We start from the raw sequence: 72089 nt of genomic DNA on the forward strand, positions 1-72089 counted from the left end.
CAAAAATTAATTTCCCCAAGCCTGAGAAATGGTTGAGCTGGTAAAAAGGAGGGTGGCTGTGAATTGTCCTTTACAATCATTTATATTACAACACTGGACGTTTGCCTATTACAAGTTCACCCCAAGCCCAGGCCAGTCCATTTGAGAATTTTTTCAATGGAAATTGTAGTATTCAATTATTCAGTCTCTGATTATGTGTGTCTGTTGACCCCTCACTGCTCACTGCATATGACTAGTTAAGCCTGGTTGTGGTCAGTTGGAAAGAAAGAGAGTGAATTGAGGCTCTCCTGTGTAAGCATGAGATCAGACATTTTAAAAGCATTATGTAAATATTGTTGCACACATTGAAGCTGGTGTGTCATCTCTGCACATATCCAAGGTATAAAACATAACTGAAATCCACTGATAATTTCTGGAAAATAAGCATAATTCAGGCACCCTAGAAATGAATAATGGTCTTTTGCGTAGGAATAGGCCTGGTAGCAAGAAATGTTAAGGTAAACACAGTTACCAATCATTTACCTATAGAGATAGTCAATGAGTGCAGTGATGTGACAGATGACTATAATTCTCTGTAAGGCCATGATGAAACTAAGCTAAAACCAGAAATACTACAGTACTCCATTCCCCCAGCATTTATGCAATAAAGAACTTATGAAGAGAATGCATGTAATCGAAAAAGCCAGAGCCAATAGCAAAATTAGTTCTATGGTTGTGGCTGATGAAAATTGGGGATTAGATCAGCATATGCATTGGTATCAATCACAAAATGATTGAAAACATCAGAGTTAAACTCGCTGCTTCATGGATTCTTCTCCTTCTTTGATGCAAGATCAGATGTTTGTCGTGATGAAGAAAGCAGTACAGTAAATATAATAATACCCTTTTAGATAGTGGAGATGCCATTTGTAATTTTATTACTGCAGGAAAGTTTCAGTGAAAAGTATATCAAGTTCTACACGAACCTGAGAGATTTAAGGTGATAGTTGTATTTTGGCTTCCTGAGATTCACCGTGGTAATAAGCCATTATAAACATAGAACCACAGGCATTTGTCTCCTTTAGAGAGAGACAATTGGCTATATATAGCTTGAGGGCACCAATCCACAAGTATGGGGCAATGCAAAGAAATGGGCCTGCATGAACTACCACAACCAGTGCGGGATTAAACCCGCATCATTGGCATAATTCTTCATCACACGTTAGCAATTTAGCCAGCTCAGCTAACCAACCGTCTCTAGAGATTTACAAGGTGCAAGGATACTGAGGCTCAATAAACACAAAATGCAAGGCACAGTTCCATAAGGATTTTATTTTGGATATAAAAGGACTGTCAACAGTCTTGAGCCAAATCCTTAAAAGGTTGAAGTTGTTGAAAAGATAAAGCCACCAAAGACAAAACAGAGCCGCAGATGGTCAGATATATATTGAATTGTGTTATTAAATTTGTTCTAAGACTAGTTCAAGTCGCAGAATTGATGTGTAATGTAATGAAACATGAAGTATTTTTCAAATGGAATGTCAACTAATGTCAACTTTACTAAAGCTATCAAAAATAAAAGAGCAGCTGATTGTGCGATCTCCGGGAACAGTGTTTTGATATCAGAAAGGAGATCACACACAAGTTGATTCTTGTTAGATGCTGTGACCCTCCAAGTTAGTAGCTCTATGACTTCTATCCCATGGTGTTGACTGCAGGATAACATACAAACAGTGATGCTAGATATTAGATTTGGCTGCAGAAAATTCCATCAAAATATATAAATGCAGGGTCAAAGTGGAAACTCAGCACAAACCTTTTGAGAGCATCATTGAATCTTCAGTACTGCTGCAGGCTGAAGAACCTTTATCTTAAAACTCAAAAAATACAATCTTGATGTCCAGTAAAAGTTAAAGAAAATGAGCCCAACTGTATAGTGGAATTTTCTGTGTCCACTGGCATCGGGCTTGTTCAGCAGCGTGAGCGGTCAATATGGTGAGAAGGCATAGCATTGCGAGACCAGTTTGCAATTGTCCGCTCAGCCAGTTGATGGCAGGCCATGTTCCACCATCAGACATTAGGAACCTCATTGTAATACATCTGCATATCACTATAAGGCCAGCCCACCAGAATCATCCCCCCACGCTGGACTGTCTGTCCATGTCGGCAGGAAAACACACCAGTGCAGGACACGTCTTGACCAGTGTGACGTCCAGAAGTCAGGACTTACCGCCAGGGTCTTGGTCACATCGCGGACATCTGAGGAGGAGAAGACGCTGGAGCCCAACAGCCAACAGGATTCTGGCATGCTGGGTGGATTCTCATTGACATGGCTCTGCCGCAAAGCAGCTCACGGAAGTTGAAAAGTCACTGTTGAGGGTCTGCTCACAATGGATGATGGTTGAGAGGGTAGAGAGGAAGGGCCAGCTGTGTTTCGGGAGAGGAATGTGCACTGGGGGGTGGGAGAGGAAGGTATGTTGGTGGGAGGTAGTGGTGAGGTTGGGAGGGGGGGAATGAAGGTGCCTGGGGAGTGGTTAGGAGTTGGGAGGGACTACAGGGGGAGGCGGGTGTAAGGGGCAAGGAGGCGGCAATTGGGGAGGTAGGTGTAAGGGGAGTGGAAGGTGTAAAGGAAGCGGTTCGGAGGGAGGAAGGGGTGTGAGGAGAGGAAGGAGTCCGGAAGTGGGGAAGAAGGAGGCTGGGGATAGGAAGGAGTGTGGAAAGGGGAGGGAATCTGGGGGAGGAAGATGTCCCGTGGGAGGAAGGAGTCTTGGGGGTGGAAGGAGTGCAGAGAGGAGAGGGAGTAATGGTGGAGGAAGGATTCAAGAATGGGGAAGAAGTGAGCTTGGAGGAGATAGTAAGGGTGGAGGAAGAAGTAGGGGTGTCTAAAGGAGTCAGGAAGGGGAAAGGAGTAAGGCTGGAGGAAGGAGTCAGGAAGGGGGAGTCCAGGGGGAGGGGAAGGATTTCCGGGGGCTGAAAGGAGTTCCAAGGGGTAAGGAGTCCAGAGGGGTGATGTCCAGCTGAATGTGAAAAGGATGTCTCTGATGAGTCCACGGCTGTCTCCTGGGAAACCAACTGAGGGTGGACAAAGTATGAGGGAATCGTGAGAATGACTGAGGGCAGAGTGAGGCGGTAGGGTGGGAGAGCAAGAGTTCAATGTTAGCGGTAGAAGGGATGGCAAGGGTGGCTGGTGGGGACTCAGAGGCAGACACGGATCTTGGAGGTGGGAAGGAAGAGGTCGGGGACGTTAATATGGATGGCGGTGGGATTTTCGAGAAGGAAGGGAACATTCAAGTGCACATCACTGAAGGCAAAGGGTTGTGGCTGGTAGGGGAAGTGGAAGATGATGCTGGGGAGGGGTCGACAGTGATGGGGGAAAGGAAATGGGTGACTGGAGGGGAGGGGGGAAGGGATGGGGGAAACGAAAGAAAAACTATATTACTATCAGGCTGGCTAAATCAGAAGTGAATCGAGAGCCGTGCTGGGCGAGATCAGGTGCTGCATGGGAGTGTGATCAGTGGGTGGGCAGATCTGTGATTGCTTTATAAAGAACATTATTGAGGGTTCTCATTCGGATAGTGTCCTCCTTCTGCACCTTGCGTTGAGTTTCAATACGTTCTCCAATCTGGAGGGCTTGTAAATGCAGGTCAGCTCAGATGGACAACTGAAAGCGAACCCCAGCAGGCAGCATTGAAATGTTCAGGGCATTGAGATGCGGGAAGGATCGTGTACGTGAGAGAGTGCTTGCATAAGGCTCCAAAAGGCCCTGCCACCGCCCCCCCCACTCCACCCCCCCCCCCCCCACCCCGCCCCCCCACACACACACACACACATACACACACACATTTCTCCCTCCAGAATCACTCATGGTTTGGCTGTGTACAGTTGAACTGGTAGTAGGGTTGATGCAGTGGGAGGACGCATGAAGCCTGCCAATGAAGCTGAAAGATATGATCACACATAATTCAGTGAAAGTGGATATATTTCCAGATTGTAAAGTGACAAAATGTGTTCACCCATGCAACTAACTGATCAGAATTTCTTAACCTTTGAACACCTTAGACATCTCGGTGCTGCCCTGACATCCGCAGCAGGGGTGGAATCAACCTGTGCAATGGTTGGCCCTGTTGCCCCTGATGACTTCGGTGTGGGTCCTCTGCAGAGCCGAGGCCTTGGGAGCCCTAGCCTGCTTGGGCTGCCCTCCTGTAGGCCAGCTGCTCCCTCTGCGGTGACAGAGGATGAGGTTGAGGGGGTTACAGGCAAAGGGGGCTTGGAGGGAGAAGACATCTTCTGAGATTCCAGAATTGGTTGTCCCAGCTCTTCAATGGAGGAGGAGTCCTTTTGGCTGGAGGTGAGGACATGGATGGAGCTGAGGGATTGGCTGGCTGAGGGTTGGTGCTTGGCAGAGCTCCCTGTGAACCAAAGCGGAGATAATTAGTGCATAGCAGCAGAGTCAAAAGCAGGAGAGAGAACACTCACATTTGTGTGGAGTGAGGAATGATTTGATGCAGGATCCTCATGAGGGTGTTCTCTGCCATCTTCACCGTCACCGCAGGCACAATCCACATCCTCACTAGTCAGTGCGATGGCACGCTCGTCAAAATGAATGAGGGGCCTAATGTGGGCCACTCCATCTCCGGCCTGATGTTGATGTGAGCAGGCTTCCCCTGCACGAAAACAGAAAGAGAGAGTGTGAGCAGGACACACGGCACTGCGTGGAACGTTTGTGTGGGGAGCGGAGACATGGACGGGATGAGGCATGTGCTCCTGGGGATATGATCCTGATGGAGATGTGAGGGTGTGTGTGAGGGTTAGTGGTGTTGTCCCTTGAGTTGTGAGATCCCTGTGGATGTGTGGTGGGTTTTTGAGTGTGTGAGTTGAGAGTGATAAGAAGAGTGACTTACCATGGCAGAATGGAGGAGATCATTCATCCTGTTGTGGCACTGGGTGGCTGTCCTCTTTTGCATGGCCTTGGCGCTGACTGCTGCTGCCACCGACCCAAGCTGGATTGGTGATGTATCTGCCCATCCTGCAGCCAGAATGGGGGTACAGGACATCATGGTGGGCCTGCTTCCAAAAGGTGCTCGAGAAATGAGTCAATAAATCTGGGGGCTGCAGTCTTTTTTGCCTTTTAGAGCTATGTCTTCTTTGTAACAGCTGTGGGCTGGAAGCACTGAGAGCTGCACGCACAACTGGACTTTAAATATGGCACCTGGCGATTTGAAATGGTGAGGTGATGGCATGGTGGGCAAATGAGAGCTCGCCCACCATCGACATGGTGTGTTTCTCTGGAATGCATAATTAATGGAGCATGTGTGGGACAATACAGCGTGAGAAGCTGCGATTGCGGCCAGTGGGTAAAACATCATTTTGCCCGCCTGCTCCAGCACTTAGTGCAAATCTGGGATGATTCCGCACGTAGACTACTCTCAAGAACTGTAGCAAACAAGCTGTGAAGCAAACAGAAGAACTCAGCGTGAGCATCAACACTGCATAATCAAAAACCTGGCCTTATGGCCAATAAAATAAAAACAAGACAACACTGCAAAATATTCCATTCTGCAAGAGCTTACCGTCATGACAGAATTGGTATCAATAAAGTCAGGAATGCTGAAAATCAAGTGTACCTAATATACTGGGTAAAGAAAATGATCAAATATGACAAGCACTGAGATCAGAAATCCCACATGAAATGCATGCATGACACCTTCACATATAGCTGTGTAAAAGACAATTTTGAGACTTAGTCTACTGGCCAGGCATAACTAGAAACATTCAGAAGACTGTCTAATTATGCAGTATATCTGGTAAACCACTAGTCACAAGTGAAAGCACTCATGGTAGTGCAGAAATACTACCATGACCAACCAGTGAAACTTCGAAGGAAGACGATATAGTACAGGCCCTGGAGCAGGGTTGTGGATGGCAACATGTTGTATGTTGGTTAGTCTAGCTGGGGAATGATTACTGAAACTGTGATATGTCCAAACAATAACTAGTTTGTTTTATACAACTAAGCTATGTACAGCTACACATGATTAGTTGTTACACTACACATGAACATCCACCTCCCTCAACTCCTCATCATGTGCTGTTTTACATCGTCATTATGAGAGGTGCTATTTAATGGTCCCACACATTGGGCAGGATTTTTGCATTAAGTGCGGCGGTAGGTGGGAAAAGCAGCGTTTTTGCCACTGGCTACATTGGCTGGTTTACACGCCATATTATCCGCTTCCCAACTCATTAAATATGCATCAGCAGGAAACACATCATAATGCCTCTGATTCACCCGCCCCAACGTGACATCGCTAATCCTGGCTCCAGGCATCATATTTAAACCATACCTGTGCACACCTTTCTCAATGTCTGTATCCCAGGACTGTTCCGGAAGAGAGATGGCCCCCAAAACTCAGATGTCTGAAATGCCCAAGTTTAGTGATGCCTTTAGTGGATGCTGTGGAGGCCCACCATGAGGTGCTTTTCCTTTATGATGGCTGGAGGAGGTCCACAACCCTCTCAAGTGTGACTTTGGAGGCACATGGTGGTGAGTGCCAATGATGTACAGAAGAGGTCAGCCATCCAGTGCAGAAAGAGGATAAATGATTGCAATTGTTCCATCAGGGTAAGTTTTCTTTTATTCATTCATGGGATGTGGGTGTTGCTGGCTAGGTCAGCATTTATTGCCCATCCCTAATTGCCCTTGAGAAGGTGGTGGTCAGCTGCCTTCTTGAACTGCTGCAGTCCATATGGTGTAGGTACACCCACAGTGGTGTTAGGAAGGGAGTTCCAGGATTTTGACCCAGCGACATTGAAGGTACGGCAATATATTTGCAAGTCAGGATGGTGAGTAGCTTGGAGAGGAACATCCAGGTGGTGGTTTTTCCACCCATCTGCTGCCCTTGCCCTTCTAGACAGTAGCCGTCGTGGGTTTGGAAGGTGCTGCCTGAGGAGGCTTGGTGAGTTCCTGCAGTGTATCTTGTAGATGGTACACACTGCTGCCACTGTGCGTCAATGGGGGAGGGAGTGAATGTTTTTGGCTGGGGTGCCAATCAAGTGGGCTGTTTTGTCCTGGATGGTGTCAAGCTTCTTGAATGTTGTCTCTCTCTCTCCCCATTGTGGACCAGAGAACTCTCCCCCTCTGCACCTGCCCAGTCATGTGCCTGAGTGCAACCTTCCCCATACACATGCCCCCACAGTCGAGGCCTTGCCCTATAGTCCGTTCTGTTGCTTCTATCTGGTCTTGACCTCCCAACACATTCAGTTCTCACTCTGCTGCACTTTACAACAGTTGTTGGGGGGGCCAAGATTCCTATTTGTAAGAGAATTGATCTGCAGACACTTTGTGAGTGGAAACATTAAGTTTATTTACAATATACTCAGCAGCAGCTACACTTGTGTTTTCAACTCCAACTTTGTCTCTACACTGACTGTGGAGGTAGCCCGTGCTAGACTCCTATTGGTTACTACAGATCATATGATCTTCCCTAACGTATTATTCTTAAAGGCTTGCCTGAATCAGGTGCTTCGGTGGGCACTTGCAATTCTGTATTCTCAACTCTTACAGGAACGTCAGACATGTCAGTCCTGGGTTGAGCATCCTCAGCAAGAAACACAGATCCAGTTATGGTCACTGGTGGAACCATATCTTCCTGATTTATCTCTCTCTTCCTTAAATGGTCCACATTTTTATGGATGATCAGGCCTTCCACCTCTACGTGGTAAGATAGAGGTCCAGTCACCGTGCTTATTTCACCCTCTAACCACTTTGGTCCTTCCCCGAAGTTTTTCACATATATTGGCTCTCCCACGGAAAATTTCCTTTTGCATCTATGCCAGTCATGTCTGGTTTTCTGGCTTCCCTGACTCCTCTCTCCCTTCCCCTCTAAATTCAGCATTATTAAGCTCAGTCTCACCCTGAGACGGCATTTCAACAATAACTCTGCAGGTGTGACACCTGTTGTTGTGTGAGGGGTAGTCCTGTAATGAAAAAGAAAGCATGCTGGCTTGGTTGCCACGGAATCGCCAGTTAGCTTTTCATGCCTGTCTTGAACATTTGAATCGCCTTTCGGCCAGTCCGTTTGAGGAAGTGTGGTACAGTGCAGTTTTTACGTGACTGATACCATTGACGCTGACAAACCATTGACACTCAGCACTCATAAATGCTGTGCCATTATCGGAAACGACTACTTCTGGCAGTCTGTGAATGGCAAAACTTTGATGTAGTTTCTCAATTGTAGTGGCTGACGCTGGTGACTTCACCTCATATACGTCCAACCATTTTGAATGGGCATCGACAATGAGCAGAAACATTGTTCCCAGGAAAGGTCCAAGATAGTCAATGTGTAACCACACTCACCATAATTCAAATACCTGAAGGTATGTTCCCCAATTACTGTGGTGGAACTTCTGGTGTCTACTTCCATTTTCACAGGTTTGTCATTTATTTTCACTGTGACAAATATTGGTTCTGTCTTTCCAACTTTCAGATTAAACAATGAGTAAATGTCAGAATTTGTTGTTTCAGGCTCTTCTACATTGTATATTCCATTGGGCTTCTTCTTTTGTTTACAAGCCTGCTTGAATCTTTCCTTGCATTGCCTCATTATATGTCCATTTCTGTGACAATTGTAGCATTTGATTTTTTAAAACTGCTAATCGCTAAAAGACTGATTGTTTCCACCTCTATTAAAATTATTCTTCGATTTCACTGCTAAGCTATTTTTCTTTATTCTTTGGCTAGCGGGGGCTATTCCCTGCTTCTCAGCAGAGTCTTGCTTTTTCAAGTCACTTTCAGCTAGGTTTCCTGCCCGATGTGGAGGACTGCACCATTTTGCATGCTCTGTATCGCTTGTGAATCTCTTATACACTTTCCATGGCTGCGCTATCTCTAGCGCCTTCTTGAAATCCAGAATCACTTTGGACAATAATTTTTTCTGAGTAGTGTCCTCTTTCACACCACACACTAAACGATCCCTGAGCATGTTGTTCAGAGTCAAACCCAACTCACAATACTCTGTTAGCTGCTTCAAATTTGCCACATAGCATGAAATTGTCTCACCCGGGGCTCTATTTCATGAATTAAACCTGAATCTATGTATCGTGATTGATGGCTTTTGTTGAAAGTCTCCCTTCATAAGGTCCGTTAATTTATCGGAATTCTCCAATTTTTTTCAATTCATTCAGGGGATGTGGGCGTCACTGGCTAGGCCAGCATTTATTGCCCATACCTATTTGCCCTTGTCCAGAGGCATTTAAGAGTCAACCACATTGCTGTGAGTCTGGAGTGACATGTTGACAGACCAGGTAAGGATGGCAGATTTCCTTCCCTAAAGGGAATTAGTGGACCAGATGGGTTTTTACAACAATCGACAATGGTTTCATGGTGGGATTTGAATGCTGGTCCCCAGAGCATTACCCTGGGTCTCTGAATTTCTAGTCCAGTGACAATACAACTACATCATTGCCTCCGCATGCCCCAACCTGGGGCACTGGGTGCTGTCAAACTTCGAAACAAACTGTAAGTTTTGCTCCCATAAGCACTCAAAAGGATTGCTCCCCTCTTTTCCCCCGTAATTTTGTTCGCTTGAAAAAAGAATGTGAGGCATTCTATGTATTGTGACCAATCACCTGTGGCTGGTTTAAAAGAATAAATTCTTCCAAATTTTGGCATTTGGAGAGTGGATAACTTCTTCAATTCTAATGGATCTTGCTACTTACAATCACAGGGTGACGTACAGTGCCAGTTTCTTTTTAACTTGATTTCTTCTGTTCAATCCTGTTTTATCCTCATTGCCACTTTGTTGTAGGGTGGCCGAGTTGCCTACTTGTAATAGAGTTGATCTGCAGGCACTCCTTTGGTGGAAACATTAACTTTATTTACAACATGACTTTGTTTTATTAGATGACAACCTTGACCACTAAGTCATATAGCACAGAAGTAGGTCATTCATCCCATGAGGAGCTGCCCAATATTAATCCCACTCCCCTGCTCTTTCCTGTAGCCCTTCATGTTTTTTCCTTTTCAAGTATATATCCAATTCCCGCCCTTTCAAGCACTGAAATTATTTAATCACTAATGTTAATGCTGCCAATTATTGGTGACCAAATGATTGGAATAGAATATCGCAATTGCAAATGGGTCAGTGGTGTTAACTACCTGTTTCTTGGCTGGTTGTAATTCCCCACTGGAGATAAACATCAGCTGCGGACCAGTCTTATTTCTGCAGTGGTGAGTTTAAAACAAACAACCAAGTCTGCCACACCTCCTACCTGGTGCCCTGCTCCACAAGTCACAACTGTCCAAATGGAATTTAGTGAGGGGTTTGCTAGAGTGACCATTCAGCTTCTTGCAACCTGGTTCCCTTTTGTTCACTCAGCATGACTGCTTACCTTCACCTCTTACCTTTAATTTGGCACAAGTGTGAGCAGAATACTGCATGGTGGTCACTTGGATATTTTTCTCTACTGGAGATTTAAATGCCCTGAGTGACTTTTAGTGACACTTTTAATATATTGGGGGAATGGAGGGTGCAAAATGCTCACCAATGTTACTATTTTGTTTCCTGCCCTAGAAAAGAATTAGCTGCCCTAGTATGGACAAAAGTTTGATGGAAGATTTCAATTAAATTGCACACTTTCAACCTATGATGAAAATGATTTTTCAGTTTCACGGTGCACATAAATGCAAAGCATTTTAACAGTATAGCAATGATCTTTACTTGCAAAAATACTACACTTAGAAAATTTATACAAAGGCATGCCAATTTGATAAATCATTGCTCAGATATAATTTAAAAATACAATGATAGGATGGTCACATTTTTGTTTTATTCGGATGAAGTTTACCCTCGGTTCCTTGACTTCCAGGCAATTTTTCTAAATAGACCAATAAAATACTTAATTAAAAACGGGACATTGGGAATCAGCATTTTGCAGAACAACAGCCTATTCGGGGAAAATTGCATGCTTCATCTGAGATAGAGTAAAGGATGAGGCAGTCAATAACTCTATGACCTTGTGGAGCCAGGTCCAGTTACTGGACTTAAGCACATAATCTCGGATGACATTTTCGTGCAGTGGTTAATGTTACATTGTTGGAAAATTTCTTACAGCTCTTATTTTCCTATGCGTAGACAACTGCTTTTAGCTGTTCGTACTGATAGGCTGGAAATTTTGCTGACCTTCCACTAAAGTTCAAGCAATAGATTGGAAGTATAACCCCCACTCCTGCGAAGATCCAGATGATTGCTATTTTATATTTGTTCATGGGATGTGGGCATCAATGACTGCACCAGCATTTATTGCTCATTACCCTTGTTTGAGGGCATTTTAAGAGTCAACCACATTGTTCTGGGTGTGGAGTCACATGTAGACAGATTTCCTTCCCTAAAGGACACTAGTGAACCAGATGGGGTTTCATGACAATTGACAATCATAAGACTTTTAATTCCAGATTTTTATTGAATTAGTGGGATTGGAGCCCAGGACCCCATAGGATTACCCTGGCTCACCAGCCCAGTGACAATACCACTATGCCACCACCTCCTCTTATGTGATGTAAAACCAGTGCCATGAGGCCTTTAATACTCCACCAGAACTTGCTTTCCTCAACCAGCATCATTAAAATGCATATAAGTGCTGATTCACCTCATTTGCTATTCTCAACTTATGGGGCAGAATTTTACGGCCCTGTTTCGATGGGGATGGGGCCATAAAATGTGGCGAGCCATTATAAATCTCATTGATGACAGCGGGAACGTAAAATCCTGCTTTCGTAAAATTCTGCCCATGATGTGTAAGCTCACTCATGATGACTCATAATGATGACTCAACTTTAAAATGAATTGATCAGATGTAAAATGCTTTGGGATATCCCAAGGACCTGCAAACGTGCTCTATAAATGCAAGGTATATATTCTTTCCCAGTATGAATTCCAATTAAATGCTATAAATAAATAAGAATGTTATTAATTGAGCAGGCACATGCAGATCATCCATTGAAATTGGTTCCTTCACCACCAAACATTAATGCAGTTACCTTATGAAAGCAAAAATCATAGCATTGGCAATGCCACTTCAGTGGAAATGAATGTCAGAGAATGGCCTTAAAAGTTTGAGAGCTGCACTTTCTTTCACAAGGGATATGATGGAGGAGGGGAAATGGGGTGAAAGGCCTACCAAAGATTCTCCAGCCCAGAAAATGGCACCACAAGATTTCTTCCTCTTTCCCCCCACCCTCCTCCCTCTAGTGATGCCAAACCCTTGACTGCCCTTCTGCATCTGAATGCAGGTTGAGGGGGGAGCTAGAAAACCAGCACAATTTCCTCCTGCTGTTTTACCAATGACCCTAGGTAGCAATTCATACAGAATGCAATGCTGGAAAGACCCTGAAGAATATTGATGAAGGGAGAGGGCCTGGAGGTGGCCAACCTCTCTATCTCTCTCTCTCCCTCTCTATCTCTCTTTCTCTCCTGTCCACATGCCTCCAGATAAAAAGAGTGCAGCTGATGAAGACTCCTTACAGATTTCATTTGTAGTTTTTGGAGCACTTCTACCTCAATTTACTGTTGGTTCTTCCACCTTCTGGAGTTCTGGAGCTATATAAGATGTCCCATTGGAGTGCCGCTGGCTTTTACTGCTTGACAGGGATGGGCAATGTCTATGTGAGACATAACCTACTACAAGCATCCCTGCATCACTAATTAGGTTTGATCCAGAAAAATGGGTCAGGTTTACATCAGAGTCAGGTTGGCTGGTGAAATGCCCATCTCGATTCACCCTCTTTTGAGGAAAGCACCCTGGAATATTGCTTAAGTCTTTAAAATATAGGGCCAAATCTTTTAGTCTCTGAGTCGTTGGATGTATGACTGAAAATGTGTGTTGGGAACTTGTGGAAGTTCTGACGCGTGGAACTACTCGGGAATTGCCCAAGAAGTTTAAACTTACGATGGGCAGGTCTGATAGCATCTATGGAGAGAGAAACAGAGTTAATGTGTAGAATCCATATGATTCTTCTTCAGAGCTAAAGAGTAGAAATGTGATGAAATTTATACTGTTTAAGTGGGGTGGAGCAGGTGAAGCTGGATAGAAGTTTAGCGATGGTGGTGGGGGGGTGGTGCTTAAGGAGAGATTGACAAAGATGTCATGGACACAAGACAAATGGAGTGTTAATGGTAGTGGTAAGGGCTAAAGAAGGTGCTGATAGTGGCGTAAAGGTAAGAAAGCAGAATGTATTAGTAGCAGAACAAGGGTCAGCACTCTGTGAAAGAACAACATGAAACAAGTAACAAAATGGGCCTTTTGGGGGTGGGGTGGGGGGAGAGGCGGTGGTTGGAGGAAAATGATAGAGAAAGGGATAAAAAAGGAGATAAAAAAGAGGATAAAACAATGAGCAAACAAATAAAAATAGAAATAAGTAAATAAAAGGTAAAATTTTAAAAAGGGGAATAAAAAAGGGGGTGAGGATGGAGGAGAGAGTTCATGGTCTGAAGATGTTGAACTCAATGTTAAGTCAGGAAGGTTGTCAAGTGCCTAGTCGAAAGATGAGGTACTGTTCCTTCAGTTTGCGTTGAGCTTCACTGGAACATTGCAACAGGCCAAGGATGGACATGTGGGCATGAGAGCAGGATGGTGTGTTGAAATGGCAAGTGACAGGGAAGTCTGGGTCATGCTTGCAGACAGACTGAAGGTGTTCCACAAAGCGGTCAGCCAGTCTGCGTTTGGTCTCCACAATGTAGAGGAGACCACATTGGGAGCAGCAAATACAGTAGAGTAAACTGAAGGAGGTGCAAGTGAAGCATAGGGTGTCCTGGAGGGAACGGTCTCTGCGGAATGCTGACAGGGGGGTGAAGGGAAGATGTGTTTGGTGGTGGCACCATTCTGGAGTTGGCGGAAATGGCGGAAGATGATCCTTTGAATGCGGAGGCCTGGGGGGTGAAAAGAGAGGGCAAGAGGGGTCCTATCATGGTTCTGGGAGGAAGGGGAAGGTGTGAGGGCAGAGCCGCAGGAGATGAGTCAGACACGGTTGAGGGCCCTGTCAACCACAGTGGATGGGAAACCTCGGTTAAGGAGAAAGGAGGACCTGTCAGAAGCATCGTTTTGGAAGATGGCATCATCGGAACAGATGCGATGGAGGAGAAGGAACTGAGAGAACGGGATGGAGTCCTTGTAGGAAGCAGGGTGTGACGAGCTGTAGTCGAGATAGCTGTGGGAGCCAGTGGGCTTGTAATGAATGTTGTGGGTGGTCTATCACCAGAAATTGAGATAGAGAGATCAGGGAAGAGAAGGGAAGTGTCAAAGATGGATCATGTGAAGGTGATAGAGGGGTGGAGTGGAAGCAAAATTGATAAATTTTTCCAGGTTCAGACGAGAGCATGAAACAGAATCAAAACAGTCATTGATGTACCAAAAAAAGAGTTGTGGGTGGGGGCCTGAATAGGACTGGAACAAGGAATGTTCCACATACCCCATAAAGAGATAGGCATAACTGGGGTCCATGCGGGTACCCACAGTTAAACCTTTTATTTGGAGGATGTGAGATGAGTTTAAGGAGAAATTGTTCAGTGAGAGAACAAGCTCAGCCAAACTGAGGAGAGTGGTGGTGGATAGGGATTGTTCGGGCCTCTGTTTATGAAAAAGTGAAGAGCCATCAGACCATCCTGGTGGGGATGAAGGTGTAGAGGGATTGGACGTCCATGGTGAAGAGGAGGCGGTTGGGGCCAGGGAACTGGAAATTGCTGATATGATGTAGGGCATCAGAGGAATCATGGATGTAGGTGGGAAGAGATTGGACAAGGGGAGAGAGTATGGAGTCAAGATAAGAAGAAGTGAGTTCTGTGGGGCAGGAACAGGCTGACATGATCAGTTTACTGGGACAGTCCTCTTTGTGGTTTTTGGGAAGGAGTAGAAGCGGCCTGTCTGGGTTTGGAGGCAATGAGGTTGGAAGCTGTGGAGGGAAGATCTCCAGAGGAGATGGGGTCAGTGACAGTCCTGGAAACAATGGCTTGATGTTTGTTGGTGGGGTTTTAGCCTATTTCGATTCCTTCACCCCACCCCACCCTCACTAGGGCTATCTGTACCTTGCTTGTCCTGCTTTCTACCCTTAATTAGCACATTCCTTAGATAATATCAGCACCTTCAACACCTCTTTATCCTTTTGGCTATCTCCACCTATCACTGGCCTTCTATCCAGCTCTACCACCGCCCCCCCCCCCCCATTAAACCAGCTTATATCTCACCTCCTTTCTATTTTTACTTGGTTCTGTTGAAGAGTCATACAGATTCGAAACATTAACCGTGTTCCTCTCTGCAGATGCTGCCAGACTTGCTGAGTTTTTTCAGGTATTTTTATTTTTGTTTTAGAGTCAGTTTTATACCCTTATGCCCTCACCTCAATGAATTCTGGGCTCGAACCATGCTGAACTCTTCTTCCGCCGCCTTTGTCTCTGTGCTCACTTCTTTGGATAGGAGTCCTCATCCTGTTCAACAAATCCTTTCACCTGCATCCAGTATTCTCACTCCACCTGGACCCCTTTCTCTGGCCTCTTACCTGCCCTTGATCTTTTCATTGAGAACTGTTGGTGTGACATCAGCCGTCTCAATTTCTCGGCTCCTCTCACCCACTCTAACCTGTCTCCTTCTGAACTTGCTGCACTCTGTTCTCTCAGGTCCAACACTGACTTTGTTTTCAAACTTGCCGACAAGGGTGGTGCTGTTGTTGTCTGGCGTCCTGACCTCTAACTCACAAAGGCTGAATGCCAACTCTCAGACACGTCCTCCTACCTCTTTGTCCTTTTGTCTATGACATCTTTTAGCTATCTCCCCTATCACTGGCCCTCTACCCAGCTCTACCCTTCCCCCCACCCCTTAAACCAGTTTATATTTCACCTCTTTTCCATTTTTACTTAGTTCTGTTGAAGAGTCATATGGACTCAAAACGTTAACTATGTTCCTCTCCACAGATGCTGCCAGACCTGTTGAGTTTTTCCAGGTATTTTTATTTTTGTTTTGGGTTTCCAACTGAGTCCTTTGCTGAGTATTGAACATTGAGCATCAGAGAGGGGAAGGTCAGAAGATAAGGTGAATACATGGCAAGGGCTGGGATTAGAAGACAGGAAGGGGTCAGAGGGATAGGAATGGGTGGAGGGTCCTGGATGGGCATTGTTATCAATAAGGTGTTGGAAATTGTGTTCCTAAACACCTGAAAGGAAGAAAAAAAGTTTCTTGTTAAGGCACTGGATAAGGCAAAGAATAAAATGAAACTGGAGACAAGGACAGCTTTAGGATAGGGTGAGTCAGTGCTGCTGGAGGGAGAGATTGAGTGTGTACATATGGCAGCGCATGGCACTGAGTGTGGATCTCAGGATGTAACAAGAACAGCAGTCCAAGGAGTGTTGCATGTCCCAGAGATACCTGTAAACCTGGATGATTTGAAACATGAGGGATGTAGCTTCAGTTGCAATCCACATGGGGTAAGTCGGAGATGGAGACAGTCTGTTAGTAAGGAAAATGGCTGCGAAAGAGAGTTTTAATAAACTCCTTGTCAAACACCAGGAGAGAAATGAAGCTGAACAGGGCAAAAGAGACCAGCAGAAATCCTGTCGGAGAGAAAAGCTGTACTTCTTCAAGGTAGGCATTCCTGGAAGCGAAGTAGCAGTGAACTAAACACTAAGGTAAAAGCAAAATACTGCGGATGCTGGAAATCTGAAATAAAAATAGAAAATGCTAGAAAAACTCAGCAGGCCTGACAGCATCCTTTCACCCCTTTATTAAACCCTTCTAAAAAATTATTTTTATTTTTTATTTGCTTATTGTTGTTTTTATTCATTGTTTTATCTTCATTTTTATCTCCTTTTTCTATCATTTTTCCTCAACCAGCGCCTCTCCCCCCACCCCACCCCCAAAAGGGTTACTTGTTCCATGTTATTCTTTCACAGAGTGCTGACCCTTGTTCTGCTACTAACACATTCTGCTTTCTTACCTTTATGCCACTATCAGCATCTTCTTTATTCTTTACCACTACCATTAACACTCCCGTTGTCTTGTGTCCATGACATCTTTGTCAATCTCTCCTTAACACCCACCTATTGCTGACCTTCTATCCAGCTTCACCTGCTCCACCCCACTTAAATAGTATAAATTTCATCACATTTCTACTTCACTTTATCTCTGAAGAAGAGTCAGACATACTCAAAATGTTAACTTTGTTTCTTTCTCCACAGATGCTGTCAGACCTGCTGAGTTCTTCCAGCATTTTCTGTTTTTATTTATGTTAGATGGCTGTTGTGTTTCTTGCTTCTTTACACAAATTCATCAATTGCACAAACAGGTGGTAAACTATGAGTAGGTTCTATTTATTTGAAGACTAGAACCAACTAACAGCAAAACAACTTGCTGGTCACATGTTGTTTTACATCCTGGTACTGCGATGACACGTGTGCACTATTTGCATATTCTCTGAAATTGATATCATAACAATGGTGGCAGCAGCATGTTATAGACATACATAGGAGAACCCATAGCTAATAAATCTGATCTAAGCTCTGCAGTCCTGCCACATCCAGTCATGAATTGTGGTGGATAATTAAACAACTAACCCAATGAGGAGGCTTTTTAAAAATTCATTCATGGGATGTGGGCTTTGCTGGCTGGGCCAGCATTTATTGCCCATCCTTAATTGCCCTTGAGAAGATGGTGGTGAGCTGCCTTTTTGAACCGCTGCAGTTCACATGGTGTAGGTACACCCACAGTGCTGTTAGGAAGGGAGTTCCAGGATTTTGACCCAGTGGCAGTGAAGGAACGGTGACACATTTCCAAGTCAGGATGGTGAGTGGCTTGGAGGGGAATCTCCAGGTGGTGGTGTTCCCATCTACCTGCTGCCCTTGTCCTTCTAGGTGATAGTGGTCATGGCTGATGGCAGTGCACAAGCACATACAGGGTCAGGGGAGGGAAGCGGCCATGCATTAGGGAAATCTTATATAAAGTAACCATTCCTCCACAACTGAGACAGTTCAGACATTGATATACTTGAAGTTGGGCTTCTAGCTTATCTGCCAACTCAAGCAACGCATAGGTATGAAAGTGCTCCAGAGCTTTTCACCCCTCGGGCACAGACTGCAAACTAATAAGCGTTTTAATGGACTGCAGAATAGTTGGACGACTGCACATGTTGTCCAATCTCCTTGCTAAAGCTGGCCATGGAGCAGTCAATGGTTGAGGCGCTCACAGCCCTTACAATGTCATCATTCTGGGTTAGACCAGTATCCCTCATGATTCAAGCTAACAGTGCAGCCTTGCAGCGCAGTTTAGGAGAAAGCCTGTGCCTGAGCTGAGAGCACATCATGGAGTCCAGTGGGAGAAGCTGTCACCAATTGGTCAGGTGGAGTGGGGTAGTGGTGGGTGGGGTTTCAGGCAGCCATGCAGTGCACTAAACTCTGGCCATCCAAGTGGTGCCCAGCACTCTCCAGGATGTGTTAAAGGGCTTCAAACTTAAGCAAGAGAGATTTTTAATACACCCAAGCTAACACTTTCAACCTGCAACAGGAGTACATCGGGAGCATGGAGCCTGGTGACATAACTGTATGCCTTGTGGCTTACAGAGAGCAGAGATGAAGGAGAAGAGAGCGATGGAGGTGCCTGGCTGATCAGAGGGAGGAGCAGCCCCCTCAGAAAGAAGGGGTAGTTGGGGCTGAAGAGCCACAGCGAGCCATTGGTCAGTGCCTAGCTAGGATCAGGGTTGAGAGATGCTACCTTTCATTCCTGCAGGTGATCGAGAGCCAGTGATGCTGAAGACTGCGCATGTGTGGGGAACTGGTCGGTCACATCTGCCAGTTGCTGTAGGATTTGGCACCACCGGGACATGGAAGGCATCCACTGGCAGTGGCTGTGAAAGTGACAGCAGCGCTCAATTTTTATGAGAGTGGCTCCTTTCAGGGCTCCACAAGTGACCTCTGTAGGATATCACAAGCCTCCACCCACAAATGAGGTTACGTATGCAATCTTTGCAAGGGCACACAACTTTGCGCATTTCACCCAAGACTGGGAGAGCCAGGTCTGATGGATATTGCACTGCAGGATTCTCACTTGGTAGAGCACCACCGACCTGTCTGTCAGCACAGGAATGGTCCAGATCCTTGCCGACCAGCTGAAGGACTTTGACTTCAGGCATTCCTCCACCAGTCTGCGGCCTCTCCCTCTTGTGTGCCAGCTCATCCTGCATGAATGGAAACGTAAAGAGGGTAAGCAGGATGCCTGCCAGGCTAGATGATAAGCATGTTTGGGTGGTGAGTGGTCCCACAGACAGGATGAGGACAATGAAGATGTGTAAGTGAGAGTAAATGGTGATGTTCCTTGAACTGGCTGTGAGTGAGATCCCTGTGAATGTTAAAAGCAAAATACTGCAGATGCTGGAAATCTGAAACAAAAACAGAAAATGCTGGAAAAACTCAGCATGTCTGACAGCATCAAGCTGACAGCATCTGTGGAGAGAGAAACACTCCTTAATGGCATTATGTTTCTCTCTCCACAGATGCTGTCAGACCTGCTGAGTTTTTCCAGCATTTTCTGCTTTTATCCCTGTGGATATGTGATGGGTTTGTAAGTGTGTGATTTGAGACTGATGAGAACAGTGACTTAACCTAGCAGAATGGAGATCTTTCATTCTTTTTCAGCACTGGATGGTTGTACTCTTTTGCAGGGCATTGGCGCTGACCACTGCTGCCACTGCCTTCCAAGCTGGATTGGTGATTTTGCTGCCTACCCTGCGGCCAGAGCACAGGTAGAGCACATCACAGCGATCCTCCACTGCATCCAAAAGGCACTCAAGGGACGCATCACTAAACCAGGGTCTGCAGTCTTGTTGCCTCACGGGGCCATGTCTTCAGTTCAGCAGTCCTGGGCTGGAAACACTGAGAGGTGAGCACATGGCCGCAGTTTGAATATGGCGCCTAGTGTGATGAAGTGGCGAGATGATGGCGTGGCGGCGAATGAGACCCTGCCCATCATCAAAACAGCATGTTTCCCAGGAATTCATAATGAATGTGGCAGGATTGGGATGATATGGCATGAGAAGTTACCACTGGGGTCGACGGGTAAAACAATGCTTCTCCTACATGCTACCATATTTAGTGCAAATCTGGGATGATTCCTCCCTAAGCTTCAATGAGATTGGCTGGCTCACAATGTGACAAATGTCTGGGTGGGTTGTTGAGAAATCTATGGAATTGGGTTTGGTCAGATGACCTGATACAGTGCACCATTATCTAGTAGGAATCCCAGGGAGCTGGACATGGAGGGGGAGGGAGGGGTCCCAAACCAGGCAGGGGGACAGGGTGATCTTCCAAAGAGGAGCCCCAGTTAAGGCACAAATACAGGAGATAGAAATAGTTCTGTTAAATTAAATTAAGAGAAAGGACAGGGAAATAGGCTCTGAAGTAAAGAGCTGTAGGGAGCAGATCTATTATATAGTGTGGTGTGTCTGATCACAGTTTGCCTGTTAACTCACATGTACCTTATACTTACCCTGAATCACAGGATCACAGAACCACACAGTGCAGAAGAGGCCCTTCGGCCCAGCGAGTCAGCACCGACACATGAGAAACACCTGATCTACCTACCTAATCCCATTTACCAGCACGTGACCCATAGCCTTGAATGTTATGACGTGCCAAGTGCTCATCCAGGTACTTTTTAAAGGATGTGAGGCAACCCGCCTCCACCACCCTCCCAAGCAGCGCATTCCAGATCATCACCACCCTCTGGGTAAAAAAGCTTTTCCTCACATCGTCCCTAAACCTCCTGCCCCTCACCTTGAACTTATGTCACCTCGTGACTGACCCTTCAACTAAGAGGAACAGCTGCTCCCTTTCCACCCTGTCCATGCCCTTCATAATCTTGTACACCTCAATCAGATCACCCCTCAGTCTTTTCTGCTCCAACGAAAACAACCATGCATGTTAGAGTATACGATAGATGACATAAATTGTTTTATCTTTCTGAACTTGTATAGTAAAGTTTATTTTTGTTCGTTCCAATCTTGTTGAATCTTGTGCCTTTATTCCCTTAGTAAGCGCCTTGAATCTCAAACTTTAACTAATTTAAACTAATCGTGTTTGGTCCCTGACAGGATCTCCCCCCAAACCCCACCCCCAGCCCTCGTGACGCAGGGTTTGTCCAAGGATCATAACAATATTATTGCAAAAGACAAGGCTGAAGCATTTGCAACCATCAGTGAGAGGTGCCATATGGACAATCTACATGGATGGTTCAATTAAGAGTGCAGGAGGCCATGCCAGGAACAGTACCAGGCATACCTTAAATGAGGTGTCAACCTAGTGAAGCTATAACGCAGGACCACTTGCATGCCAAACAGCATAAGCAGCAAGTGATAGACAGAGCTAAGCAATTCCACAACCAACTGATCAGATCTAAGCTCTGCAGTCCTGCCACAGCCAACCGTAAATGGTGATGTACAATTAAGCAACTCACTGGAAGAAGAGGCTCCACAAATAACCCCATCCTCAATGATGGAGGAGCCCAGCAATCAGTGCAAAAGATAAGGCTGATGTATTTGCTATAATCTTCAGCCAGAAGTGCCAAGTGGATGATCCATTTTCATCTCCTCTTGAGATCTTCAGCCAATTTGATTAATTACACATGATATCAAAAAGCAGGACAAATCCAGCCCAACCAGTGACCATCTCATCAGTCTACATTCGATCATCAGCAAAATGGTGGAAGGTGTCACCTTCATCAAGTGGCACTTACTCAGCAATAACCTGCTCACTGATACTCAGTTTGGGTTCTGCCAGGGCCCTCAGCTCTTGACCTCATTACAGCCTTGGTCTAAACATGGACAAAAGAGCTGAACTCAAGAGGTGAGGTGAAAGTGACTGCCCTGGACATCAAGGTGGCATTTGACTGAGTGTGGCATCAGGGAGCCCTAAAACTGGAGCCAATGAGAACCAGGGGGAAAATTCTCCACTGGTTGGAGTCACACCTAGCACAAAGAAAGATGGTTATGGTGATGGAGGTCAGCATTCTCAGCTCCAGGACATGACTGCAGGAGTTCCTCAGGGTAGTGTCCTCAGCCCAACCATCTTCAGCTGCTTCATTAATGACCTTTCCTCTATCATAAGGTCAGAAGTGGACATGTTCGCTGATGATTTCATAATGTTCAGCAACATTCGCAACTCCTCAGATACTGAAGCATTTTGTGACTGTATGCACCAAGACCCGGACAACCTTTACACTTGGGGCTGATAAGTGTCAAGTAACCATTCATGCCACTCAAGTGCCAGGAAATGATCATCTCCAACAAAAGAAAACCGAAACATCTCCCCTTGACATTCAATGGTATTACCATCGCTGAATCCCCCACTATTGTAAAGAACATATCAATTTACTTCTGTTGGACTGTGGATTAAAATTATAATGGCTGCAGTTTGAAGGACATGTCTACTATAACAGTGTGAGGGATTTATACAATGTTGCTGTCCTGGAACAGTGTGTGCCATGAAAGACAGGATGGTGCCGAGGATGAGTCCGAACTAATGGGGAACAGCCTGGCAACAACATTTTAATTGGCTCCTGACCAGGTGACCAGGGTTTGTGAGACAGCAGTGCAGCAGAATACCTCCTAGCCTCAAAAGAAAAATACCTAAAACCTCTTGCTCCTGTATGTGTCAGATTCCAGTAATTCTACAATAATAGCTAGCTGTCTTTTTTCCCTCATATCTCTATAACCTGCTGTCTCTCTGAAAACCCCTGTCAGGAGGAAAAGTGGAAAATCATCATTAGAGGCATTGAAAGTAAAGTGCTCAACCAATGAACTAAAGACTGAAAGTGCTGGAAGACCACCTTGTGTCATCAACAAAGAACTGAAAGGAATTTGGAGACATCGATCAAAATCAACGCATCAAATCCTGTACTCCAGAATTGGTGCTATTGAACTGCTTTATCCCACCCTTAAAATCCATGTTTTTGTGTGCCTTATGTGTCTTGGACATGTGTGTATAGGTATTTAAGAAGAAGTAGAGTTTAGATTATAGAGTTAGAACTTACCAGTTCATATTTCTTTCTTTTGCCAATGGTTAAAGACAATTTGTTCAATAAACAGTTATTTACTTATTAAGTTTACAAACCTGGTGCTTGTATTCTGTTAACCTAGATTAAACAATTAGGTGCTTTGATCAAACTTTTCACATTTGTCATGACTAGAGGAACATTGGTGGCTTGATATCGCAGTGCACTTTCCCTAATGAGTCATGACACTATCAACATCCTGGAGGTTACCATTGACCAGAAACTGAACTGGACCAGCCATATAAATAATATGACTGCAAGAGAAGGTCAGGGGCTGGGAATTCTGCAGAGTCACTCACCTCCTGACTCACCAAAGCCTGTACACCATCTATAAAGCATAAGTCCAGAGTATGATTAAATACTTTCCATTTACTTGGATGAGGGCAGCTCCAACAACACTCAAAAAACTCAACACCATCCAGGTCAAAGCAGCCCACTTGACAGGCACTCCATCAACAACCTTCAACATCTGCTCCTCCACCACTGACACACAGTGGCAGCAATGTGTGCCATCTACAAGATGCACCGCAGAAACTCACCAATGTTTCTTCAACCACAACTTGCAAGTCTACAACCTCTACTACCTAGAAGGACAAGGGCAGCAGATTCATAGGAACACCACCACCTGAAAGTTCCCCTCCAAGCCACTCACCACCCTGACTCGAAACTATGGACAGGACATTCCCCTTTGTTGGGCGGGTGTGGTGGGCGGGCCTGGCAATTAACGGCCAGCCAGCGTGAAACATGCACTGAGAGCCTCAGCGCTGCCGAGGTGGGGATGGGAGGAGCATGAGCGCTGAACTTTGCGCAGATTCGGGGGTGCGCTCACTGAAAGCTCCCTGAAGGCACAGAGAGCTGAAGAATTTCAAAATGAAAAATAAACATTTCACAAATAATATAAAAATGCCCTCACATGTGATTCAATCACATGAAGGGGGACACGTGAAAAATGGGTTCTATTTAATTAGCTGCTTAAGGGCCTTATTAAGCCTCTTAATTCTCAGCCGATGCACTGCACATGCTCACCGACCAAAATATCGCACGAGTGGGCAATGATGTCGGGGCGCTCGCCCAATGTCATCTTGTACTATTTCACACTCGGGCATGCTGGGTGCACACCTGCATGCTGAGCTGAAAATCCTGGCCTATATTGCCATTCCTTCACTGTTGCTGGGTCAAAATCCTGGAACTCCCTCCCTAAAAGTGGGTATACCTACTCCACATGAGCTGCAGTAGTTCAAGAACGCAGCTCGCCACCTCGTTGTCAAAGACAATTAGGGATGAGTAATAAATGTTGGCTAGATTATGTGGTCTAGTCTTGATTTATAGCTTCAGCTTGCAACTTTCTAACTCGGATGGAAGAGTTCTATCAATTTGGTTGATTAAAGACTGTTGAAGTATTGTTTATACAAAGTTGTATTTACTGATAGGATTTACTATTGAGCATTAAATGCTTAACTCCCTTTGAACTCTGGAGTCGAAGAGTACCAGCAGATCAAGTTATTTAAATAATATTGCATATCCCAATATTTAATGACTTTTTACAGCATCCATGCTATAATTCAGTTGGACCAGAGTTTAATACTGCTGACATACTTATTTCAGTAGGCAGGTTTTACCACTGGAATCATACTAGCTTTCTGGTTTTTACTTGAGGTAGCTTCAAAAATTGTGATGAATCCAATTTTAGGCATGAGGGATCTGAGCGGGTGGTGACCAAGATTGGTATCTGCCCACACCCACCCAATCTCCCCAGTTTCTGCTGGAACCCCCGAGTGATTTGCCATCCGTTATATACTTGTATAATTATGTGCAGGAGCATCATTTTTTAGCCTACATGCTAAGTCGTTTGGTATCATGGAATATGAATTGATATCAGGTGGCCGTCCACTACAGTGACATTTCCACTCACTCATGCTATCCCGTAGAGGTACACACCTTATGAAAGGCAGCTATTAAAGAGACATGGGATTTTTTGTTGAATTTTTACTTGGTATTTGGTTCAGGGTAGAGAGAAATTGTTTATTACCGAGGCAACCAATTGAATCAAGAGGAAAATTTTAATCCGCAAAATATATGTTGGATCAGGTCAAGTGGGAAGTTAAAATTTTAAAAATGTCAAACTTGGCCACAAGCTGCCTTGATGCTGCCCACTTCCAGGCAGGGAAGGAGTGCAGGTGACCAAAGTGCTCCCAGGTGCAGGGTCCTCATTAAATATTTTAATGAGGCTGCATGTCTCCGATTTTACCTCTTTTCTTTAACATTGACCAGCAAGGTTTCCCCGCCCTTGGCCCCACAAGCAAACAGTTAACCTCTCCTGAAAATGGACCTGCCCCTACTTGCCTACAACCTGATGTCCTCTTGATGTCATCTTTGGCCTGCCTGTGATCCATCCACCGTTCCTACACAGCCTGCGATTTCCAACCCCAGCCTCTGATCTTCTGCCTGTACCTTGCTATGCTCTGTGGCCATCCCCGGATAATCTTCACAGCCACCACCCCTCTACCTGCGATCGACTCCACAGCCACACTGTGCAATATTCTCTATAACTATAGAACTAATTTTTTAGCTATTACCAGCACCATTTTTGTAGAATGGCAACAGTGTTTTTATATAGAATACATCAGCATTATTGTTGAATTTCCTACATTCTTCCCAATCATGCTTTATTCCTCTGATCTTCTCCACATTCTGCAATCTCTCTAGTCGCCTTCCAACTGATTTAACCCTGATCCACAATCTTCCCCTCACCCCTCTATGCTCCCTGACTCTGGCCTGGCGCTGTAGGCCTACCTGTCCCACTGGCAGCCTGCTGTTTTGCCTGCTGATCACCAGGAAACAGATTCCCAAAATTTGGCAGGGCCTGAAGGAAATTCATGCTTCCAGGTCCTGAATGCTTGGATCTCTACCCCCCAATAATTATTGGAACTAATGTTTCCAATGTCGAACTCTGGTACTTCCCTCATGCTGAAGATATGGCATGGAAATTGGTTTGGGCCAATTTTGCGTTGATAATCAGTGGTGCACCAACAGCATGTTTCCTAATCTAGGAGGCCTGAAGCTGTTGCCATGTTTCTGACGCTTAATTAAAATTTTTACCGCCAGTTGCTATTGCCTGTCACACATCAAAAGATGATTAGTGTATTTGATGAAGAAAGTCAAATCATGAGACTCAGTGGCAGCGGCCCTTTTTGTTTAAAGTGCTTTTTAAAGTGTTTAGGTTTTAGTGGTGATTGTAGCAACAATCACTTAAGCAACACTAAGGTAGTAGGCCGTGCTTCTCCATTCAATTTGAACCCACTTTTCCAATGGTGCATAAAACTGGCATGCAATTTCTCATTTCTGTATATAAGGAGCCTGTGGAGTAAAGGGTTAACATCAGAAATGCATGATGGTGATGTAATGATGATGTAACACCATACGATTGAGTAACAGCGATCTGGAGCAAGGAGTTCCAACCTCATGCAGAGGTCCTAATATATAAATAGTAGCTGTAAATAAAGAATCATGGTTTTGCCAAAATAGTCTTGAGCAGCTTACTTTGGGAGAAACGTCCAATCACATTATGAAACATGGTAGCAGTGGATAGCGAGTAAAAAAACCCATTTAGAAAAGCCTAAGAAGCAACTACAGACCTGGCAAGTCAAGAGATCATTGAAAGAAGGTTGAAAGGGACAGATTCAAAACTCACCAAAAAATTGGAGTGTGGGTGCAGCAGATACAAAGCTTAGACACATGCTGGGAGTCCAGACAACAGTGAACATAGACCAGAGTCAATAAGCAACACCAGTGAAGCACAACTATTCCATGGCTTGGTATAAGCATAGATTCCACACTTTCACTCTCAGAACCATTCCGGGGTGCTGAAGGCTCGCAACAGGCTCAATGCTGGGAGAACTGGAGAAAGAGGTTTTCCAGATATAAAACCGCGCCTGGTTTGCACAAAAAAGAACAAAAGAATCAGGTCAGTATGTTAATCTATGCAGTTGGAACAATTGTGACTGACACAATAGCAAGGCAAGGAGGTGATGAGACTTTGACTTCAATTTCTTACGATGAAGCCCGCAAGCATTTGATCCATATTTCAGCGGTCACAATACTTTAATTAGAGAAACGGCAAAATTTAACAAGTGAAAACAAATACCAGGCGCGAGCATGGATTCATTCATCAATGATCTATACAGGTTGGCAGAAAATTGCAACTAAGGAATACTCAGGGAAGAATTGATTCATGATTGAATCATAGTTAGTGTCTTAGCTGAAGTTCTATCAAATCTCTTGCAGATGAGAGAGTACATAATTCTAATCAAAGCAGTACAAATTACGAGACAAACAGCTCAGAAAACAAAATAGAGCATTTGTTTGCGGAGGAAGTGATGTGCCATGGAAAAGGATGAGTGGGCCATTCAATATGTAGGCCATAAGAGGGAAAGCACACAAAAGCAGATGTCCATGAAAACAGGGAAAAACATGCTAACTGTCATCTTGAAATATTCTCGGCATGGTTGGAAGAACATACGCAAGTGGGAATAATGCCCAGCAGGTGGAGCAGAATGCCAAAACTGTTGAAAAATAGGACATTTTGGAACTGTCTGCTGACCTAAAAGGCTGACAACTTGCAAAGAGAAAGAAAAATATTAAAGCCAAACCAGAGACATAAAGTGGAAGAACTGCAGAAAAAGGAAATAACTTTCCTAGGATAGGTAAATGAAATGGAAAATAAATGCTAAAGTATTTAACTTGAAGTGATGGGCACCCCACAGAATTTAAATTAGACACAGGGGCACGAGTTTCATCTTATCCTATGAAGCGCATCACACTACAGCCTTCATCTGTCAAGTTATTACATCCGGGTAAGAGGGCACTTAAAATCATAGTCAACACTGGGAAGAATTGAGATAGAGAAATCATTGAACCTCTGTATGTCATCCAGAAACAAACATCACCGTTAATAAGCAGGAAGGCATGCTTAAGCTAATCTATGAAGTTGATGAAGTTACTGATGAGCATTATTGCAGTACATTCAGGAATGAATTTCCAAGATGATTTACAGGCTTTGGAAGACTGAAAGGGTGAAATTGAGAACATTCTACATCAAGGGATTTTCTCACCAGTAACTATGCCAACAAAATGGTGTTCAGGAATGATCACGGCCCCAAAGCCAAATTGCTCAATTAGAATCTGTGTCGTTTTAACTCAACTAAACAAATCAGTGGAATGTGAGATCCACCCAATGGCCTCACTAGATGAGAGTCTTTCCAAACTAGACAAAAGTACTCTATTCACCAAATTGGATGCAAATAGCAGATGTTGGAAGTTGCCTCTGGACATAGAATCCAGATTGCTGACCACTTTTATATCGCCATTCGGTTGTTATTGCTTTAATAGATTACCATGAAGCATTGTGTTGACTCCTGATATTTTCTAGAGAACAATGTCTCAGAAAGGAGTAATATGTCATATGGATGACATAATTGTGCATGACTCCATGAGAGAAGAGCATGACCATAGATTTAAGAGCAGTCCTGAAGGTCTTATTGGATGCAGGCCTAACACTGAATGAAAAATATGAGTTTGCCAAACCTATGATCAGATTTTTAGGTCACATTGTACAAGCCTCTGGAATAAAAGTCAACCTGCAAAAAACAAAGATGATCAGACAGTTTCCACAATCTGGGAACATCACTGAACTTCAGTGGATCCTGGGGATGGGCAACCAAGTTTTATCAAATTTGGCAGACGTCAATAAGTCTTTGAGACAACTGTTGAGAATGTGCTGGAATGTGGAACAGCAAAATACTTTTGAGAAAATCAAAAAGCTTTTAATTATCTCTGAAAGTTTAACTCATTACAACCTAGACTGCTGACCATTGCAGCAGTAGATGAGCCATCTACAGGTCTGGGTGCAGTATTATTTTAAATACAGAGAGACGGTCAATGTGGACATCTTACTATGCCTCAAGGTCATTTACAGGAACAAAGAAAAAATGTGCTACAATTAAAAAAGAAGCATTGGCATCAACATAGACATATGGAAAATTCTCGGGCTATGTGATGGGATTGCAGTTCAAAATCAAAACAGACCATAAATCACTAGTCACTCTTCTGGACATGAAAGAGGTTGCCTAGAATCTAACAGTTCAGATTAAGATTTATGAGATATGACTCCATAACAGAGTACATTTAAGGGAAGTACCAGATGACAGCAGATACGATATCAAGGATAAAAGCAAAATACAGCGGATGCTAGAGATCAGAAACAAAAACAGAAAACACTGGAAAAATGCAGCAGGTCTGACAGCATTTGGCTCTATCAAAGTTCTGAAAGGGAGAAGAAGGTGTGAGGGTAGAGGTGCTGGAGATGAGTCGGACACAGTTGAGGGCCTTGTCAACCACAGTGGGTGGGAAACCTCAGTTAAGGAAGAAGGAAGACATGTCAGAAGCACCGTTTTGGAAAGTGGCATCATCATAACAGATGTGACGGAGGCGAAGGAACTGAGAGAATAGGATGGAGTCCTTACAGGAAGCAGGGTATGAGGAGCTGTAGTCAAGGCAGATGCTGTCAGACCTGCTGAGGTTTTCCAGCATCCTCTGTTTTTGTTTCACACTATAAAGGATACCAGTTGAAGACACCAATCTAGAGGATTTGCTTTCATCAAGGAGGCGGAAGTGTATACATCTCTCATTACTAAACACCTACTGGCTGCTGCAAAGAAGTTGCAGGAGTTAAAACAAGCACAACAACAAGATGATGAATGCGTTCAGATAAGAAAATATTGCCTGGATGGATGGCCAGACTATACTCCAAACAACACGGCAGTACTTTGAACAGAGAAAGCACATCAAAATCATTGATGATCTCCCAGTTTTTAAATGACAGAATAATCATTCAGAAAACACTTTGACTGGATATTCTTCAAAGACTTCACCAAGGTCATTTAGGGAAAGCAAAATGTTGAGCGAGAGCCCAGCAATCAGTCTGGTGACCAGGCATTACTCATTCTAGAGAAGAAATGATTTTTAGTTGTCTTACATGTACAGTGAACAGACAAGAACAAAGAGAACCGTCACTTTCCACTTGGATTGAAGCGACCAGATTGCACAGCATCATAGTGGATGAAGTCTTTCAATCACTGTAGAGAATTTATGCAACACATAGCATTCCCAACATTGTGATGTCAGACTATGGTCTGGAATTTGCTAATGAATTATTCCAAGATTTTGCAAAGAAATACATGCTCATTCACGTAACCAGATCACCTTGTTATCCTTAGGCAAATAAAAAAAGCTGAGAGAGGTGGATGTGCCCTCAAAGACTTGATGAGGAAGAATGAAGATCTTATTTTGGCTCTTCAGAGCTACTGAACCTCACAAATACAAAATGGTTTCTCACCATAAGAGTTGCTAATGAGTGGGGCATTGAGAACATAACTTCCAACCCTGCAACAGAAACTAAAATCTAATATTACCTCGATCGACTAACAAAGAGCAAAACAGCATGTGGAAGAGCAGCGAAATAAACAGACTTGTAACTTTAACTTCGGCCACAGAGCATGAGACTTATCAGTGCTGAAGCCTGGGGAGAGAGAATGGGTAAAAGACCAACAGAAAGAAGGCATAATAATAGCAAGAGTTCCAAAACAGAGATCTTACAGGGTTGAGATAGACCAGGGAGATACAATGAGAAACCTTGGCACGTTAATATCCTGGGAAAGAAAGCCAATAGAATCTTGGGGTTACTACTCAGATCCTGATGGAGATAAAGAAGAAGAAACAAGACAAAGCTCAACAGCCACTCAGCAGAATGGCACTAACACCGACAGGAGGGAGAATGCGGAATGTCCTCCACCTCAGAAAGAGATCAGAACAAAATCAGGGAGATTGGTCAAGGCATCTCAGAGGCTAACCCTGTGAAGTCTGAGACTTTGGGGGAGATATAGGAGGATGTATATAATTATATAATTGGGATAAAGACTTGAAGGGAGATTCAGAGTAAAGGGATAACATCAGAAGCACATGATACTGATGTAATAGTGTCGTGATAGCTCATGATTGAGTAGCTGAGATCTGGAGGAAGGAGACATTCCAACCTCATGCAGAGGTCTTAATGTGTACATAGTAGCTGTAAATAAAAAGCAATGGTTTTAACAAACTATAGTCTCAAGCAGCTTACTTTGGGAGAATAGACAAGCCCCAAAGAATCCCATTTAGACGCAGAACACATGCCAAAACAGAGCCTAACACTTGTTTTATGTGATTGCACAGGGCATCTCCAAAACTACGTTGATCAGTATGGCAGCACCTGTAATGCAGGCTCTGTTTTGGAGCAGGATGTTGTAGGTGACAGCTTCAAATGATACCCTCCTACGCAATGGGCATGCATTTTAAGCATTCAAAAGTCGAGTGTCTGAGTGGAGGAAAACTCTCATGATGTGCATATTTTGACCGTGGCTTCATACCGTACTGAAATGAATCTAGATCATCGGCCTTAAAGTCTGTCACCTGACTATAAGAAACCTTTTTCTCAGGGTTCAAAACACTCAGCAGAAGGAAAACTAAGCTGGCATCACTTTTGAAGCCAGAGGAAGAACTGTTGAAATCAAAGATGATCTCCTTAAATCCAACATTTTACTGCCTCAGCAATTTGTTGTCTCTATCAACCTTTTGTGAAGAGCCCTGGTCTTTTGATATGGCTACAAGGGATAATTTAATGTTCTGCATCTACAGTTGGATCCTTGTGATCAGGCTGTGGGTGGACCAATGAATTTCCAAATCTTTGCAAACCTTAATAGAATGTTTCTCTTTGTTTTCAAGAAAATTTTGTTTAACTCCTGTGGTAACAATACATATCTTAGAGGGCCAATTTAGTTGTTTTGGTGCCTTAATTTGATGACACTCCTTGGAGGCCTGCCGATTCTGACGTTATGATAAGAGCTTTGTGAATAATGCTGATTAGACAACAACTGACAGCATGTGTGATCTTTGCATTATGCAATGGCTGCAGGAAAACATTTGGGCTCTGAAATTACTGGATTTGAGCAGGATATAAAAGTGGTGATTTTTATGCAAGGAATATGGCTTCAGTTTAGAATGCACCCAAATATATTCCACTGGGAGTGATGGTGAAGGAAGAAATGCCCTTCGTATAAACAATGTAAGTATGAAAATGGATTGATGCCCTCCCAAATTCTGTCATCTTTGTCTTGAATTCTGTAGTATAAGAGTCTGGCACATATAGGATTAATGTGGGACTGAGTACAGTAATGCTCATATAGTGATGTGTAAAGACAAATTACCCAGAACTGTGGTGTTAAGCAGAGATGAGTAAAGACCTAATCATGGAAACAGCTCCGATGTACCCTTTATTGTACATGTGTAAATAGTTCTAGTGGTTAATAAAGACCTACAGTTAACCTACTGAAGACCACAAAGACTTCTTTAAGACATATTGCTCTGTAACCAACACCCTCCCAACAAATTCATCCTTCAAAACAGCACTTTTATAAGCTTGTCATGAGCAGCTGATAAAGGCAGAAGTTGAGGCATTAAAGGTATTATGCAGAAACCATTAGGGAGGAAAACATTTTTTGGCTGTAACTTCCCGTAATCTGTATATTTTCTTAAATAGATTTCCCTGTATTGCCAAAGCATTCAGCTTCAGATTCAAGTCCTCTTGGAGAGATCTCTGTTCATGGAGCGTTTGATAATATCTGTGAAGGGTACAAAATGGGTCTCTGATTGTAGATGCCATTGTGGATGATGTATAGTTTGAGGGAAGAAGAGAAAGTGGCTGCATGGGAGCTAGGTCTAAGAAGATAGCACCCAAGAAGCAGCAGAACATTTTGCCATTTTACTGCCTGCAAATGTATGACACCAGATACTCCTTCTTAAATCCCTCCTTAGATTTCACTTTTAGAAGGCTAAAATGAAATTTGGAAGCCCATGAGGGGCTCTGTTCACTGTATACAGTTGAAGAGAAGGTCATAACAATGACTAACAATTGTCTCATTGCAGCTGCTGATCTCTGCCAGTCTGCAGTTCATCCTAGTGTAAAGCAAGTCATGAATACACTCCGTGAAATTTATCAAGTTTTATGTTAGTCAGGGGCAGGTGAATTTAATTTAAATCATTCATGGAATGTGAGTGTCACTGACTAGGCCAGCATTTATTGCCCATCCCTAATTGCCCTTGAGAAGGTGGTGGTGAGCTGCCTTCTTGAACTGCTACATGTGGCATAGGTATACCCACAGTGCTGTTAGGATGGGAGTTCCAGGATTTCAGTGACAGTGAACGAACGATGATATAGTTCCAAGTCAGAATGGTGTTTGACTTGGAGGTGAACTTGCAGGCATTGGTGTTCCCATGCATCTGCTGCCCTTGTCCTTCTGGGTGGCAGAGGTTGCGATTTAAGATGTTTACTATAACAAAAGACTAAAAGCACTATTGACTAAACATTATCTTTGGAGGCAAATTATACTTTAAACCACAGAACAGAATACCCCCCCCCTTGGTATTTTTAGCACAAATAAAAAACACACAACAAGCTTATGTTATACTGTTCTTCAAGTAGACATTCAATTATCCCGAAATCAGTCCAAAATGATTCTTAGCTCCTGAGGGTTTACTTCTGTGTCAGCTGGTAACTTCTAACCTTAGAACTGTCCCTCACAGTGAGAGCATTACTGGAGATCCTCCAGTAGATCATTGAGCTTACACATGAGCAAGGGAGAGACCTCATCCTGAGAGAGACACAGCCAGAGTGAATGTGGGTATTGACAATTTGGTGCACAGTGGGAATTCAGTGCAGAGGGGAAGAGGTGCTCTTTGCATTTTTTCTTTGCTATCCAACTTCTTAAATCCTCAGAGAGTAGTCTTGCCCTGCTGCAGCAGTAGACTCTACAAGGGAGAGAAATGACTGGTAAGTAGTGGGTAAGGTCAGGTAAGTATTTACTACTTTTATCGCTTATAGTTTAAGGTCTTTTTGTGGTTTACAGTTTGTATATTCTGTAGTAATGATGGTCAGGAAAGAAGGGCCCTAGAGTAATTGATTTAAGAGGTTTAATTTAAAGGGATGTCATGGCAGCAGAGCTGAAAGACGTGGTGTGCTCCTCGTGCTCCATGTGGGAAGCCGGGAACATTTTGAGTGCCCGGGACCAGCATGTGTGCAGGAAGTGTGTCCAGCTGCAGCTCCTGGAAGCTTGGGTTTCAGAGCTGGAGCGGCAGCTGGGGATACTGTGGAGCATCCATGAGTTTGCTAGCATCGTGGATAGCATGTTTAGAGAGGTGGTCACACCCACAGCTGAAGGGACTTGAGGAAGGAAGGGAACGGGTGACTGCCAGGCAGTCCAAGAGAAACCGGAAGGTAGTTCAGGAATCCCCTGGGGTCCCACTTGCAAATCGGTATTCCATTTTGGAGGCTGATGAAGGCATTGGTTCCTCCAGGGAGTGCAGACAGAGCCAAGCTTCTGGCACCACAAGCAGCCTGTCTGTACAGTAGGAGAGGAAGAGAGGAAGAGCAATATTAATCGGGGTTCTATAGTCAGGGGAACAGATAAGCGCTACTGTGGCCATCAACGTGATTCCAGGATGTTGTGTTGCCTCCCTGGTGCCAGGGTCCAGGATGTCACTGAAAGGCTGCAGAGCATCATGAAGGGGGAGGTTGATAAGGCAGAGGTCATGGTACATGTTGGTGCCAATGACATAGGTAGAAAGTGGGATGAGGTTTTGCATCAAGAAGTCAGGGAGTTAGGTAGTAGACTGAAAAGCAGGACCTCTCGGGTTGTAATCTCTGGATTACTCTCAGTGCCACGTGCTAGCGAGCTCAGAAATAGGAGAATAGCGCAGATGAATATGTGGCTTAAAAGTTGGTGCAGGAGGGAGGATTTTAGATTCCTGGATCACTGGGACCGTTTCTGGGGAAGGTGGGACCTGTACAAGCGGGACGGTCTACATCTGAACCAGAGTGCGACTAACATCTTTGCGGGTGGGTTTGCTACTGCTGTTGAGAGGAGTTTAAACTAATTCGGCAGGGGGAGGGGACCCAGAATGTTAGCAGAACAAGGACACATCATAATACAGTAAAACAATCAAGTCAGAGGGAGTACAGCTGCATTAAGTTTCAAGGGAGTAAGGCAAGGCTGGATGGCCTCTATTTTAATGCCAGGAGTATTACAGGTAAAAGGGATGAGTTAAGGGTGAGGATTGACATGTGGAATTGTGATATAGTAGCCATCACAGGGATGTGGTTGAGGGAAGGGCAGGATTGAGAGCTCAACATTCTGGGATATAGAATCTTCAGGAGAGACAGGGGAGGGGGTAAAAGAGGAGGAGGCATTGCATTATTAGTTAAGGAGTCAGTTACTGCAGTAAGGAGAAATGATGTTTTGGAGGGGGCATCGAATGAAGCGTTGTGGGTAGAGCTTAGGATTAAAAAAGGGGCAGCCATATTGTTAGGTGTTTATTATAGACCCCCAGATAGTCAGCAGGAAATTGAGGAGCAAATATGTGCACAATTTGCACAGGTGTGTAAAAACAATAACTGCTAAAACGCTCGCCCACCACCACCTCAGCCACCTGTCCGGCTTCATTCCCCAGAATTAGGTCCAGCAATGCACCGTCCCTTGTTGGACCCTCTACATACTGACCTAAAAAGTTCTCCTGTACACATTTCAAGAAATCCACTCCATCCAAGACCTTAACACTATGTCTATCCCAATTAACGTTGGGAAAGTTGAAATCACCTAATATAATTGCCTTATTGTTATTGTTTTTACACACCTAACTAATTATGCAATGCCTCCTCCTCTTTTAACGCCTCCCCTGTCTTGCCTGGAGATGCTATATCCCGGAATGTTGATCTGCCAATCCTGCTCTTCTCTCAACGACGTCCCTGCGATGGCTACTATAGCACAATTCCACGTGTCAAATCTCACCCTTAACTCATCCATTTTACCTGTAATACCCCTGGCATTAAAGTAGAAGCCATCCAGCCTTGCCTTACTCCCTTGAAACTTAATGCAGCTTTTCTCCCTCTGACTTGATTGTTTTACTGTATTATGATGTGTCCCTATTCTGCTAATATTCTGTGTCCCCTCCCCCTACCGAATTAGTTTAAATCCTAGCAATAGCACTAGCAAACCCACCCACAAGGATGTTAGTCCAACTCTGGTTCAGATGTGGACCGCCCCGCTTGTACAGGTCCCGTCTTCCCCAGAAACAGTCCCAGTGACCCAGGAACATAAAGCCCTCCCTCCTGCACCAACTCTTAAGCCACGTATTCATCTGCGTGACAGCATTGCTAGGAGTGACCATTGTACATCCTTCGGGAGACAGAGTTCTACCTTCACATTGAGGATACCCTCCATCATGGTGTGTGGCATTACCATCATGCTAAATATAATAGATTCTGAATAGATCTAGCAGTTTACAACTGTGATCACTGAAGTGCTGCAGGCCATTATTAGCAACAGAAGTGTATTCAAACGAGCTCCGTAAACGCATTGCCCAGCATATCCCTCACTTTATGTTTAAGATCAAGTTAGAGGACCAACTGTGGTTCAATGTGGATTGAAGGAAGGCATGCCATCAGCAGCTGCGTGAACAAGAACAGCTTGGCTTCAGTCACGGCTAGTTCTGGAGCTTCAGAACTACCACTGAGTCGTTATCAGGCCCCGTGGACTTTGCCGCATCTAGTGCAGTCAGCCGTTTTGTGATATCACTTGGAGTGAATGAATTATCTGAAGACTGGCTTCCAAAATGGTGGGGCCCTCAGGAGGAGGGTTAAATGGATCATCCATTTAGCAATTCAGGCTGAAGATGTTTGCAACTGCTTCTTTCAGCTCCTTTTGGGTTTCGTTGTGACAACTTGGCTCCAGACTTCTTCACAATCTTGGTCCAAGCATGGATTAAATAGCTGAATTCCAGAGGTGATGTGAACGTAACTGGCCTTGACATCAAAGTAGCATTTGCCCAAGTGTGGCATCAAGAAGCCAATGTAAAATTGAAGTTAATGGGAATCAATGCAAACAAAAAGAATGTGTTCAAGCCTTGCACCTTCTTTGAATTGCCTGGGAACTTGGGAAGCCTTTAGTTCCCTGTTGCTTTCTTCCTGGCAACAGCCATTCAGTATCAACTTGCCAGCCGATTAGCACCCTTATCTCTTGTAGTGGAAATTAGTGAGATCATTTGAAATTTGGCATTCCTGCATTTAACCTGAAGATGGGGGCTAAGGAGATATTGACAAAGATGCCATGGACACAAGACAAAGGGAATGCTAATGGTAGTGGTGAAGACTAAAGAAGGTGCTGGTAGTGGCATAAAGATAAGAAAACAGAATGTGTTAATAGCAGAACAAGGGCCAGCACTCTGTGAGAGCACAAAATAGGGAAGAATCTTGCCTTTGATGGGAGGAATCATCAGGGGTGGGCTGGGACGGTTGAGAAACCGACTGCCGTCCTCGATTGGGAACCGACCGCGATTTCACTCTGGTGGGCCAATTAAGGCCTGCCCAGCATGAAACGTGAGTGGCAGCACTCAGCACTGCCTGTGTGGGCGGGGGTGTAGGGTTAGTGTTAGTGGGACATGCGCGAACCTTGCGCATGCACACGAGAATGCGTTTGCAAATCTCCCTGATGAACAGATATGAAAAAAATAAAGATTTTATAAATGTTATAAAACATGTCCCCTGTTCTTAATGAACAATTTAAAGTTTTTATTTTATTTTAATTTGCTTTTGGAAACCTCATCCCACCCGTGGATGAGGTTTCCAAAAAAGTGCAAAGGCCACTTGGCCTTTTTGCCTGCCCGCTAACCATAAAGTTGGACGGGCAGTGAAAAATTTAAGTTAATTGGTTATTTAACAGGCCTTTTAATTGTCGGTAAGCGTGCTGCTGACCCTGGCGCGCACCTGCTGACCGAACTATTGCGTGACTGCACATTGGCGTCGGCATGCTCGGCTGACAACAGCGCACATTATTTCACGGTCAAGCGGGTCAGGCTTGCGCCCGCCCGCCGAGGTAAACATTTTGCTCATATCTACAAGTGGCATGGCCCTGCTGGGGCCAAGGTGGGTGGGTGGTGGGGAAAAATGTTTAAAAAGTGAATTAATTAATTAAAAAATAAATAAAAATAAATTTGAAAAAAGAATTTAAAAAAGGTGGTGAAGATGGAGGAAAGGGTTCATGGTCTGAAGTTGTTGAACTCAATGTTAAGTCCAGGAGGCTGTTAAGTGCCTAATAGGACACCACCTCCCACCACGGGGCCTGTCACTTGTTTCTATATTGTGCTTTCACAGAGTGCTGAGCTCTGCTATTAATACACTCTGCTTTCTTACCTTTATACCACTATCAGCACCTTTTTTAGTCTTCACCACTACTATTAACACTCACTTTTGTCCATGACATCTTTGTCAATATCTCCTAATGCCCCCACCTATCGCTGACCTTCTATCCTGCTTCACCTTCTCCACCCTACCCTCTCCCCCATCTTAAACAATATAAATTCCATCACATTTCTACTTCACTTTAGCTCTGAAAAAAAGTCATATGGACTCAAAATTTTAACTCTGTTTCTTTCTCCATAGATGCTATCAGACCTGCTGAGTCTTTACAGCATTTTCTGTTTTTATTTCTGATTTCCAGCATCTGCAGTATTTTATCCTGAGGGTTACCGTTGACTAGAAACTGCACTGGACCAGCTATATAAATTCTGTGGCTATAAAGGAAGATCAAAAGCTGGAAATTCAGCAGCAACTAATTCACTTCCTGACTCCCCAAAGCCTGTCCATTATCTACGAGGCACAGGAGTGTGATGGAATACTCTCCATTTGCCTGTATGCGTGCAGCTCCAACAACACTCAAGAAGTTTCACACCATCCAGGACAAAGCAGCCTGCTTGACTGGCACCCCAGCTTCTACCTAAACAGTCACTCTCTTCAGCACTGATGCACAGTGGCTGCAATGTGTACCATCAATAATATTCACTGTAGCAACTCTCCAACAGCATTTTCTAAACCTATGCCCTTTACCACCTAGAAAAACAAGAACCATGGGAACACAACTGCCTGCATGTTCCCCTCCAGTCACACACAATTCTGACTTAGAACTATATTGTCATTCCTTTATTATTGCTGGGTCAAAATCCTAGAACTTCCTGCCTGACAGCACTATTGCCGAAACTTTATCATATGGACGGTTAGGGATTTAGGGATGGACAATACATGCTGCCCTTGACAGCGATGCTCACTTCCCAGGAATGAATAAATAAATGTTTTAATGTTGAGAACTGGATGGCATTGTCTCTACAATTTTCCTTGTCCTTGAAAATGATCCTTGAAAAGGAGCCTTTGTGAGAGAGGCTCCGTGAGTTGACTGTTAGTTTAGATGTTGTTTAAATATTTTGAATGATACCCCGATTTGTGATGATTTTAATAAGCCTCCCATCTGTTTCCAGCAAGACTGCTGACTGTCTATTTCAGGATAAGATCAGAAATAGTAGTGATTGTGGTGTCGCTGATGCTTTTTTCCCACTGGAAAATGGGGCAGGACAGGAACTAAACTCACCTTCATGATTTCTGAAATCACAATTAATTAACTCATTTTTAATTTCAAAGGGTAGTCAATTTACCATTATTAATTAAAACAGGAAGTCTTCCTTTTCTGCTTCAAAGCAAACCTTTGGGTTTGGTATGTATTGCTGCTGGACATTAGCATTTCAAGGCTGAGGATTGGATTTATATAAATCCAAGCCATTCGACAGGAAAAAGTGTGTAAGGGCAGATTTTTACCCTTGGCATGGGTGCTTGGCAGGGGCAGTTGGGATGCTGACCACTGCCCGTGATCGGCAGTGCACCTCAATTTTACACGGGTGGGCCAATTAAGGCCTGCCCAGCATGAGACATGGCTTGGGATGAGCACAAAGCAGCAAGCGGTGGCGAAGGCCTAATGACTGCTGGGTCCAATGGCAGCCTGGCGGCCAATTCAAATGAGGCCTTGTCAGCCCCTGGAAGACTGGCACCAAAGGATGCGGAGGTCCTATGAATGGAGACCATAGTGGGTGGACACAGCAGGCAAGAAGGCAGGTCAGTGGGCCAGTTGGCCCCTCGTTTTTCGGTTGAGTGCCTCACAGCCCTCCTGGAGGACGTGGCAGTGAGGAGAGAAACCTTTATCCTCAGGGACAGGAGGAGGAGGCCCCCCACCTCACCAAAAAGGCCTGGGGGGAGGTGGCATCCAGGGTCAGCAACCACAACGTGGTGAGGCGCACATGGGTGCAATACCGGAAGTGCTTTAACAATCTCCTGCAATCAGGAAGGGTGAGTATCCTGTTGGCATGGGTCACCTTGCAGAACAGGTAAGAACTGTTCCATCCCTCCCATAGACCTCAGAGGTGTTAGAGTGTGAGTGGCAAATGTCAATGAGGCAGGATCTGGCCAAGGGGGTGAGCCCTGGCTGCTTGGAATGAGTGTCTTGCGGCTCCAGGGTCATGAATCGGCTGAGCCTTGCGAGGTGTTCCTCAGGTGGGATTGGCACCGCAGGCAGATGGTGGACTCATCAATGCTCTTCTATCCTTCCAGGGGAAAACATCCCATAACAATGCTGAGAGGTCGTGGACTGGTGGGGGCCCCCACACCTCCTAATCCTCAGTCGATATGAGCTGCAGGCCATGGAGCTGGAGAGGCACCATGCACCTCGGTCAACCGGCCGGTAAGGTTGGGGTGCCAGAGGGAGGTAAGTGTGCCATGCACTGAGGTGAGAATGTGGCTTTTTGCTACCATTCCTGTGTGGTCTCTATATTGATGTGAGCCTCAAACTTGGAATCCCCATTGATAATGGAAAGATGAGGGCACTATGATGCAGATCTCTGTCTCATCAGGGTGCCAGGCATGCACAATGACAGTTTCATGAGTTGAACTAATGACATATCCTTCTTCTCCCTTTTAGGCTTACCAGCAGCTCTTCGTTATGAGGAGGCTGAAGGCCCACCCCTGACCCCTGAGGACCAGCATGCTGAACATGCAACAGCATCACACCTTCTCTGTCAAGCAGCACCAGTGCAGATACCAACACCTCGGTGGGCATAAGGTTGCCATCTAGTATCTTGGTGCACATTGGGGAGGGCACCTCACGCTTGCTTGAGGTGCAGGTGGAGGCAGAGAATGTCCAGGGCACCAGCAGTTAGAGGGCTGCTGGGGACCAGGGCAATGCTCAGTCAATGGCTGATGATGGGCCTCTAGAGTTGTCCCTGAGGCAGCAAGTCCAGCAGGGTCTGCGGGAGGATCTGGTGGAGATACATGAGGGAATCCGTGCCATGGTGTCCATTGTGGAGGAGTCCCTGCGGAGCATAAGCACTGCATTGACCCTAATAGCCAAGCGCAACGCCTTCACTGGAGAGAGTGGCAAGTCTCATGGAGACGGTCCTCCAGGGATTCAATCAGGAGTGCCTGGGGATGTGCTCGGGTCTGCAAGCCCTCACACCGGCAATGAACCCAGCTGGTCACTGAGACTGTGGGAGATGGATTGGGCACCCAGTATCCCAGCCAGGTGCCCATCCATTAATCGTGAGCAGGGAGTTCAAAGCGAGCTGACTTTGGCACACGAGTTGCCTGTCGTCTCTGCGGGCTCCTCTCAGGGCATTTCGGATGAAGGCAACAGCTGCTCCACTCACCTGCCAGCAACCATGGCATCTGATGAGGCTGTGGCAATTGGGGAGATGCCAGCTGTACCACTGGCCACTCCCTCCCAGTCAGGGCCAATATAGGCTCCACGGGCCAGAGGAAACCAGCCAAGGTCATCAAGGCCAACAAGAAAGCAGAGTGAGCAGGCTGTCTCCAATGCTGGTGCCAGTGAGGGGGGAGAACCTTGATGTAGTACCCACAAGTGAAAACTTAAATCACCTTAAACACAACACGGCCTGATTGCAGGTGACACTTGCTTCCCACATTTTTCAGTTCTTTTTTTAATGGTGTGATGTAAAACATCGGTCAATGTTAATTTCTGCAATGTTTGTCAGTCAACTGTAAATGAGATGTTTTTTGAACTGGCCTCTGGATACTTCATTTGTTCTGTAGGTGCAGTGTAAGCCACGATGTTTTGATGGACATTTAACTGCTTAATTTTATTGCCAAAGCACACGGTGTGTATGTTGCTGACCTAGGAACTGGTCCTGTCAGGGATCGAGTCAGGGAGTCTGCAGCCCTGGCATGTGGATGTTGTTCTTATTTGGTAGGCTAACTGAAGAAGCATTGGATCAAAGTGTCCTGGGTGTGCCTGCCTCCCTGGAGGTTACCCAGGTCAGCATCTAAATCTTCAACATTCTCCTGACCATGCTCATCCTCAGACTCACTACTGGACTCATCATCTGTTGCCTGTGCAGCTGCGTCAAGATCTTCTTCCTCCACTGGGTCCCCCCTTGTCAGTGCCAGTTTGTGGAGAGTGCAGCATGCAACCACTATCAGTGACACATGGTCTGGGCAGTATTGCGGTGCACCCCTGAATGGTCCAGTCATTGGAAGCACATCTTGAGAGGACCAATGGCTCTCTCTACCACTGTCCTTGTGGAGGCATGGCCCCTGTTGTACTGCTGCTCGGCCTCTGTTCTTGGGTGGTGGAGAGACGTCAAGAGCCATCTTTTGAGCGGATAGCCCTTGTCACCCAGCAGCTATCCATTCAGTCAGGGTGGAGCACTGAAAATCCTTGGCACTTGGGAGTATCTCAGGATATAAGTGTCATGGCAGCTGCCAGGATATTAAAATTCATTCGTGGGATATGGGTGTTGCTGGCTAGGCCAGCATTTATTACCCAACCCTTATTGCCCTTTTTCAGAGGGCATTTAAGAGCCAACCACATTGCTGTAGGTCTGGAGTCACATAGGCCAGTCCAGGTAAGGGTGGCAGATTTCCTTCCTTAAAGGACATTAGTGAACCAGATGGGTTTTTACAACAATCACTAATGGTTTCATGGTCATCGTTAGACTTTTAATTCCAGATTTTTTATTGAATTCAAATTTCACCATCTTCCACTATGGGGTTCAAATACAGGCCCCCAGAGCATTACCCTGGGTCTCTGGATTACTAGTCCAGCGACAATACCACTACACCATCACCTGTCCCTGGCTCCAAAAGCTGCACACTTGCAGGATCTGCATCCTGTGATCACACGCTATCTGCACATTCATGGAGTGGAAGCCCTTCCTGTTGACCAAGGCACCGGGCTCACCAGCTGGCTCTTTGATAGCCACATGTGTGTATTTGATTGCACCCTGGGCATGGGGGAACCCAGCAATGACTGTGAAGCCTCTGGCTCGTTCTGCCTGGCTGGCCTCATCTACACGGTAATGAATGAAAGTCATTGCAGCCTGAAGAGAGCATCTGGCACCAGTTTGATGCAACACAGATGCCCCACTGAGCCCTGAAAAGAGCTGGAGGCATAGAAGTTGAGGACCACTGTGACCTTCAGGGCCACTGGCATGGGGTGTCTATCCACACAGTCGGAGCTGATCTCAGAGTCGATCCTCTGACAGAGGGAGGTTACTGTCTTCCTTGAGAGACGGAGCCTTCTTCAGCATTGCACCTCAGACATATTGAGGTAGCTGCTTCGCTGCTCATAAACCATGGCAGCAGGATATTCATGTCTTCTGCGGCCCCTTCTGCCTTAGCCTTCCAGTTGACCCTGCACCCCTTGTGCCTGCACCTCTCCTCCCACAGGTCGCTCCCCTGGAAGCTGAAAAGGGGCACCTGGCCTCCTCTTCCTTCTGCCCCTCTCTTCCTCCTCAGAGGGGGTGCCTCCAGAGGAGACCACAATCCCCATTACTAGGGTAAGGGATGGCTGTCTGATACCTGGAAGGGTCCACCCATTATAAATCCTCCAGGGGCCTGGAAGACAACACTGAGCACTGAACTGAAGCCTCAAAACGCTCTGAATGCAGCTCTGATGTGAAATGACACTGTCCTGTTCACAGAAGCAAGCAGCAGCAAATGATATCCAAAACTCCTCACTAATCACTTTGTCAAGCCCACTGACCCCTCTCATCCCACCCATGGATGAGGTTTGGTAAATTGTGGCCTGCCCGCCTGCCCATTTTGCCTGGGCGACAGCCTGAAAATCGCACGGGCTTCATAAAGCTGGAGACAATTGGTCGCTCAAGGGCCTTAACTGGCCACTTAAGTAATGGCAGGTGCGCCTCCCTCTCCTTTGCGCACCCGCCTAGTGTAATATTGCAAGATTACGTGTTGACATGACACGCTCGGCCGACATCAATACGCTTTATTTCGTGTTCGGGCGTGTCGGGTGCGCACCCACAAGCCAAGGGCAAAATTCTGCCCTAAGAGAAATTAACCTCTTAAGACTGTGAATGGCACAGCACTGGACAGGTTAGATGTCAGTGTGATTTACTGCCTGGAACTGAATGGGGTAGCATTATGACATCTATGTAACTGAGACAGGGAGGCTTACTATTGCATCCATACCCCTAGAATGGTGTCTTGAACATTCCCCAACACTTCATTAGTAGCAGAATTTTATGACAGATGGATTTTTCAGTCCCGCCGAAATCAATGACATTTAGAATGGCATTTTACAACCCCGGCTCCATTATGAGGGGGCCATAAAATGCTGGCCTAAGAGTTTTTGCTACCTGTCCCTTGCTTACTGCACCACATTTAACTGATGGCAAGCAGGGCTCAGGAATTTGGTTGATTTCGTTGTCTTCCAGCTACAGTGTCAACATTTACAGGTGGGACCTGTACAGAAGTGACATCAACTCACTCAGGCTCCTCCAGCAGCACCTTCCAAACCTGCAACCTCTACCGCCTAGAAGGACAAGGGCTGATGCATAGGAACATCACCACCTGCAAGTTTCACTCCAAGACACACACCATCCTGACTTGGGACCATATCGCCATTCCTTCACTGTTGATGGGTGAAAAGACTGGAATTTCCTTTGTAACACCACATGGACTGCAGCGGTTTAAAAATCAGATCACCACCACCTTCTCAATAATTATAACTGGGCAATAAATGCTGGCTTAGCCAGCGATGCCCACATCCTATGAAATAATTTCTAAAAACTCGCTGGTTCAGCATTTCTAATTGGAAAAGGGGAAAGGCCTAGTCATGGCCATGTCTTCTCCTGTTCTTCCTCCCTTCTAAAGGTGGCCATGGCTCAGTAAGATCATTTTGTAAAAACATTTTTCAAAACCCTCCAGAGTATTTCTGCCTCATTTAGTTGTGGATCTTCCTTTTCCTGGGAGCGGGGATGCAGTTTTCCCTCATAAGCAGCACCATACTTTCCTGCTTGACTCTGATGGGATCCCCCTAAATAGAATGGAGCCTGTCAGGAGCGCATTGTCCACATTTAATGAATTCTGGCTTAGGAAAATGGGTCAGGCCCTGGTGTTTGCAGGATGACATGTGATAGATATCTCAACTTCCAGCATATTCTGAAATGGCAGACTTGATAGCTGTTCACCAGTTGCCTTCATATATCAATAAACACCTGTTTATTTGAACACAATGTTTGAAAACAATTTTTTTTTACCCATTTCGCATTTCTCTTGTGCGTAGGGATTTATATGGACAGATGTTGCCTGAGTGACCATGGTCCTTACTGTAATGATTTGACTAATGACACACTTGGCCCTTCCTCATCTTTCTTGATACTTTATTTGCTATCATTATTGTGTTTTTAATAGAATTTCTGCCTTAATTGAATCCCAGCTGTTATTAATCATACATGACTTGGATATATTTATCTTTCAGATGTGAAGATTAAATTCATAAAGTGCTTAAAATTTAATGAGGCCTGGTATACACCATCCGCAGGCAATTTGTAATCCCATCACTTCCTTCCATCATATTAACAACCCGTCATGATAGATAGCTGAACAGGTCGCTGGGGATTCCTGTAGCCCTTCAGTGTCAAAATAGATGTGCTTTACAAGTAATCATTGATGGAGGAAGCAGTTATTAGTGTTGATGATGGTAAACCCTAAGGTTGTTGACATCTACAGCCAATATTTAGACTCTTTGATGGGATAAAAAAACACAGAAATGTAATGGTGCCTTAAATCTTATCTTATTGAATCTCTGATCTGCATCATTAAGTTTTCAAATACATGCCACAGCAGAAGTTCAGCCTTTCATTTGCCTGAGGAGATGACTACTGTACTTGTTCCTGTTCAGTCTTTTTATTGCCTGATGTGCTTAACATGAGGCCTGCATAATTTCTATTCTTTTTTTATGTGCGTTGAAATCATATTAGCGTTGCAAATGCACCAACTCTTAAGTATGTCATCATCATCCCTTACTGTGTGTGGATCAGAAAGAGGTGATCCAAATTCACTTGATTCTATTCTGTGAGCACACCCTCGCAGTTCCCTGGCAAAACAGACGACGTGTCATACACATCAGTCATTCTCACTGCCGACTATAAAATTACCCTTAACCATTTAACTGCAGAACCTTGTACATTGTGTTTTAAAAGTTTATGATTAGTGTTATTTGATACTTAAAGTTATACCTTTATCTTTATTACATAAATAGATACATAAAATGAATTACTTCACAAAAATACACAACGCAAATTCAATTGTGCTTTATGCATATATAATATATGTATGTGGTCATAATATCTACAAGCATATATAAATAACATATTGAGGTATTAAAAGTAACTTGGTGAAGCCTTGTATGTGTCACAATTGAGAAACTTGCACTGCTATTTCTTTTATTCTATTTAGTACATACTAGATAGACTGAAGTATGCCATGTGGAATTACATCATGCTTCCAGCCAAAGAAAGCTGTAACTCCCACAGATATGCTTTCTTTTCTTGCGATTTTTGTTGGGATTGTGGGCATGAAATATCTACAAAGGTTGTTAATTATAATATCACCCTACATGGGTTACTACTGTCCATATTTTTGATTGAAATTCCAGCTGAATTTGTCTGCCTGTTGCTCTTCTAGTTTGATTGGGTAATTTTCCTCTCTTATCACTTAAACCCACAAGTTCACAGCTAACCTATTTCTTTTACTCATAACTGCAAAATCCATTCCACTTCTGCCTGAACTAATTAATAACATCAAACCAAGGAAAATAAAGCACAATCTAGAAATTGAACCTCTTTGCACCTGAGGTAATGGTAATGTTGTAGTTATGTTATTGGACTCGTAATGCAGAGGCTCAGATTATTGCTCCAGAGACATGAGTTCAAAATGCCACCATGGCAGCTGGGGGAATTGAAATCCAATTAATTAATAAATTTGGAATAAAAGCTAGCGTCAGTAATGGTAACCACGAAACCAGTAATTGTCTTAAAAACTCATCTAATTCACTAATGTCCTTTAGGGGTTCCAGGCCCAGAGTAATGTCATTGACTCTTACAAGCAACTCAGTTGTATCCAAGGGCAGAATTTTGTCGTTGATGGGGGCGCTCGGCAGGGGTGGGTGGGGGCGATCGGGAAGCCGGCTGCTGCCGACAATCACCACCTGACAGCGATTTCACGCTAGCAGGCCAGTTAAGGCCCACCTAGTGTGAAATGCGAGTGGCAGCGCTGAGTGCTGCCTGTGCAGGAGGGGTTGGGGGGGGTGGGGAGGAGAACAAGTGGGCTGAGCGCAAACTTCGTGCATGCGCGCGAGTGAGCACTTCATAATTTCCCTGAGGCAGAGAGCTGCTTTAGGGAGATAAAAAGATATTAAAATAAAATAAAAATGTAATGAAACATGTCCAGTCACATGAGCAGGGACATGTTATTAATGAAAAATTAAAGTTTTTATTTTATTTTTATTTGATTTTGGAAACCTCAACCTGCCAGTGGATGAGGTTTCCAAAGAAATGCAAAGGCCGTTTGGTCTTTTCACCTGCCTGCCTTAACAGACCTTTTAATTGTTGGTGGGCGCACTGCCGCCTCTGGTGTGTGCCCGCCAACTGAACAATCATGCAACTGCGAATTGACGTCGGCATGCTAGGCCGACATTAACGCCAGTCATTTCTGTTCTGCCCAAACTTCTGTGGAAAAGTTGTAAAAGAATAAAGCTAGGCGGTCCATCTTCCACAAATCAAGGCACTGCACATCCTACCTAGTCAACACTACAAAGTCTTCCTCACTAACATCTGGGGACTTGTGCCAAAATTGTTCATGCAAATGATCTATATAAACAATCGTTTGTTTACTCTGCTTATTCTGTAGTGACATTATGAGCACAGTAGGTTTATTTTCTTTGATATCTATTTCTAGGACAACTGTAAGTATGTTTACTTATTGCAATGAATATAACAACATTTTACTAGAAATACCATCAGATGAAAGTTTCCGACTTCCTTTAGAATTTTGCCAACATGTGGGCCTGGATTTTCACTGACTCAGGATGGCATGGCAGCCCTTTAAAAATGGTGAGCAATGCCGGTTCCAGGGTTCCTGACCCATTCTTGGCTGTCTGATTTTCGGGCATGCCTTTAAAGGATGCGGGCTGGTTCCTGTTAAAGGTTCACATCTGGAGCTCCTAGCCTGGCCAGCTCCATTCCAGAGATAGGCATCTCCTACTGCTCTGCAATTTTCAAGGATTTGGGCCAAATTTTCAAAGTGTCGTGGTGCATAGACCCTCAGAAGCATCATGAACCCTAGTATGCATGAGGGGACCTTTTAAAAGGCCTCATGCCCCAAATGCCAAACACTGCCCTGCCACTCACCCTCTATGGCTCCTCATGTCCCCTATGCCTAGCTATTGTGCTTGCATGCTCATTGACCCACTATACACTGTTAGAACTAATGATCCCTATATTGTACAATACTTTGTGTAAAAAAATGCTTTAAAAGAAGTAATTCATTCATAACTTTCTCCTATGTTGAAAGAAGTCATTTCAATTTTTCAGACCCTTTAAGATATCAATAACAAAAACCACAAATCTATTTCAGATTTCCCTTGTGTGCAGGGATTTATATGGATAGATCTTTCTTCCTTATGATGTAACATGCTGGATCTATAAGAATGTAAAATAAATCTTCAGACCATGACTTAGCATGGTTGGGATTTTAATCCGGAGACAGAAAGCTGAAAGCAATCACTAATATCGGCTAAACCACCTTTCAAAAGCACAGGAGTGGCCCAAGACATGGGCAGTGTTTAAAATACACAGGAAACTATCAAGGGCAAGACAGGTCCTTGTACCTCGCCCAGATTATTTAGATGAGGACTGAAGACCAAAAACACAGTAACGATATGAAGAGATTGATCAAATGAAATTTGGAACAGAGCAGAAAATTTAAAATAATACCAGTAGGAAGCCAGCAATAACCTGAACAACCTCAGTGGAAGTGACTGAAATTGAGCTGATCTTTGCAGAAAAATCATCTCCAGTCAGAAATTGTCTAAGAAACTCTAAATAGGGTTTCTGGATTCTTCTTTTGACTTTCAACATTTTTGTCAAATTTTTGGTTTTGCCAAATTCAGTATTTCTTTTTGTTTATTCTGAAAGGTCAAAACTGGCATAAACATTAGTTTAAAAAGCTCCCACATACTGATGTAATATTGATAAATTCATTTTAAAAGTGAAATAGTAGAAATATGTATTTGGTTTAAAAGTCATCATTCTCCACGAATTGAATTTGCTGCAATAAATCACAGTGCACATTTTCAGTGGTTCTTTGAATACCCTTGCCCTTTCTTCATGACATGTAATGATTTTCATTCTGAAAATGACCTTTCAACATTGCCACTTGACACTGGAAATGCTAAGTGGTAATTTAGGCTTTCCCAGCCAGATTTGATAAACTTGAAGATCTTTGTTTGCAGGGATGGACTCTGAAAGATAAAAAAAAAGCTGTGAATAACTCCAGAGACCTTAAAATTTGAGAATTAAATTTATATGTAGGTGATTAACTTTGTTCGTTTTGTATAGTCCGATTTTCTATTCTCTGTACAACATCCGCAGTTTTTTTGTTTTTATTATTATTATAGTGATTTTGTTACAATAAGCATATAGAGGAATTCTTCCACAGCAATTTCAAAGTTTGAAGAGGATTCACCTTCTATTTAGGTCAATGACTCATACTGAACAGCAATGATTTGAAGGCAGGTTCACAAAATTACTCCATCACAGCATGGAGATGGCAGACCGAATGGCCTCCTTCTGCACTGTAACCATTCTGTGAATTTTTATGAGATGATGTCTGCCATTTTGTCATGCATATTGGGCAATAGTAACCTAAAGGTAGCTTTTATATTGCGTTTCCTGTTGAATCGCAAACAAATCAGAAGTGAAAAGTTAGCAGGCTCAATATCAGAAAAGTCTGCCCCTAATTGGCTCCCAATTGCAAATTCTGGCATTCATCCAACCATATCAAATGTTTCAATTTCTGGGCGTTGTAAGGTTTCAACCTTTTCATTATTTCTCCAGCAGAAGTTAGATTTACAATTAGAATTTGTAGCATGCGGTCAACTGTATTCCTCTTCACAATATAATATTTCACATCATCAACATCCTGAGGGTTACTGTTGACCAGAAACTGAACTGGATTAGATATATAAATACTGTGGCTATAAGAGCGCAGGTCAGAGGCTAAAAATTCTGCAGAGAGTAACTCACCTCCTAACTCCCCAAAGCCTATCTACAATTTAAAAGATACAAGTCAGGAGTGTGTTGGAATATTCTCCACTTGCCTGGATGAGTGCAGCTCTAATAATGCTCAAGAAGCTTGACACCATCTGGGACAAAGCGGAACGCTTGAATCACAACCCATTTACCACCTTAAACATTCATTCCCTCCACCATGATGCATATTAGCAGCAAGTGTTCACCATTAAAAAAAGGAACCGCAGCAACTAGCCAAGGTTCCTTCGATAGCACATTTCAAATCCACGACCTCTACCACCTAGAAGGACAAGGGCAGCAGATGCATGGGAGCACCATCAGCAGCAAGTTCCCCTCCAAATCACACACAATCATGACTTGGAACTATGTCGCCTTTCCTTCACTATTGTTGGATCAACATCTTGGAACTAATCCTAACAGCACTGTGGGTCCATCAACACCACATGGATTGCAGGGGTTCAAGAAAGCAGCTCACTATCACCTTCTCAAAAGCAATTAGGGATTGGCAATGAATGCTGGCCTTACCAGCAATGCAATTTTTTCTCGCTCAGGAAAAATTCTTTGAAGCAACATGAGGGTTTTTTTGATTGATCGTAGAATAGGGACTCAGTGCTCATTCCGAGGACCAAGGTGGAGAATCAAAACGATAGGTGACCAAAGGCTCAGGTTCATGCTTGCAGACTGAAATGGTGGTGATTGTGAAGCGGGTGTATAATGCGCGTTTAATTCCCCTGATATAAGGGAGAATTCTTTGTGAGCAGTAAATAGAATACACTAAATTGAAAGAATTAGAAGCAAATCACTGTTTCACCTGGAAGATGTGTTTGGGATCTTATGTGGTGAGGCAGAAGGAGGTAAAAGGGCAGGTGCTGCACCTCCAGTACTTGCATGGCAAGGTGCTGTGGGAAGGGGAGGGCTTGTTTGAGGTGACTGAGGAGTGGATCAGGGTGTCATGGAGGAAACCATCCCTTCAGAAGGCTGTAAGGGAGATGACAGGAAGGTGTTTTTGGTAGTGACATAATGCTGGAGGTGGCAGAAGTGGTAGAGGAGAATATTGAATACTGCTTTATTTTACATTTGAAGTGGCCCTTGGATTCATTTTTATTTACAGAAGACTACGAAATACGTTTGTTTCGGTTCATGGATTTTTAAAAATTCATTCATGGGATGTGGGCTTCGCTGGCTGGGCCAGCATTTATTGTCCAAGCCTAGTTGCCCTTGAGAAGGTGGTGGTGAGGTGCCTCCCTGAACTGCTGCAGTCCATGTGGTATAGGTACACCCACAGTGCTGTTGGGAGGGAGTTCCAGGATTTTGACCCAGTGATAGTGAAGGGACGGTGATATACTTCCAAGTCAAGAGGGTGAGTGGCTTTGAGGGTGTTGAATCCTAATCACCAGTTTGTTGGATCCTGTTCACATGCTTGTTATAAAAGGTGGCTGATTTTGGTACTAATAATAGAGTTGAGTAGCAAACATTTCATAGGTAGAAACTCTGTGTTTACTTACGAAGATATTCAGCAGCAGCTAAACATGTGTTTACACTTCAAACTCTATCTCTACACTATCTTAACTGCTAACTGCCGACTACAGACTACTAACTACAGAAGTAGCCCGTGCTACTCTGCTATTGGATACTACAGTAATGTGATCTTCCATTATAACATTCTTCTTAAAGGTATATTACACATCAGATTACCACATCTCTCCCCCTTTACTCAGAAATGCATTTAATTTTATATTTACAATTTTCTCAAAATAGCAAAATATTTACACTAATAATTTACAAATTCAATCTTTCTGCGGTGTGTAGAACATCTCAGTTCTACAACTTCAGACACCTTGTCAGCAACCCTTTTTTCTGTAGTTCCCTGAACATCAGGTGCTTTGGTGGGCTCCTGCAGACCTGTATCTTTCAATCCTGAAGGAACAACAGATGTGTCTGAACTGGGTTGAGTTCTGTCAACAGGAAACGCTGACCCAGTCGTGAACACTGGTGTAATAATTTCTTCCTTAGCTGATCCATATGTCTCCGTATGACTCAGCCTTCCATCTCCACATGGTAAGATAGAGGTCCAGTCAATGCACTTAATTCACCGGGTAACCAGTTTGGTCCTTCTCCAAAGTTTTTCACTTACGCTGTTTCTCCCACAGTAAATTTCATAGACTCATAGATATCTACAGCACAAGAGGAGGCCATTTGGCACATTGTGTGCTTGCCGATCAACAAAGATCTGACTACACTAATCCCATTTTCCAGCGCTTGGCCCATAGCCCTGGAGGCCATGGCAATGCAAGAGCCATAGCCTCCAGGGCTATTGCCTCTCGTGACTATGCCAGTTGTGTCTAGTTTTCTGGCTTCCCTGACTCTTTTCCACCTTACCTCCTAAATTTGGCATAATTAAGCTCAATCTCATCCCGAGACATTGTTTCATCAACAACTCCACAAGTGTGGTGCTTGTTGTTGTGCGAGGGGTGGTCCTATAATGAAAAAGAAAGTGTGCTAGCTTGGTTGTTAAGGAATCTCCAGTTAATTTCTTTTTGCCAGCCTTAAATGTTTGAACTGCCCTTTTGACCAGTCTATTTGCGGAAGGATGGTATGGTTAAGTTTTTACATGAGTGATACCATTGAGGCTGATAAACTACTGAAACTCAGCACTCGTAAATGCTGTGCCGTTATCAGAAACAACAGTAGTCTGGTAACCTGTTAATGGCAAAACTTTGACATAACTTCTCAATTGGAGCAGATGTTGATGATTTCACCTCATATATGTCCACCCATTTTGAGTGGGCATTACCAACAAGCAGAAATATTGGGGAGAATTTTCCCCCCGTTGGGCAGGCTGGTTGGGAGTGGGCGCAGGTCACCGCTTGCAATCGGCTGAGTGCTTCGATTTTATGTGGGTGGGCCAATTCAGGCCCCCCCCAGCACGACGCACACCCAGAAGTGCTTAGCGCTACCTGTGCGGGAGGGTGGGGTGGGAAGAGAGAGGCAGGGCCTACAATCTTTCATGCACGCACGCAGAAGAGCACAGAAATCTCCCTGAGGCACGGAGCTGCCTCAAGGAGATTAATTTCACAATAAAACATTGGAGAAAAGAAAAAATAAAATTACTCAGACTTGTCCCCTCATGTGAAATTGTCACATGAGCTGGGATATGTTTATGAATTTTGATAAAACATTTTATTTAATTAATAAACCCTTCATGAATCCTCATCCCGCCCCTGGATGAGGTTCCATGAAAAATGCAAACGCCCCCTGGGCTCTTCACCTGCCCGCCAACCTTAAGTTTGGACAGGCAGCCCTGACAAGTATTTTAATTCATTCATTAATGGCCTTAACAGGCCTTTTGATAGTTCGGCAGGTGCACTGCCGACTCTGGTGCCTGCCTGCCGAACTGAAGATCGGAATGATGTGCGGTGACATCGGGATGCACGCCCGACGTCACCATGCATCATTTCAAGTGTTGGCGTATGGGGCCTGCCCCTGCACACCCAACAAAAGATTTTGCCCAATGTTCCCATGAAAGGCCCCGCATAGTCAATGTGTAACTGCACTCAGGGTCTTGCTGGCCATTTTCAAGGATGAAACGGAGCTGTTGATGGTAACTTTTGCAGTTGCTGACATTGCAAACAATTCTTCACTAAACTCTCTATGTCACCATCCATCCCAGGCCACCATAGGTAGCTGTGTGCTATGGTCTTCATTCGGGAATTTCCAGGAGGTGCGCTGTGTAGTTCACTTAGCAATGGCTCTTTATCCTTTGGAGGTACTATCACTCATGCTCTCCATAACATGATGCCATCCTGGCTGGTTATTTCATGCCTTCTGTTGAAGTACAGTTTCATTTCACCAGATACAGGCTCTTGTGATAAACCGTGAAGCACTTGTTCTCATACTTGCGATAGGACTGAGTCACCACTTGTCCAGTCTCTGATCTTTCGAATGCATACTGGTGATAATCTAAAAAATGTAATAACAAAATAAGTTCTTGTGGAACTGGGACTTCCACATGCTTTTCTTGTAAAGGCAAATGGCTGAATGCATTGGCATTTGCAATTTGACCAACAGGCCTATGTATGAAAGTGTACTCGTATGCTGCCAGGATTAAAGCCTTATTTGTGTTTCTATGTCTTTCTATGTGCCTTCTTCTTTCTCGTGCTGACTTTACTCTTGCCCTTCTTTTTGGTTTCAATATTGACCTCCCCCCTTTGTCTGCTTCTGGGAAAATTCTGCAACTTTTGCCTCCAAAGCCTCTTTGACTTCATGTAGCTGATTCTTCAGCTCTTCCATCTCTTTTTTTTATTTGTTTGCTGCCTCCTGGAAAATTAAGCATTGCTGTGTCTTCTCTGCCAACTCATCCTTCATTTTGGTCAGGGAGGTGCTGAATTCTTTCTGTTTCTCTTTGTTCTTTTCCAATGGTACAAACTTTGACCTGAGGGAATCTTGCAGTGTGTGAAGGGCTTTCAGCTGATTTTCTTTCTCCTTTCGGAGGTTGCTCGCCTCATCTCAAACTTTGTCCTTAAGCATGGTCACTTCGAGTTCCTTCTGCTGTTCTGGCTTTTGTTCTGTTCTGTTTTGGCTCTCATGGCAGCATGCATTTTTTCAGGTTGTTGAGTTTTTACACATTCATTTTCCAAAGCAGAAATGCTTCCTGTTTCCTTTTGGAAACTCAATGGTCCCTCAAGGTTGACTTCCCTTAGCTAATTTCACCCTAGGAGGCTTGGTCCTCTGCCTATCAATACCAATACGGGTAGCTTTACTGATTGGCCCCCATAATGAACAGTTACTTTGACTTGGATGTTTTCACCCGTGTATATTTTTAATTGGGCAGTTGTTTCTTATAAATTTAATTGATGTACCCCATTACTTAGCTATCTGAAGGTATGCTCCCCAATTACTGTAGTGGTAGCTCCTGTATCCACTTCCATTCGAACAGGTCCACCATTCACTTTCACTGTTAGCTAGGTTGGCCCTGTTCTTCCTTCAAGTTATACAACAAATAAATATCTGAAACAAAAACAGAATTACCTGGAAAAACTCAGCAGGTCTGGCAGCATCGGCGGAGAAGAAAAGAGTTGACGTTTCGAGTCCTCATGACCCTTCGACAGAACTGAATCTGTTGTTTCAGGCTCTTCTACATTGCAGTTCTCACTATTTTTTTAGTTTGTTCAAAAGTCTGCTTGACCCTTTCCTTACGCTGTCTCATTCTGTGACTGTTTTTATGACAATAAACACATCATATTTTTTTAAAGTGCCAATCATTAAATGCTTGTTTGTTTCCACCTTTATTGACACTACTCTTTGTTTTCACTTCTAAGTTGTTTTTTCTAATTTTCCTGCTAACTGGGGCTGTTTCCCGCCTCTCAGTAGAGTCTTGCATTCTTGTGACTTTTTTGGCTGGGGCTTCCTGTCCGATGTGGAGGATGACGCCATTTTGCACACCCTATATGGCTTTTGAATTTCTAACTGCACTTTCCATTGCCAGTGCAATCTCTAGCACCTTCTTAAAGTTCAAACTTGTTTCGGATATCAATTGCTTCTGAATCGTGTCCTCATTCATACCACACACTAAACAATCTCTAAGCATATTGTTTAAGGGTGAACAAAACTCACAATGCTCCACTAATTGCTTCAAACTTGCCACATAGCTTGCAACTGTCTCCCTCAGGGCTCTAATTCTTGAATTAAACTTGAACCTTTGCATCATTACTGAGGGCTTTGGTTAGTAATGGCCCTTCACCAAGTCCACTAATTCATCAAAATTTCTCAAGCCTAGGGCATTGGGTGCTGTCAAACCAACTGTGGAACTGGCCGTTCCCTTCCGGGCAGGGCCATCAAATGCTCCGTGGGCCAGGGGACGGCCACCAAGGTCATTGAGGCCAACAGGACAGCACAGGGAACAGGCTGTCCCAGCTGCCAGTGCCAGTGAGGGGACAGCACCAAGACATAGCACTGATAAGCAAAAATTTAAGGCACCTTAGGCACAACACGGGTTTCTCACTGGTGTTTTTATGTTGCCCCATATTAGTTCACTTAAGACTTGGTATGATGTGCAACAACTATCTTTTTTGGTTTCTGAAGTTACTTTTGTAATCTCAGTAAATTTTGATATGTTGCCATGCCTCAGGGTGATTCCTTACTTCTGCAGGTGGATGGGAACCCAAAATGTTATGAGTGAGTTGTTTGACATTGAGCTTTATTGACAAGGGCCTTAGTTAATGTTACTATCCAGGCAGAGTTAGCACTCAGGTATCGAATACGGAGCCATAAGACCATAAGACATAGGAGCAGAAATTAGGCCATTCGGCCCATCAAGTCTGCTCCGCCATTCCATCATGGCTGATAAGTTTCTCAACCCCATTCTCCCGCCTTTTCCCCATAACCTTTGATCCCCTTACCAAGCAAGAACCTATCTATCTTGGTCTTAAACACACTCAATGACCTGGCCTCCACAGCCTTCTATGGCAATGAATTCCATAGATTCACCACTCTCTGGCTAAAGAAGTTTCTCCCCATCTCTGTTCTAAAAGGTCTTCCCTCTACTCTGAGGCTGTGCTCTCCGGTCCTAGTCTCTCCTACTAATGGAAACATCTTCGCCACGTCCACTCTATCCAGGCCTTTCAGTATTCTGTAAGTTTCAATCAGATCCCCCCTCATCCTTCTAAACTCCATCGAGTATAGACCCAGAGTCCTCAAACGTTCTTCATATGTTAAGCCTTTCATTCCTGGGATTGTTCTCGTGAACCTCCTCTGGACCCTCTCCAAGGCCAGCACATCCTTCCTGAGATATGGGGCCCAAAATTGCTCACAATATTCTAAATGTGGTCTGACCAGAGCCTTATAAAGCCTCAGCAGTACATCTCTGCTTTTATATTCTAGTCGTCTTGAAATAAATGCCAACATTGTATTTGCCTTCCTAACTACCGACTCAACCTGCAAGTTAACCTTAAGAGAATCCTGGACTAAGACTCCCAAGTCCCTTTGCACTCCAGATTTCTGAATTCTCTCCCCATTTAGAAAATAGTCTATGCCTCTATTCTTCCTACCAAAGTGCATGACCTCACACTTCTCCACATTGTATTCCATCTAACACTTCTTTGCCCATTCTCCTAATCTGTCCAAATCCTCCTGCAGCCTCCCCGCCTCCTCAATACTACCTGTCCCTCCAACTATCTTTGTGTCATCTGCAAACTTAGCCAGGATGCCCTCAGTTCCTTCATCTAGACCATTAATGTATAAAGTGAAAAGTTGTGGTCTCAACACTGACCCCAGTGGAACTCCACTAGTCACCGACTGCCATGCTGAGAAGGACCCCCTTATCCCCACTCTCTGCCTCCTGCCAGACAGCCAATCTTCTATCCATACTAGTACCTTGTCTCTAACACCATGGGCTCTTATCTTACTGAGCTGCCTTCTGTGTGGCACCTTGTCAAAGGCCTTCTGGAAGTCCAAGTAGATAACATCCATTGGCTCTCCGTTGTCTAACCTACTCATTACCTCCTCAAAGAATTCTAACAGATTTGTCAGGCATGATCTCCCCTTGAAACCATACTAACTTTGCCCTATTTTATCATGCACTTCCAAGTATTCTGAAATCTATCCTTAATAATGGATTCTAAAATCTTACCAACGACCGAGGTCAGGCTAATCGGCCTGTAATTTCCTGTCTTTTTCCTCACTCCCTTCTTAAACAGGGGGGGTTACATTAGGGATTTTCCAATCCTCTGGGACCCTCCCTCACTCCAGTGATTCCTGAAAGATCACCATTAACACGTCCACTAACTCTACAGCTATCTCCTTCAGAACTCTGGGGTGTAATCCATCTGGTCCAGGTGATTTATCCACCTTCAGACCTTTCAGTTTTCCTAGCACCTTCTCCTTGGTAATGGCTACCATACTCACTTCTGCCCCCCACCACCCCCCTGACTCTCTTGAACTTTGGGGATGTCACTTGTGTCTTCAACTGTGAAGACTGATGCAAAGTACCTATTCAGTTCCTCCGCTATTTCTTTGTTCTCCACTACTACTTCTCCAGCGTCATATTCCAGCGGCCCAATGTCCACTTTTGCCTCTCTCTTACCCTTTATATATCTAAAAAGACTCTTGCAATCTTCTTTTATATTACTGGCTAGTTTACCCTCATATTTAATCTTCTCCCTCCTTATTTCTTTTTTAGTTGTCCTTGTTGGTCTTTGTAGGCTTCCCAATCCCCTAGTTTCCCACTGCTCTTCACCGCATTGTATGCTTTCTCTTTAGCTTTTATGCTGTCCCTGACTTCCCTTGTCAGCCATGGTTGCCTCATCCTCCCTTTAGTATGCTTCTTCTTTCTAGGGATGAATTTTTGCTGTGTCTCCCAAATTACTCCCAGAAACTCCTGCCATTGCTGTTCCACTGTCTTTCTTGCTAGGCTCATCTCCCAGTCAATTCTGGCCAGCTCCTCCCTCATGCCTCTGTAGTTGCCTTTATTTAACTGTAATACCATTACATCTGATTCCAGCTTTTTTCTCTCAAATTGCAGGGTAAATTCTATCATATTATGGTCACTTCTTCCTGAAGCTTCCTTATCAAATTTGCCTCATTACACATCAGTAAATCTAGAATTGCCTGTTCCCTAGTGGGTTCCACCACAAGCTGCTACAAAAAGCCATCTCGTAGACATTCCACAAATTCCTTTTCTTGGGATCCACTACCAACCTGATTTTCCCAGTCTACCTGCATATTGAAATTCCCTATGATCACTGTAGCCTTGCCTTTCTTACATGCCTTTTCTATTTCCTGGTATATCTTGTGCCCCACATCCTGACTACTGTTCTGAGGCCTGTACATAACTTCCATTATGTTTTTTTTCACCTTTGCAGTTCCTCAACTCTACCCACACAGATTCTACATCATCTGACCCTATGTCATTTCTTGCTATCGATTTAATTTTATTTCTTACTAACAAAGCAACCCCACTCCCCCTGCCAATCTGCCTATCTTTTCGATAGGATGTATATCCTTGGATATTTAGCTCTCAAGACCTGATCCCCTTGCAGCCATGTCTCCGTGATGCCCACCACATCATACCTGCCAATTTCAATCTGCACCACAAGTTCATTTAGCTTATTTCGTATACTGCGTGCATTCAGATACAATACCTTCAGTCCTGTATTTCCCATCCCCTTTCTCATTGTCGTCCCTTTATCTGATGTGCTTGAAGTTAGATTCCTAGTCCTTTCCAAACACTCTGTCCTATTTTGTATTCTGGGGACTTTAATAGCCTCTCCTGGGCTCTCCTTTCTTTTCAGTTTTTACATAATTTTCCATGAAGTTGAATCCACCCCCCCACACACTAACCTGCTGCTTTGTTTCCCATTAGTCACACTTCTTGGAGTTTTACCCTTCCCTCCCCCCAACTTTCTAGTTTAAAGTCCTGTTGACCACCCTATTTACCCTTTTCACTAGAACATTGGTCCCAGATCGGTTCAGGTGGAGACCGTCCCAACGGTACAGATCCCTCCTGTTCCAATACTGATGCCAGTGCCCCACGAAATGGAACCCCTCTGTCCCGCACCACTCCTTTAGCTATGTGTTTACTTCCCTTATTCTTGCGTCCCTATGCCAATTTGCACGTGGCTCGGGTAGTAATCCGGAGATTATAACCCTTGAGGACCTGTTCTTTAATTTAGTTCCTAGTTCCTGATAATCCCCAAACAGGTCCTCTTTCCTAGTCTTACCTACGTTATTTGTCCCGACATGGACCACAACAACTGGATCCTCCCCTTCCCTCTCCAATAGCCTTTCAAGCCAGTCAGAGGTGTCCCTCACCCTGGCACCGGGCAGGCAACATACCATGCAGGATTCTCAATCCTGCTTACAAAGGATGCTATCAATTCCCCTAATCTTTGAATCCCCTACAACTACCATTTGTCTTTTTGCTGCCCCCTCTTGAATGGCCTCCTGTGCCACGGTGCCGTGGTCAGCTGGCTCATCCTCCCTACAGCCCTGTTCCTCATCCACACAGGGAGCAAGTACCTCGTACCTGTTGGACAAGGTCAAGAGCTGAGGCTCCTCTGTTCCTGAACACAGGATCCCTCTACCTGCCTCACTTGCAGTCACACCCTACTGACCCTGATCACTGACTGAACTTGAGGTACTTAATCTACCTCCTGATACAAAGCGTCCAGGTAACTCTCCCCCTCCCGGACGTGCCGCAGCTTCCAGATCTCGGACTCCAGCTCATCAATTCTGAGCGGGAGCTCCTCCAGCAACCAACACTTGCTGCAGATGTGGTCACTGTGGCTCGCAATGGGATCTGCCAGCTCCCACATCATACAGCTACAGCACATCACCTACCCAGCCATCTTGACTTAGATAATTAATTTATTAGTTAGCTTTGCAGTATTTCTTTTTCAAATTTGGTGCAGATTTCATACCAACCAATCAGGTCACAGCTTTCCTGTGATGTCACTTTTTCAGTTTTGGCTTCAGTCACTCTGTGCCCTGACGTCACCACTCCGGTTCTCCTCCCTCCGAGTCTGCTCGCTGGAGACAAGGCCATGAATCCCAGAGGTAAGCTAGATTTATACTCACTGCTCCGGTGCTCCTCCCTCTTGGTCTGCTCCCAGGATTTACGCACCAATCAGCTGCTTTTTCTTTTAAAATCCACTTTCAGAAGAGTGTCTCTCGCAGGTCTGCTGCACTCCTGAAGGCACTGCCTCTTCCTCTCTCTCCTTTTTACTTAGGTTTGAGGAGGAGGGAGGGATAGAAACACTACAGCAATGTAATGTTTGGGGCTATTCCATTCTTTGACAGTGGGTCCTCCTCGATTACCTCCTGAGTCGCAGTGGCTATGGTGACTTCTCCCAGAATGCTTCAGTCACTTCTTACCAGTGCCCTCTGTTGAATGCTCTTCCTCCTGTTGAGTGCAAGAGTCCTTCTCCTCGATTACCTCCTGAGTCATTAAGGCTGCAGTGACTTCTCCCAGAATGCTTCAGTCACTTCTCACCAGCGCCCTCAGTTGCCTACAGCGTGGGTGTGTGTTGAAGGTCCATCTGTGGTGGTCTAGCTGAAGGTTCTTTGGATTAAAACCTCCCAGGTGTCCCTGCCTCCCTGGAGGTTGCCCAGGTCAGCGTCTATCCCATCAGCCTTCTCTTGTGCGTTCTCGTCCTCGGACTCACTGCTGGACTCATTGTGTGCATTTGGAGCAACTGGTCTACATCTTCCTCATCCACTGCATTGCCCTTTTCCAGCGTCAGATTGTGGATAGCGCAGCATGCACCCACCATCAGCAACACATGATCTGGGGCATACTGGAGTGCGCCCCATGAGCGGTCCAGGCATCGGAAGCGCATCTTGAGAAGACCGATAGCTCTCTCCACTACAGCCCTTGTGGTGCTGTGGCTCCTATTGTACCGCTGCTCAGCTTCTGTTCTTGGATGGCAGAGAGGCGTCATGAGCTACCTTTTGAGGGGATAGCCTTTGTCACCCAGCAGCCATCCATCCAGCCGGGCTGAAGCACTGAAGAGCCCTGGCACCTGGGAGTATCTGAGTACGCAAGTGTCGTGAGAGCTGCCTGGGTACCTTGCACAGATTTGTAGAATCTGCATCTTGTGGTCACACACTATCTGCATGTTCATGCAGTGGAAGCCCTTCTTGTTGATGAAGGTACCAGGCTCACCCACTGGCACCTTGATGGCCACATGTGTGCAGCCTATTGCACCCTGGACGTGAGGGAAGCCAGCAATTGCTGCAAAGCCCCTGGCTCACTCTGTCTAACTGGCCTCATCCCAGTGGTAGTGGATGAAAGTCAATGCACACCTGAACAGAGCTTCTGTCACCTACTTGACTTAAGTGCGGACAGCTGATTGGGAGAAACCGCAAAAATCACCCACTGACCCCTGGAAAGAGCCAGAGGCATAGAGGCTTAGGGCAGTTGTGACCTTTAGCGTCACTGGCATGGGGTGCCCACCCACACAGTTGGTGCAGATCTCAGGGCCTAGCAACTGCAAGATGGAGGCGATTGTCTCCCTTGAGAGGCGGAGCCTCCTTTGGTACTGCACCTCAGACATATTGAGGTAGCTGCTTCACAGCCTGTATACCCTGGCAGCAGGATAGTGGACTTCCTGTTGGCCCTGCGCCCCTAGTACCTGAGTCATTCCTCCCAAAGGTGGCTCCCCTGGAGGCTGAATGTGGACTCCCCGTCTCCTCCCCCTTCTGGCCCTCCCTTCCTCCTCAGAGGAGGTGCCCCCAGTGGAGAGTTCAGCTCTCATTCCCAGGCTAAGGGAAAGCTTCCTGAAACCTGCAGGCCCTAAAAATGATCTTTACTGCAGAGTCCTGACCAAGGCTTTTACTTCTGTCCAAACAGCTGGTATGAGTTTTGAAGTATTCCTGGTCACACAGGCAAGTATCAGTAACTTTCACACTTAAATTCCTGACAGATAACATTCGTGACCCCACTCACCCCTCTTATCCCGCTCATGGTTTATACAAATGTCTCCCGCCCGCCTGCCCGTCGCACCCATGCGACGTCCTGAAGATCGCACGGGCCCCAAAACATTGCAGTAAACTGCTGCCTTAAGGGCCTTAACTACATGATTAATTAATGGCGGGCATGCATCGGAGAACATCGCACGCCCACCCTAAATATCGCGATGGCGCATGGTGATGTCAGGACGCTCGCCCGACGTCACCGCGCATCATTTTATGCGTCAGTGTGCGGGGCCCATCCCCACACGCCAACGGGTAAATTCTGGCTATAAGCTGCAGAGTTGCAACAAAAACATACATTCCCCCTCTGTTGTTCAACAGCTTTTTAAATAACAGTTTCTAAATAAGAGCATTAATGGACTAACTAAATAGGACTTCAGAACTTCTAGGTCTCCCATGATAGTGCACCTGGCCCCTAATTATGTCAGCCTGTGAATGTAAAGAGCATAACATTTACCTGCCCCCATGAATCTCACGCATGTCATAACAATCTGAATGTTTTAAAATACACCTCTGATATGTTGAATACTTGAGGCAGATAGTAATAATCCATCTGTTTGGATTTCAGCAATATCTTGACAGAATTATCTGACTTCTGGAAAATGTGACGAGCAGTATTATTTAGACCAACTCGACACTTTGACAAATACAAATATGTGAGCAACATCATCATTTTGTTGCCTTTTGAATCTAAAATTAACTGAGATTTTACCACTCTTTGTGATGGGCATTTTCCCAGTCTTGCTGCATTTGGATATGGACTGCTGTCCAGTATGCTTATAGAACAGTTGTAAATGGTGCTGATTTGTTTGGGATCAGCTCCTGATAAATGTTAGAGTAAGTTTTAAAAAAGAGATCAGAGGTGTTTTGGATGTACAATCATTTAAACAATTGGACAAGGCACAGAGAAAATTTACTAGAATAGTGACAGGCTTGAGGGACATCAGTTATGTAGAGATGAGAGAAGAAAGATTGTTCTGCATGAAACAGAAGGCTAAGGGGAAATTTAATAGAGGGCTTCAAAATGATGAGTGGATTTGATAAGATTAAATTTCACTGGCAAGAGGGTTGGTAACAAGACTTAATATAATTTGGACAAGATCCATGGGGAAATGGGGAGATTTTTATTTGATGCAGCAAGTTATGATCTGGAATGTACTGCCTAAAAGAGTGGTGGAAGCAGAGTCAATCATATCTTTCAAAAGCGGATATTAGATATATACAGTACTTGGGGAAAAAAAGACTTGCATATCTGTGGAAAATGAGCAGGGAAATGGTTTCAACTGGATAGCTCTTTCAAAGAGCTGGCATAGGCACAATGGACTGAATGACCTTCTGTACTGTAATATTGTGTGATCAAGTCATGTTATAATTAGATTATAAAATATGAAATTGTGGAACGATACAGGTTTTACTAAATCCCTATATGTCTGTGACTTTAACATTGTTGAACATTAAAACCTTAATTCCAACATTGTTTCTAAGATATATTGTGAAGATAATAGGATTTTTAACACTAGTGAATGGTGTAAGTTGATTTACAGAGTACCTTTTTACCTTTGGGAGTGGGCTTGAAACTAATGGAGTTTAATTTGCTGAGAGTGTTCTTTGCACTAGGTTTAAGGGTTCATACCGGAAATGAATGTTGGCAGTTTCAGCCAAGTGTATTGTGAATGACAATTGAACGACACAAAATGACAATTGAACGACACTAGAATTTGACATCAAATGGCAATGCCACACTAAGGTGCAGGAATGACTAGTTTGATCAACAAGAAAGTCAAGGGTTATAGGGGGCAGATAGGAAAGTGGAACTGAGCCACAATCAGATCAGCCATATCTTCGCTGGTCCAACTCAGCTTTCAAGGGCAATTAAGGATGGGCAGTAAATGCTGGCCTAGACAGTGACCACCCCATCCCCCGTCCCATGAATGAATAATAGAAAAAAGTATGTTGGTTAAAGCAGAGGATTCTCAGTAAGCCGCCAGGTTTCTTATAGTTGAATTGCCACGAGTCGGCTGTCAGGTGAACGTAAAGGTGAAACAGGCTGGGTGAGAATCCTTCTCTCACTTTCAAGGTATGCCTGTTTTACCTTGGCTGCATGGTTGGCTTGCAGCTGGTTCAATGGTTTTTCAGATGATGGGCTGGATTTTCATTCTTGAGGCGGGTAGTGGGAGTTGAGAAAATTCCCGGCTTGGTCCACCTGCCACATGAGAAAGTGCCAGGAAAGACGGAATTTTCCTGGTGGGGGAATGGGGGCAGGTGCAGGCTGCAGTTGGGCTAGCCTACCCAGATAAGAGTTCAGAGGTAGCCAATGGGGCTGCTGGGTGCTGAGACGGGCTGTGGGACTTCATCCCAGTTATAATGAGAAAAGTAAGGCCATGTAGACCTCACCCCTCACACCTTTTCATCCCCCCAACACACTCCCCATGCTGCATCCATGCCAACTCATGCCCTCCCCCCCCCACCCACTCCCATGACCCTGTCATGTCCCCCACACCAAGGTATACCCCAACCCACCACCCTATAACACCTCATGCTCCCTATGCCAAGGTGTACTGCCCATCCACCAATTATGGCCTCTTATGCCCCCATGCCAAGATTTGGACCCCTACCCACCCCATGTGGCTCCTATGCCCCCATGTCAAATGATGCCCCACATCCACCCCTATGGCCCCTCATGCCCCAGATCGAGCTATGGTATTTACAAACCCATCCTTCCTTGACACACTATGTGGAATTACTGAACCCTAAATGATGCGAGAGCTCAGTGCATCAGTTCAAAAGACAAGGCTGAAGCATTTGCAACCATCTGCAGCAAGATCCAGCTTTGCCTCCTCTTGAGTTCTCCAGCATCTCACATGCTAGACTTCAACCAGTTCAATTCACTCCACATGATATCAAGAAACAGTTGAAGGCACCGGATACTAAAAAGGCTATGGGCCCTGACAACATTCCAACAATAGTACTGAAGAATTGTGTTCCAGGACTAGTTGTGCACTTAGCCAAACTGTTCCTGTACAGCTACAGCACTGGCACATACCCGACAATATGGAAAATTGCCCAGTTATGTCCGGCCCGCAAACAAACAGGACAAATCCAACCCTGTCAATTACTGTTGCATTGGTCTACTATACACAATCAGCAAAGTGATGGAAGGTGTTGACGACACTGCTATCAAGCAGCACTTGCTCAGCAAAAACCCTTTCACTGACACTCAGTTTGGGTTCTGCCAAGGCCACTCACCTCCTGAACTCATTACAGGTGACAGCAACTGTCCTTGATATCAAGTCTGCATTTAACTGAGTGTGGCATCAAGGAGTCCTAGCAAACCTGATGTCAATGGGAATCAGGGGACATCTCTCCACTGGTTGGAGACATACCTAGCACAAAGGAGATTGTTGGGAGTCCATCATCTTAGCCCCAGGACATTGCTGCAGGGGTTCATCTGGGTAGTGCCCTAGGCTCAACACTCCTCAGCTGCTTCATTAATGAGCTACCCTCCTTCATAAGGTCAGAAGTGGGGATATTCGCTAATGATTTCACAATGTTCAATACCATTCATGACTCCTCAGATACTGAGGCAGCCCATGACCAAATGCCGCAAGACCTGACAATATTCAGGCTCGGATGGATAAGTGGCGAGTAACATTAGTGCCACATAAGTGTCAGGCAATGATCATCTCCTACAAGAGAGAATATAACCATCACCCACTGACATTCAATGGCATTACCATCACTGAATCTCCCACTATCAACATCCTGGGGGTGACGATTGACCAGAAACTGAACTGGACTAGCCATATAAATACAGTGGCTACAAGAGCAGGTCAAATGCTAGGAATTCTGCTGAGAGTAACTCAACTCCTGACTCTTCAAAGCCTGTCCACCATTTAAAAGACTCTAGTCAGATGGAATAGTCTCCAATGGCCAGGATAAGGGCCACCTAAACAACACTCAAGAAGCTCGACACCATCCATAAGATATAGGAGCAGAAGTAGGCCATTTGGCCCACTGAATCTGCTCCGCCATCAATGAGATCATGACTGATCACATAATCCTCATCTCCACTTTCCTGCCTTGTCCCCATAACCCTTGATTCCCATACTGATTAAAAATCTGTCTATCTCAGCCTTGAATATATTTAATGATCCAGCCTCTACAGCCGTCTGTGGTAAAGAATTCCACAGATTCACTACCCTCTGAGAGAAGAAATTTCTCCTCATCTCTGTTTTAATTGGGCACCCCCTTTATTCTGAGATTATGCCCTCTGGTCCTAGACTCTCCCACAAGGGGAAACAACCTCTCAGCATCAACTTGTCAAGCCCCCTGAGAATTTTTTTTTCAATAAGGTCGCCCCTCATTCTTCTAAACTCCAATGAGTACAGGTCCAACCTACTCAATGTCTCCTCAAAAGGAAATCCCTCCATACCTGGGGTCAACCTAGTGAACCTTCTCTGGACTGCCTTCAATGCCAGTATATCTTTCCTTAGATAAGGGGACCAAAATTGTTCACAGTATTCTAAGTATGGCCTAACTATTGCCTTGTATAGTTTTAGCAAGACTTCCCTATTTTTATACCCCAATCCCTTTGAAATGAAGGCCAACATTCTATTTACCTTACCTATTACCTGCTGAACTTGTATGTTAGCTTTTTGGGATTCATGTACAAGGACTCCCAAATCCCCCTATGCTGCAGCCCGCTGCAGTCTTTCTCTATTTAGATAATATTCAGCTCCTCTATTCTTCCTGCCAAAGTGCATAACTTCACATTTTCCCACAATATATTCCAACTGGCAAGTTTTTGCCCACTAACTTAACCTGTCTATATCCCTCTGTAGACTTCTTGTGACATTCTCATCACTTGTCTTCCCACCTATTTTTGTGTCATCTGCAAACTTGGTAATGGTACATTCACTTCCCTCATCAGTCCCATTAGTTTCCCGAGTACTTTTTCTCTAGTGATAGTTATTGTATTTATTTCCTCACCACCTTTTGCCCCTTGATGATTTAGTATTTTTGGAATGCTATTAGTTTCTTCTACCGTGAAGGCTGAAGCAATGTATTTATTCAGCTCCTCTGCCATTTCCTGGTTCCCATTATTATTTCCCCAGCCTCATTCTCTAATGTTCACTTTGGCCTCTCTCTTCCGTTTTATATATTTGAAGAATCTCCTGCTTTTCATTTTTATATTAGTTGCTAGTTTACCCTCTTTTCTCCCTCTTTATTTTTTTTTGCTCATCTTTTGTTGGTTTTTAAAACGTTCCCAATCATCTGATTTACCACTAATTCTTGCCACACTGTATGCTTTTTTCTTTCAATTTAATACTCTCCTTAACTTGCTTGGTTCACCATGGTTGGTTTATCCCCTTCCTTGAATCCTTCTTCCTCACTGGGATATATATTTGAGAGTCATGAATTATTTTCTTAAATGTCTGCCATTGTTCATCAACCGTCTTTCCTGCTAAACTCCTTTCCCAGTCCCCTCCATCCAGCTCTGCCCTCATTCCATTGTGATTACCCTTATTTAATTTTAGCACAGTTGTTTCCAACCCATATTTCTCACTCTCAAATTGAATGCTAAATTCTACCATATTATGGTCACTGTTTCCTAGGGGTTCCTTTACTCTGTGATTATTTATTGAACCTGCCTCATTCTACATTACCAAATCCAAAATAGCCAGATCCCTGGTTGGATTCACAACATATTGTTCTAAGAAATTGTCCCAAATATATTCTATGAATTCTTGCTCATGTCTATCTCTGTCAATTTGATTTTCCCAATCTACATGAAGATTAAAGTCGCCCATGATTAATGTACTACCTTTTTTACACACCCTCATTATCTGCTGATTTATTCTTTGTCCTACAGTATAGCTACTGTCAGGGGCCTATAGACTACTTCCACCAGTGTTTTCTTCCCATTGTTATTTCTTACCTCCACCCATATGGATTCTACATCTTCTGATCCACTATCATACTTATTCCATCTCGTACTAAGAAAGCTACCCCACCACCCTTTCCTTCTTTTCGAAAAGTCACATACCCCTGAATATTTAGTTCTCAGCTTTGATCATCCTGTAACCACGTCTCCATAACAGCAATGCAATCATACCCATTAACCTTTATTTGTGCCATTAATTCATTTATTTTGTTCCAAATACTATGTGCATTTAAGTAAAGAGCCATTAATGTTGCCTTTTTACCATTTTTTCCCCATTTGACCCTATTTGCTGCATTTTTTATGTTTGTACACTCTGTCCCTTCCTGTCACACTCTGGGTATCATTACCTAAATAGCTGCCCTGCAAGGCTGCCACATCCTTTTGCTTTGTAAGCCTACATATCCCCTTTCCTGAACCCTTCCCCCACCTTTATTTAGTTTAAAGCCGTCTCTACAGCCCTAGTTATTCGGTTTGCCAGGACACAGGTCCCAGCACAGTTCAAGTGAAGCCCATCCCACTGGAACAGTTCCCTTCTATCCCAGTACTGGTGCCTGTGCCACATGAACTGAAACCCATTGCTCCCACACCAATCTCTGAGCCACGTATGTAACTCCATGACTTTATTTACTCTGTGCCAGTTTGCCCATGGCTTAGGTAACAATCCCAAAGTTATTACCTTGGAGATTCTGCTTTTTAATTTAGCTCCTAGCTGTTCAAATTCTTTCAGCAAGACCTCCTTTCTAGTCCTATTAATGTCATTGGTGCCATTGACAACGACAACTGGATCCTTCCCCTCCCACTCCAAGTTCCTCTCTAGGACAAAGCAGCCCGCTTGACTGGTACCCCATTCACCACCTTGAACATTCATTCCCTCCATCAGCTAAGTAAGCCCAGTGGCAGCAGTATGTATCTTACATAAGATGCACTGTAGCAACTCATCAAGGCTCCTTCAACAGCACCCTCCAAACCTGCCACCTCTACCACCTAGAAGGACAAGGACAGCAGAAGCATGGAAACACCACTCACAGCAAGTTACTCTCCAAGGCACTCACCATTTAGATTTGGAAATATATCGCCATTTCTTCACTGTTGCTGGGTCAAAATCCAGGAACTCCATTCTTAACAGCATTGTGGGTGTACCTACACTGCATGGACTGCAGCAGTTCAAGAAGGCGGCTCACCACCATTTTCTCAAGGGAAATTAGGTATGGGCAATAAAAGCTCTGGAAAAGGTTAGAGTTGATCCCAGGAAAGTGGACAATCTTCACGAAACTGATGAGTAGGTAAAGATTTTCTGGAACAAGTCATAAGGAAAAAGTGGAGTGGTGGGGGTAGTGTTCAGTTGAGAATTTTAGCCTAAAATAGAAGTAGTTTTGTTTTATTTTTTTATTATGTAACGTATAAGTAATCAACAAAGACACTGTTTATTCAGTAGTGGTTGCTTTCTTGATTCTTGTATCATAAAATTCATTCATTTTAAATAGTGGAATTTTGAGGCTTCCATTATTTCGCTTTTTAAAAATATTCGTTCATGGGATGTGGGCATCGCTGGCTAGGCCAACATTTGTTGCTCATCTCTAATTGCCCTTTACCAAGTGCTACTGAGCTGCCTTCCTGAACCACTTCAGTCCATATGGTGTAGGTACACTCACAGTGCTGTTAGGGAGGGAGCTCCAGGATTTTGACCCAGTGACAGTGAACATACGGCGATATATTTCCAAGCCAGGGTGGTATGTGGCTTGGAGGAGAATTTGCAGTGTGTGGAGTTCCCATGTGTCTGCTGCCCTTGTCCATCTAGATGGTGGTGGGCATGGGTTTGAAAGGTGCTGTCTGAGGAGTCTTGGTGAGTTCCTGCCGTACATCTTATAAATGGTACACACTGCTGCCACTGTGATTTGGTGTTGGAGTGAATGCTTGTGGGTGGGGTGCTTTGTCTTGGATGGTGTCAAGCTTCTTGAGTGATTTTGGAGCTGCACTCATGCAGGTAAGTGGAGAGTATTCCATCACACTCCTGACTTGTGCCTGCTAGCTGGTTGACACGTTTTGCAGGATCAGGAGGTGAGTTGCTCATCGCAGGATTCCAAACCTCTGACCTGCTCTTGTAGCCATAGTATTTATATGGCCAGTCCAGTTCGGTTTCTGGACAATTGTAACCCCTAGGATGGAGATAGTGGGGTATTGATGGTAATGCCATTGAACGTCAAGGGATTAGGGTTAGATTCTCTCTTGTTGGAGATTGTCATTGCCTGGCACTTGTGTGGTCCCTTGCCACTTGTCAGCCCAAGCCTGGATATTGTCCAGGTCTTGCTGCATTTGGACATTTACTGCTTCAGCACTGCAATTGTGGAGTCGTGATTGGTGCTGAAAATTGTGCAATCATCAGCGACCATCCCCACTTCTGACCTTATGATGGAAGGAAGGTCATTGATGAAACTGCTGAAGATGGTTGGGCCTAGAACACTATCCTGAGGAACTCCTGCAGTGCTGTCCTGGAACTGAGATGTTTGACTTCCAACAACCACAATCACTTTCCTTTGTGCTAGGTATGACTCCAACCAATGGAGAATTTTCCCCCGATTCCCATTGAATCCAGTTTTGCTCAGGCTCCTTGAAGCCACACTCAATCAAGTGCTGCCTTGATGTCAAGGGCAGTCCCTCTCACTTCACGTCGGGAGTTCAGCTCTTTTATCCATGTTTGAACCAAGGCTGTAATGAGGTCAGGAGCTGAGTCGCCCTGGTGGAACCCAAGCTGGATGTCAGTGAGCAGGATTTTGCGAAGCAATTGCTGCTTGAGAGCACTTTTGGTGACCCTTTCCATTACTTTACTGATGATGGAGAGTAGACTGATGGGGTGGTAATTGGCCTGGTTGGATTTGTCCTGCTTTTTGTGTACAGGACATACCTGGGAAATTTTCCACATAGCTGGGTAGATGCCAATGTTGCAGCTGTACTGGAACAGTTTGGCTAGGGAAGTGGCAAGTCCTGGAGCTCAAGTCATAAGTACTATTGCTGGAATATTGTCAGGGCCCATAGT

This window comes from Carcharodon carcharias, chromosome 1 (assembly GCF_017639515.1).
Source record: "Carcharodon carcharias isolate sCarCar2 chromosome 1, sCarCar2.pri, whole genome shotgun sequence".
Classification (NCBI taxonomy): Eukaryota; Metazoa; Chordata; class Chondrichthyes; order Lamniformes; family Lamnidae; genus Carcharodon; species Carcharodon carcharias.